Source organism: Quercus suber, unplaced genomic scaffold (genome assembly GCF_002906115.3).
Source record: "Quercus suber isolate HL8 unplaced genomic scaffold, Cork oak 2.0 scaffold_129, whole genome shotgun sequence".
Taxonomy (NCBI): domain Eukaryota; kingdom Viridiplantae; phylum Streptophyta; class Magnoliopsida; order Fagales; family Fagaceae; genus Quercus; species Quercus suber.
The window spans coordinates 126004-198092 of NW_027069592.1; the positions used below are offsets into that span (position 1 = coordinate 126004).

At 34.3% G+C, this 72089-nt stretch overlaps 3 protein-coding genes across 3 annotated transcripts; all 3 read left to right on the top strand.

Annotated features, from left to right (window-relative positions):
* Positions 1 to 28917: 28917 nt before the first annotated feature.
* Positions 28918 to 34816, top strand: LOC112009271 (phenylalanine ammonia-lyase). Its single transcript, XM_024041607.2, has 2 exons — positions 28918 to 29494; positions 32830 to 34816. The coding sequence occupies exons 1-2, from the start codon at positions 29115 to 29117 to the stop codon at positions 34577 to 34579; spliced, it is 2130 nt and encodes a 709-aa protein (XP_023897375.1). The 5' UTR covers positions 28918 to 29114; the 3' UTR covers positions 34580 to 34816.
* A 6489-nt stretch (positions 34817 to 41305) lies between these two features.
* On the top strand, positions 41306 to 42035 carry LOC136068679 (uncharacterized). The gene is made up of 2 exons (XM_065776131.1): positions 41306 to 41438; positions 41683 to 42035. Exons 1-2 carry the CDS (start codon positions 41306 to 41308, stop codon positions 42033 to 42035), a joined length of 486 nt encoding a protein of 161 aa, XP_065632203.1.
* A 21394-nt stretch (positions 42036 to 63429) lies between these two features.
* LOC112025123 (adenosine kinase 2) lies at positions 63430 to 68612 on the top strand. Its single transcript, XM_024057788.2, has 12 exons — positions 63430 to 63705; positions 65311 to 65364; positions 65672 to 65718; positions 65855 to 65886; positions 66000 to 66101; positions 66191 to 66258; positions 66613 to 66689; positions 66782 to 66879; positions 67149 to 67219; positions 67293 to 67359; positions 67454 to 67637; positions 68210 to 68612. Exons 1-12 carry the CDS (start codon positions 63623 to 63625, stop codon positions 68350 to 68352), a joined length of 1026 nt encoding a protein of 341 aa, XP_023913556.1. The 5' UTR covers positions 63430 to 63622; the 3' UTR covers positions 68353 to 68612.
* Positions 68613 to 72089: the final 3477 nt, after the last annotated feature.

The following is a 72089-nucleotide window of genomic DNA, read 5'->3' on the forward strand; positions in this document are numbered from 1 at the left end:
TTTGTATTGTGGGTTTTAGGTTTTCTACTATGGGTGGTCCTATGCCCGGTGACCCAAATGCACTCCTGTTTTCTTAAACCCTTTTCTTTACCTCACAGAGTTGCTCCATTTCTCTCTTGATTTAGTCACTATTTTCTTGTTCGTTTCCTTTCCCCATTTTCCTAACCCTATGCCTCACTCTCTTCCCCTATTTATCGGCTAAGATAAGTGGAGGTGTTATGATTACTCCCCCTTACTAGTGCGAATGGGGGTCCAATTCCATCATCTCTAAGTGGATGTTTTGTTGGGAAATGTGGTAATGACATTGGAATTGATTCCCACATTCAAAAGCTTGCTCAACAGCGATATTCCCTAGGGCACTACCAGGCAGTCAAGTACAAGATGTGTCTGAGCAATATTACCCCTGATCGAGTTAAAGACGATTGAGAGGGGCTTGCTATCAGTATCCAAGACAGTGTAGTTCCATTCCAGCTTCCGGGCCTAGATTGGCCCTTAAGGTGTTCAGATCGAGGTTGCAGGTCCAATGAGGGCAGAGTAACGTGTTAGGCCGCTTGGCTAGGTCCCAAGGCCTAATGGGCCAGGGCCTTGGCCCATATAAAAATATTTCATTCTAATGAATAAACTAGAATAGTTACCGAAACAAAATTGACAACTTTGCTTTTCTCAAAAAAGAAAAAGAAAATGACAACTTTGCTCAAAAGTATATTGTAAAGACCAGATTTGAACTCGTAGCCCACTACTTGGGTGGATTCAAGCCCAAAAAGCCCAAAACAATAAATTTATAGAGAGTGGGTTGGAAAAAATTGGGTTTTAGTTGATCAAACAAACATTGACATTGGAATAGATTCAGATGATAAGAGAATGAAAAGAAATAGGGTTCTATTGAAGAAAAATAATCCTCAGCAAGGTCCGAGGTGCACTATTTTTGTATATTATTCTCAAGTTGGGTTACAAGTTTGGTTCTTGAATGCTAAAGTGTTTCTTTTGGTGATTTCTAATCCCCCCTCTTGTTGCTCTCCTTTCCTTTTATATCATCCTCCTCTTTTCTTCCCACTTCATACGTACATACTAGATAGTTCTTGTGGATACTTGTCCCATCATCCATTTCCATTAGTCTTCATGTAGTAGCTGTAAGATTGTAATCTACTGTTCAAGTATCACCTCCATATTAATACGGTTAGGGTGTTAGTTGCAGTGCATTTAATACGGAAGTAGCAGCTTTCCTCATTAGATATTTCACGGCATTGCCTTGTTCATCACTTTTTCGATGCTTATCAACACTGACGAGACTTTTTGGAACTTCATTATGAGTGACTGACAAACTTTTTGGACATCGGCATTGGTTACCCGAGGACGAATTTATCATTGGCCTATCCTTTGAGCCATTATGGTCAAAGTTAATCTCTATTTACCAATACAGTCTTCACTAAATAAGATTCCTTTTTTTTTGGACAACCCCTTGTCCTCGGATTGGGCCACAGATTCGTAATATGAGCAAACGATAGGCTCCTAGACCCAATATCCCTACATACATACATATATATATATATTGTTTTTTTTTTTTTTTTTTTTGTGGAGAAAAATATTTATATGGGCCGGGTTTAATACTTAATAAGATAATGGAGAAGACAAAACTCATAAGATGTGCATAATTTGCAAAATTTTAATTTAATTTTAAAAAGATTACATTTATTAACAATATTTTTTTTAGAATACTAAGTATTTAACACACACACACAAAAATGGAAAAATTCTTAAAGAAACTAACTATGGTGTGTTTATTAACAAGATTGATAGCACATAACTAGAGACAAATTCCATCTTGAAATAGATAGTATCGTAGACTCGTAGGCTACGAGTCGTAGCACAGCCGCTCCCCTCACACGGATCAACTTCTAGTCCTTATGTGATATGATGGACAAAAACAGCATTAACTTATATAGTTAGACTTGGAATTTTGTTTTTGGCTTTTGAAAACTTATTTATTAATTGATGAGTGGTCGTTTAAAACAAAATCTTGTTGAATAGTCGTCGCAAATTTCATGACCCTTATTTGAAACATGTACGTTCTTAGAAATTCAAACTTCCCTATTATTGCATGCCCCTAAGAACTTCAACAAAATTCCTTTTTTTTTTTTTTTTGGCTGAATAAAAAAATAGTCTCCGATGTGTATACCACCGAGGTCTTAATGAGGTTATTATAGTGGACGCAACGCATTAGCGTGCGCATAAGAAAACATAGTTTTTCACTGTAGTCGATATTAATTAATTTGTTTCTGATGTCTCCTTCATGGCAAGATTGTGTTATTATCATGAAAAGGACGCGAGCCCAGAATCTTAATTGCACGGGATGAAGCAAATACTGCAATAGTATTCTTTTTAGACGTGTTTGGTACTTCTGCTATCCTGGTCCTGCATTCTTTTTCCTTTTTTCTTTTTTTCTTTGTTACGTATGGGACATCTTTTTCAATTTTTTTCTTCTTCTTCTTCCTTCTTTTTTTTTTTTTTTTTTTTTTTTTTTTTTTTTGTGGGGGTGTGGCTGTGGGGTTTGAAGGGTTTGTCGTGAAATATGAAATGCTTAAATGAGGCATAAAATGCACTCAACAGGGGCAAGACTGAGGTTTAGGTTAGTGCTGCATTTGCTTCATCTTGAATGGTCTATTGAAGCCCTTGTCGAATAGAAGTATTTGAGGCAGAATGTCTTCTTAATGTTCTTTCTAGTTGGTACTGAGATTGAGTTAGTACATTTGGGTTTAACTTTTTACTTTAATTAAATTGGTTAATAAAGCTTTTAAAGTGTTTGGGATAAATCTCTGAATTAAATTAAATATAACTCAAACAATAAAGAAAATAGAAATCTACGGAAGCAATAAAAAAATAAACCAACGTGAAAAATCTTCCGGGTAGAGGGAAAAACTATGGAGCAAATCCAATCAATCTACTATAACAAAATAGAAATTACATCACTCAAATTATACTCAAAACCTGAGTTCACAATAAATTAGGAAAATACAATAATACCTCTAGGAATAAATATAATCTTACTACAAAACTCAGTAGCAAGATCTTGCACTTTGATTCTTTGAATACTTCAACTCTTTGTTGTTGTAGCGCTCAAATAATTGTCTTAGGGAAAACCCTCAATTTATCTTCTTTGTGTGTCTTGAGCAAAAAAAAAAAAAAAAAAAAAATGCCACACAATGTACTAATCTCTTTCCTTCAGTTGGCTGTAAAACGGTGTTTTACTCTTCACTAAGCTTTATATTAATAAAGTTCCTGCCGCCTACACTACTAGTTCAATTAGTAAAAGGAGTTTTATTCGTGTAAGCCACCTATTCCTATTTCTATTAGAATTAGGAGTCTTCAAGCTTGTAGTCACGTTTTTTTTATTTCCACTTGAAATAGAAGTCTCCACAAGGTAAGCTTGTAAACCAAGCTCATTAAAGAGCTTCAATATCATGTGGGCTGGACTCTAGGTGCGGCCGTGCACCCCAACATAAAGAGTGTGTGATTGTGTGTATTGACTCTATTGAGTATACATTTTTATTTGCACCAAAAAAAAAAAAAAAAAAACCGATGTGGTATGATATTAATTATTGGAATGTGTAAATAGGCTTTTACACTCATGTTCTTGTTGACTTTAAACTCTTCATAATATTGAAAAGGAGTACAATCAGTTATAGGAAACTAGTTAGCTTCCATTTCCTAAAATGAAACTAATAATCTGGTTTCATAAAAAAATAAAACCAATAAGCTGCGACAGAATTAGATTTTGGTATTTAGGAGAAGTATGAATTAATTTTTTTTTTTGAATTCAAGAATAAGAAAGATACTAAGATGAACGACCAAATTAATATAAATAAAATAAGTATCTATCAATTCAATTTTAATAAAATAATAATTTCTAAATATGTTTCAAATTAATTATTTAACAAATAGAACTTGCCATTATTTTAAAATTCTAAAAATCATCTATGATTTATTTTATACAAAATTTTGCAGCAATTTCATTTTCACTGTACCCCAAAAAAAAAAAAAAAAAAACTCTAAATAAATGTGTGCTTCAGATTTACCACCATTCCCATCAAGATTTTGAATAAAGAAACTAACATGAAATATAATTGATTTACAAAAAGAAAACACGCATATAGATATTTCTCTCACACACACACACAAGAGCAAGAAACAAGTTCAAAGTAAAAGTGTAATCTTGCTTAGAGCATCTCCAATAAAGTAGGTAAAGCCAAAATATAGAGAATGAAACTAGAAAAAAGAAGAAAAATAGGTTCCAACAGCTTCTTTAAAACTCAAAAAGTTTTTTGCTAATGAACAATCATTCTCCAAACTTGATGTGCTACTATTCATTAGCAAAAGAATAAAACATAATAAAAAATTAGCAAAGAAAGGAGTGGGGATGGGGATGTGGATACGTGTGTTAAAAAATGAATAAGTAAATAATGAATGAAGAAATAATATTTAAATGACATAGAAAAAGAATAGAGAATCTATTGGAAGATGTATTTGAAAAAGTAGGTAGGTAAAAAGTAAATGTTACTGTTCACTGTCCAAACAGTACAAAAATATAGAGAAGCTGGTTGGTAGGGGTGTGCAGCCAACCTACCAAAACCGACTTGGCGGTTGGGTCTGTTTTTAGGCCTTAGTGGGTTGGGTTAGGTTACAAAAAAAAAATTTAATAGCGGGTCAGGTTGGGTTTGGGTCATAAAATTTCAAACCCGCCAAACCCAACCTAACCTACCCATATATTTAATATATATATATATATAATATAATATTATATAATTAATAAATTTTTTAAAATAACCAGCTTTTCCTATCCTATATAAAAGCTAATTAGTTCACACAAACCCTAGTAAATTACTATTGTTATTTAGTATTAGTGTTGTTTGCCTTTAAGGAGTTACATTGATACTAATTTTTTTTTTTTTTAATATATTAATATTTATATTTTTTTCTACTCAATTTAATAATAAAAATAAAAATAAAAATTTGTTTAACCCATGGGTTCAACCCGACCCATGTGCGTTGGTTGGACTTATGTGATGGGTTCGGTTGGGTTGGGTTAAATTCTTTTTGACCTACCATGGTGGGTTGGATCAAAAAATCTCCTCAACCCGACCCATGCACACTCCTAGCTGCTGGAGATGCTCTTAAAGCCCTTTGCCTCTTATTTCTTAGTTTACCCTTAATTTTTTATTTCTTAAGAATTTTTTAATAAAGAAATTTAGTTTTTTCTTTAAAAAAAAAAAAAAAAAAAAACCTCAAACGTAGAAATTGATTTTTTTTAAATATTTCATGTTAGGATTTTTTTTTTTGGAGGAGAGCCACACATCATATGTTAGCTGACTTTTTTTTTAATAGCCTCTTTGAACCGTATAAATTGTTGGGTAGGGGGGAACTTTATACAAATTTAATTATTAAAAAAAAAAAACTGGGGAGATTTGGGGGGAGGGGAAGTTTGGCTAGGGCTAGAGCTAACAGGACCATGGCCCCTTATTTAACATAGAACGTAGATCCATCTTTAACCATAAAAAATGTTGATGAGACTGATAATGAATGCTCCAATTGACAATTAAATGCAAATTGTAAATTGCATCACATCTTCTTCTTACATAAATACTAGGATCCATATGTGACTATCACACTTGAGCCCTACATGTATGTAAGGGGGATGTCTAATATACCGTTGTGTTGAGTAATTTATCAAATATACCATTAAAAAGAAGAAGAAGAAGAATACCCTCTCACCATTATATGCATGGAATGATGGGAATATTGTGAACATACTTTTATAATCGTGATTGCGGCCTTAAATAAAGATAATTAAGTGCATGGTTTGGCTCTTAGAAGTGGGTAGGTTTCAATAATCAGTACCAAACACAAAAGAACAATATAAAACAATAAAGGGTAATTGTATTTAAGAGAGAACAACTCCTTGAATTTCTATAGCATTAATAGTTTAATACCCCTTTTCTTTTGTTCATCAAAAAAAAAAAAAAAAAAACCCTTTTCTTTTGTCGGTGAATAATGGATAAAAAAAAAAAAAGAGGAAACGCAGACGCATAGGAAATAAGCCCAATCCAAACATATACTAAGTGAACGTTTGGATACAGCTGAAATGATTTTTCAGCTGTGTCCAGCATCTGTCAGTGGATCCTGTGCACTGTTTACGGGATCTACAAACCTCTTTTTTCAGCAAAATTTTCGTTAAGAATTGGTCTCATGGCACTATTCACACTTTAAGAATTATTTTACTACAATTTTTTCAGTTTTCAGCAATAAGCGGTATCTAAACACATCCTAAGTGTGCGTTTGGATGTGGATTAAAATTATAAATTATTTTACTCTTCAGCTTATTTTTGCTACAATTCATGGGCCCCACTGCACTTTTTGGAACTATTCATGGGTCTCACTATACTATTTCAACTAACTTTTACCTTTATCTACAGTACTTTCAGCAATAAATTTTTAGTTTCAGAAAAATAAACGGTATCTAAACAGATCCTAAATTTTAAAATTTTAAGATTGTGTCATACATTAAATTTTATAATTTTGATAGTTTCAGATTGAATATTTGGATTTTTAAAATGTAGGATTTAAACTATAGTTTAATTTAAAAAAATAATGATTTTTTTTTTTTTGAAATGTGGGCTTTCATTCCATTAACTGAAAATCATTGAGTCTTTATACAAAGCATCCCTAGCAGGTTGTGGACTATCCTCAATCCAAACCAATTCATTAGATACAATTCTAGCATAACAGGCTAAAGAATGGGCAACAGTATTAGCACATCGCCTCACGCAGCTAACGGAACACCATCGTAGACCATTCATAAGACAATGGATGTCTTCAAGTACGTTGCCAAGCCTGAATCAATCCATACAGTTTGATGCAACAGCTCTCATAACCGACACATTGTCACCCTCAATTATCAAATCTGAAATTCCCACATCTATAGCGAATTCAAGTGCTTTTCGACAAGCTAAAATCTCAGCTTCCTCGCTGTCCTAAACAAAAGGTCCCTTGGCAGACAGAGCTGCCATTACCTCTCCCCTCTCATTTCGAATAATAGCTCCAACCCCAGAACACCCCAAATCGGTTAATGTTGTCGCATCAAAATTCAACTTGTAATGGTCAGAATGAGGAGGCTGCCAACCTTCCGATTGTTGATGGACATTCTGCAGAGGCACCAGCTGGTCTTGCGCTTGATGATACTCTGTTAAGAAGTCTTCAGCTCTTTTAAGAACCTGCCGTGGATCCTTCACTTTCCCTCCATGAATCACTGAATTCCGCTGATTCCAAATAAGCCAAGACACAATTAAGAATACTTCAAACTCCTCAGTTGATAGCCTCTGCAACAACTCAGCAAAAATAATGAATATTTGATTGGAGGTTTAAATTGAGACGAATTTAACTAAGGTTTAATTTAAAAAAAATTTAACAAAAAATCGTAGGATTTAATTGGTAATTGTCTTAAAAAATTTCATTTACTTAAAAAAAATTAAACTGTAAGATTTAATTTGAAATCAATCATAAAATATAGGATTTTTAGAGAGTAATTTATTGTTTTCTTTTCCTTCTCCTTTTTTTTCCTTTTTAAATGGATATATTTATTATTTTTTGACATAAAAGTTTATTATTTAAGTTAATTCTAAACATGTCATAACTCTTTTTTTTCCATATTTTTTTCTTAATTGGGAAAGTATTTTATTCTTTACATATTAATCGTAAACAATTACAGGACTTATACATAATTCGTTGCATTCTAGAAGCTTTAGAGCATCTCCAATAGAGTAGGTAAAGCCAAAATATAGAGAATGAAACCAAAAAAAGAGGAAAAATGAGCTCCAACAGTTTCTTTAAAACTCAAAAAGAAATTTTGCTAATGAACAGTCATTCTCCAAACTTGATGTGCTACTGTTCATTAGCAAAAGAATAAAACATAATAAAAAATTAGCAAAGAAAGGAGTGGGGATGGGGGCATTGGAATATGTGTGTTAAAAAATGAATAAATAACTAATGAAGAAATAATATTTAAATGAGATAGAGAAATAATAGAGAATTTGTTGGAAGATATATTTGAAAAAGTAGGTAGGTAAAAGGTAAATATCACTATTCACTGTTCAAACAGTACAAAAATATAAAGAAGTTGCTGGATGTGCTCTTATAGTACCGATATAAAGGGTTTCAATTTCCATTTTCCTTTTATATCTATGATATGAGAATTTGAAAACTATGGTGTTCATTTTATAATGATTACTCATTGTCATTAAATCAAGAAACCAATGAATTTCTTTTGTATATAAGTGGATTTGAATCCACTCCCATTGTTCAGCCAAAAAAAAAAAAAAATTACAAATTGAACTAATTAAACTCATTATGAATTTCTTTTATANTGGTCTATTGAAGCCTTGTCGAATAGAAGTATTTGAGGCAGAATGTCTTCTTAATGTTCTTTCTAGTTGGTACTGAGATTGAGTTAGTACATTTGGGTTTAACTTTTTACTTTAATTAAATTGGTTAATAAAGCTTTTAAAGTGTTTGGGATAAATCTCTGAATTAAATTAAATATAACTCAAACAATAAAGAAAATAGAAATCTACGGAAGCAATAAAAAAATAAACCAACGTGAAAAATCTTCCGGGTAGAGGGAAAAACTATGGAGCAAATCCAATCAATCTACTATAACAAAATAGAAATTACATCACTCAAATTATACTCAAAACCTGAGTTCACAATAAATTAGGAAAATACAATAATACCTCTAGGAATAAATATAATCTTACTACAAAACTCAGTAGCAAGATCTTGCACTTTGATTCTTTGAATACTTCAACTCTTTGTTGTTGTAGCGCTCAAATAATTGTCTTAGGGAAAACCCTCAATTTATCTTCTTTGTGTGTCTTGAGCAAAAAAAAAAAAAAAAAAAAAATGCCACACAATGTACTAATCTCTTTCCTTCAGTTGGCTGTAAAACGGTGTTTTACTCTTCACTAAGCTTTATATTAATAAAGTTCCTGCCGCCTACACTACTAGTTCAATTAGTAAAAGGAGTTTTATTCGTGTAAGCCACCTATTCCTATTTCTATTAGAATTAGGAGTCTTCAAGCTTGTAGTCACGTTTTTTTTATTTCCACTTGAAATAGAAGTCTCCACAAGGTAAGCTTGTAAACCAAGCTCATTAAAGAGCTTCAATATCATGTGGGCTGGACTCTAGGTGCGGCCGTGCACCCAACATAAAGAGTGTGTGATTGTGTGTATTGACTCTATTGAGTATACATTTTTATTTGCACCAAAAAAAAAAAAAAAAAAACCGATGTGGTATGATATTAATTATTGGAATGTGTAAATAGGCTTTTACACTCATGTTCTTGTTGACTTTAAACTCTTCATAATATTGAAAAGGAGTACAATCAGTTATAGGAAACTAGTTAGCTTCCATTTCCTAAAATGAAACTAATAATCTGGTTTCATAAAAAAATAAAACCAATAAGCTGCGACAGAATTAGATTTTGGTATTTAGGAGAAGTATGAATTAATTTTTTTTTTTGAATTCAAGAATAAGAAAGATACTAAGATGAACGACCAAATTAATATAAATAAAATAAGTATCTATCAATTCAATTTTAATAAAATAATAATTTCTAAATATGTTTCAAATTAATTATTTAACAAATAGAACTTGCCATTATTTTAAAATTCTAAAAATCATCTATGATTTATTTTATACAAAATTTTGCAGCAATTTCATTTTCACTGTACCCCAAAAAAAAAAAAAAAAAAACTCTAAATAAATGTGTGCTTCAGATTTACCACCATTCCCATCAAGATTTTGAATAAAGAAACTAACATGAAATATAATTGATTTACAAAAAGAAAACACGCATATAGATATTTCTCTCACACACACACACAAGAGCAAGAAACAAGTTCAAAGTAAAAGTGTAATCTTGCTTAGAGCATCTCCAATAAAGTAGGTAAAGCCAAAATATAGAGAATGAAACTAGAAAAAAGAAGAAAAATAGGTTCCAACAGCTTCTTTAAAACTCAAAAAGTTTTTTGCTAATGAACAATCATTCTCCAAACTTGATGTGCTACTATTCATTAGCAAAAGAATAAAACATAATAAAAAATTAGCAAAGAAAGGAGTGGGGATGGGGATGTGGATACGTGTGTTAAAAAATGAATAAGTAAATAATGAATGAAGAAATAATATTTAAATGACATAGAAAAAGAATAGAGAATCTATTGGAAGATGTATTTGAAAAAGTAGGTAGGTAAAAAGTAAATGTTACTGTTCACTGTCCAAACAGTACAAAAATATAGAGAAGCTGGTTGGTAGGGGTGTGCAGCCAACCTACCAAAACCGACTTGGCGGTTGGGTCTGTTTTTAGGCCTTAGTGGGTTGGGTTAGGTTACAAAAAAAAAATTTAATAGCGGGTCAGGTTGGGTTTGGGTCATAAAATTTCAAACCCGCCAAACCCAACCTAACCTACCCATATATTTAATATATATATATATATAATATAATATTATATAATTAATAAATTTTTTAAAATAACCAGCTTTTCCTATCCTATATAAAAGCTAATTAGTTCACACAAACCCTAGTAAATTACTATTGTTATTTAGTATTAGTGTTGTTTGCCTTTAAGGAGTTACATTGATACTATTTTTTTTTTTTTTAATATATTAATATTTATATTTTTTTCTACTCAATTTAATAATAAAAATAAAAATAAAAATTTGTTTAACCCATGGGTTCAACCCGACCCATGTGCGTTGGGTTGGACTTATGTGATGGGTTCGGTTGGGTTGGGTTAAATTCTTTTTGACCTACCATGGTGGGTTGGATCAAAAAATCTCCTCAACCCGACCCATGCACACTCCTAGCTGCTGGAGATGCTCTAAAGGCCCTTTGCCTCTTATTTCTTAGTTTACCCTTAATTTTTTATTTCTTAAGAATTTTTTTAATAAAGAAATTTAGTTTTTTCTTTAAAAAAAAAAAAAAAAAAAAACCTCAAACGTAGAAATTGATTTTTTTTAAATATTTCATGTTAGGATTTTTTTTTTGGAGGAGAGCCACACATCATATGTTAGCTGACTTTTTTTTTAATAGCCTCTTTGAACCGTATAAATTGTTGGGTAGGGGGAACTTTATACAAATTTAATTATTAAAAAAAAAAAACTGGGGAGATTTGGGGGGAGGGGAAGTTTGGCTAGGGCTAGAGCTAACAGGACCATGGCCCTTTATTTAACATAGAACGTAGATCCATCTTTAACCATAAAAATGTTGATGAGACTGATAATGAATGCTCCAATTGACAATTAAATGCAAATTGTAAATTGCATCACATCTTCTTCTTACATAAATACTAGGATCCATATGTGACTATCACACTTGAGCCCTACATGTATGTAAGGGGGATGTCTAATATACCGTTGTGTTGAGTAATTTATCAAATATACCATTAAAAAGAAGAAGAAGAAGAATACCCTCTCACCATTATATGCATGGAATGATGGGAATATTGTGAACATACTTTTATAATCGTGATTGCGGCCTTAAATAAAGATAATTAAGTGCATGGTTTGGCTCTTAGAAGTGGGTAGGTTTCAATAATCAGTACCAAACACAAAAGAACAATATAAAACAATAAAGGGTAATTGTATTTAAGAGAGAACAACTCCTTGAATTTCTATAGCATTAATAGTTTAATACCCCTTTTCTTTTGTTCATCAAAAAAAAAAAAAAAAAACCCTTTTCTTTTGTCGGTGAATAATGGATGTGACCCTCACGTTTTCAAACCCCAAAGGAAAGGTAGAAATAAAGTAAGCTTGTATCTTTAGGAGTCTCATCCATTTACCAATTAGTTTACAAAGCAGAACAAAATTAAAAAGAAAAAAAAAAAAAAAGCTTTTCTTATTGGTCTTAAAATTAACCCAATTCTACAAAAACCGAGTCCTCCTATCTTGCATTTTCATAGAGATTTTTAAGAGTAGTGAATTGTGATGGCAAATGACTAAAGATCATTCCAGTGTGTAACAATGATAGAAAAATTAGCTGATAGGACACCAACAGAGGGACACGCAGAGAGAGAGAGAGAGAGAGAGAGAGAGAGAGAGAGTCCTAGGTTAATTTGCTTTATCAAAAATTCAAAAGAAAGTGTTTTTTGTTTTTCTATCTTGATGGAGTTTTTGTTTGATTTGAAATGAAAGAATGCAATGTTGTTATTAGAGTTGCTTTATAGTTGACGATGAGATGTCCCCCGTGACTGAAATAATTAATCTCTTATGTATTTCCTTTTTCATCTTGATTTTTTCACGAGTTATTCTAGGACCATAAACTTTGTTATGCCTCTTTCCATAGCTATTATATGTGACAGACTATCACTTTCACATAATTTACTACTTTTTTTTTAAAACTACTTATAGTCATCCATAAATGAGAGTTGTAATAAAAGTTGTAACTAAATTTATGGTTATAGATTTATTGTTTTTTCAATTCCACTCTCTCTTTTTTTTTTTTTTGGTACTACAATGCATTTATCCTTTCCCCATAATGAACAATGTGTTAGAATTGTGTGGTTAATGATTAAACTTATCATATCTCAATGGTTTAAACTTTTGAGACAATCGATAATTTAACATGATATCTAAGTTCTCTTATAAATTATAGTCATTTACAAGACGAAGTTAAATGGTTTAATCTTTTGAGACAATTGATAATTTAACTTGATATTTAGGTTCTCCTATAAACTATAGTCCTTTACAAGACGAAGTTAGCTAGTATTTTTGCTTGAAAACAGAATTAAGATCCTCTATTTTTGTTAATAGTTGGTCTTTAATATGACTTACAAAAACAGAAAAACATTGCTACATTTTGCAACCAGAGCCAGATAAAAGGATAACAAATAGAAATGGATTGCTAATTAATGGTCATTAATTGCAAGCATGAAGGATGGGTCTTCCTTGGATTTTTTTTCTTAAAGTTTTTGCTTTGTGGCTTCGTTCACCTTATCTCTCAATGAATTGTGCATGTGTTTTCTTTTTTCCCTTTTGGTCCTGGTAGGAGAGTCGGTTGATACTTGATAGCTTTGTTTTTTCAATGTGGAATTCCAACTTTATAAAATGATATTGTTTTTCTCTTTCTTTCATTATTTTCCTTTTTTTTAGGGGTTTGAATCTAATGATTTAATTGTTAGCAAATCCAAACGTGGTTTAGTAGTTTCATCATTTTAGTGTTTTTTTAAACATTAAAAAAGGCTGAAGATAGAATCATTAGTCATTACTCTCACACAATGGTGTAATTGGGGGTCTAAATTTTCTGTCTCATGATTCCTACTCTATTTATATACTCCACTAAATAAAAATTGAACACATGCATGCATCTTTTAATTAAATCCTTATTTTTAGCTTTTTTTTCTTATTTCAATCTCCTAAAATAAATATAAATAAATAAATAATTCAAACCAGCCCCCACCACCAGTCACTACCAAAGTCCTTTGTCGGTGCTGCTAAAAAGATCTCTCCGACCGTCATCAAAGGCCATACGCCCTTGCCGGCAGTAACCAGAAGATTTGTGCAATTGGTGTATAAACCACAGAAGCAAAACACAATCCTAAGTATAATTTAATTAAGTAACTATAATTTTAATTTTTTAATGAATGGGATTCATTAACTTTTTAAATATATGGTAGAGTGGAGACAGATCATAATTCAAGATTGTTAACTCTGATAACACAAAAAATTACCAATTTTTTAAAAATTTGATCATTTAACTATAATTCTAATAGAAATTAAGAAAAATGAGCTCTCTTTTTTCCCCATTTTTCTTTTCATGTTGAAAAAAAAATCAGATTATGTGTAAGTTTGGATAGAGCTGGAAACAAATTTCAGCTACATTGGGTGTTTTTCCGTTGGTCCCATGCACTGTTCACAAGACCTGCAAGTACGAAATTTAGCAAAAAAAAATTAAAATGGAGTCTCACACGATACTATTTATATTTAAAAATTATTTTACTACAGTATTTTCAGTTTTTAATTTTCAACAATAAACAGTATTCAATCAAAACTTATAGATCCAATTTTGATTTAATCCGGTTTATGATAAATAGTAGTAATCGATTCTGTAATTTTGTGCAGCTCTGCGATCTCTCTGTCCAGTTATGCCCCACCGATTTTGATTTAATTCGGTTTAGGATAAATAGTAGTACTTGATTCTGTAATTTTGTGCAGCTCTGCGATCTCTCTGTCCAGTTATGCCACTGACTGACGTGTATTAATTAATATTATATCCAAAAATAAAAAATTATTTGATGTAATTGTCATGAGAAATTGGAACCCACACAGAGTATGAGATCTCGTGAAATTCTCATTATTGGGTTCACCTACCCCAAAGTAAGGTAGTGGACGTAGTGGAATTAACTTTTTAAATATATGGTAGAGTGGAGACAGATCATAATTCAAGATTGTTAACTCTGATAACACAAAAAATTACCAATTTTTTAAAAATTTGATCATTTAACTATAATTCTAATAGAAATTAAGAAAAATGAGCTCTCTTTTTTCCCCATTTTTCTTTTCATGTTGAAAAATAAATCAGATTATGTGTAAGTTTGGATAGAGCTGGAAACAAATTTCAGCTACATTGGGTGTTTTTCCGTTGGTCTCATGCACTGTTCACAAGACCTGCAAGTACGAAATTTAGCAAAAAAAAATTAAAATAGGGTCTCACACGGTACTATTTATATTTAAAAATTATTTTACTACAGTATTTTCAGTTTTTAATTTTCAATAATAAACAGTATTCAAACAAAGCTTATAGATCCAATTTTGATTTAATCCGGTTTATGATAAATAGTAGTAATCGATTCTGTAATTTTGTGCAGCTCTGCGATCTCTCTGTCCAGTTATGCCCCACCGATTTTGATTTAATTCGGTTTAGGATAAATAGTAGTACTTGATTCTGTAATTTTGTGCAGCTCTGCGATCTCTCTGTCCAGTTATGCCACTGACTGACGTGTATTAATTAATATTATATCCAAAAATAAAAAATTATTTGATGTAATTGTCATGAGAAATTGGAACCCACACAGAGTATGAGATCTCGTGAAATTCTCATTATTGGGTTCACCTACCCCAAAGTAAGGTAGTGGACGTAGTGGTGTTTGGTTGGTGGCCGAGCATGACTCGTATAAGCTTTAACAACCCCAGGTTTTTGTTTCTAATGTTTATCTTCTTCTTTTTTGGTGTGTGTTGTCTTCTTGCTTTTTCTTTAAAATTATTAGCTAACACATACGTTTGAAGTCGTAAGAAAACAATTTAATTATTAGATTTCTCTCACTCAACATTTTTCTACAGCTTTTTTTATTAGATTGCAGGCCCATCATGAGGACAATACATGGTAAAAGAGAAATAATACAACAGTAGTTAAAGCTGTTCACGGATCGAGCCGGGTTGGTTTTAGATCCAACCCAGAACCGACCTGCCAATGTCGGGTAGAAGGCGGAGGGACCTGAAACCGACTGCCAGCGTCAATCGGTCAAGTCGGTTTTGGGTTCGGGTGATGCTCGGGTCGGTTCGGTCGGGAGAGAGATTCGCCGAATCCTGCAAACGTCGCCGGATTCTGCAAAAGCTTCGCTGGATTCTGCAAAAGTTTCGTCGGATTCTGCAAAACCTCACTCCATTTGCATCGAAAATTGCCGAAATCAGCTTGGATCTCACCAAATATGGTTGAGATATCACCGAAATCAGCTTGGATCTCCTCGAATCTCGCTCAATCTCACAAAATATGGTTGAGATCTCGCCGAAATCAACTTGAATCTCCTTGAATCTCGCCGGGATCTCCTCGAATCTGAGCTATCATCGGTCGAGTCGGGTGGCTCGGGTTTTGGAGAAGAAAACCGCCACTCAACCCGCCGGTGTTGGGTCTTGGGCACGAAAACCCGTCACCGACTGATGGGAGCGTCGGTTCGATTTGAAATTGGGTTGGGATCGGGCAGGTTCTTCGGGCTAGCGAGTCTGAGTCGGGTCTGGACACCCCTAACAGAAGTAATAATTAGTAATAACTAGTCTCATCACATACGCTTCATGCATGCTATGAGTTTTTTTTTTTTTTTTTTAGTTTAGTATTATAGTTTAGCAAGAAAAAAAAGAAAAAGAAAAAAAGAGTATGTTGGTTTAAATTTAAAAAAATTATAAGAAATGAGGAGAGATATATAATGCGTTTGTTTAAATTTCAAAAATGTTAAGAGATAAGGAGATTGTAACTGCAGTGAACGTGAGTTTAATGGAAGGTTTAAATTGTGAGGTTTTATTTTACGAATTTATCATTTTTAATTGGAAACATGTAAGTGAGTAAGGAGGGTTAAGTTGAGATATCCAAGACTTATAGTTCACTGCTTAAATAGTTTGAAAGAATAATGCTAGATATATAAACTGTTAATATTGTGAGTGATTATTGGTAAATGAAAAAGTGATATTAATGGTGAGCCTAGATGAAATTTAATAAGAGGTCGGTCACATCAACATTTTATAAAAACATTGTAAAATAGTTTGTGCCTGTAGCATTACTCTAGTTTGAAAACTCCTTAAACAATAGTATAAATATAAATAATTAAATATAGATATAGTTAATACAAATAATTATCATTAGAAGTTACAGCAAAAATCTTGGTTATATTTGATTGGATAAGTTCAAAGAAGTTTTACCGTTCACTAGTTGCACTGAATAAAAAAACAATACATAGCATATTTTCACTTCCATTAAAAAAGAAAACAGCAACAACAACAAAACAAAACAAAAAAAACAAAAAAAAAAAAAACCCTATCATTTGTTAACATTTTATTTTTTTATTTTTTGGATAATGTGTTTATTTACACTTTGACGCTAGTATGCATGTACCCTACTGGCTACTGGCCTTAGAGCATCCACAGCAGTGGAGCTAAAAATTTAGCTTTTTAGCTCCACCAAAAGTTACTTTATCTATTATACCTATACACATGCTGCAGCAGTGGATCTATTTTAGCTTTCAATACAATAAAATAATATAAACATCATAATAAAATAATATATCTACAACAATAAAATAATATATATACTACAATAAATAACAATCACAACCACCTGTAACCGTCACCGCCACCGCTACCGCCGCCGCCGCCACCATCGACTCTTCCACCACCGCCACTGCCACTGCCGCCACCATCGACTCTTCCACCACCGCCACCACCGCCGCCGCCGGCATCGACTCTTCCACCACTGCCACCGCCACCGCCGCTGCCGTCACCATCGACTCTTCCACCACCGCCACCGCCGCCGCCGCCGCCGCCGCCACCGCCGCCGCCACATAATAGCAAATAATCGTCTAATGTTAACAAATAATTTTTTTAACCCCAATTTTTTTTTTTTTTTTTTTTTTCTGGGGGGGGTGCTTATTATGGTTAAAAACGCGTCATTTAAGATAAAATTTCAAAAAAACTTTGCACAAAAGTAATAGTAATAATAATGCACATATATAAGAAATTTGGAATTCAATTTTTGCCTACATTAAAAATTGATTGATGTCTTGATCTAATGATAAATAGCTATTATCAAGAGTGAATATTATAAGTTGAAACTCTCTTAAAAAATAATAATGCATATGTTATAGCCCACAATATATATATATATATATATATATTATATTTTTTGGTTTTTCACGGAATGTCTGAACTACCTTACGCACACCCCAACTAATCTCTACTCGTGGTGAGAGCTTGTCGCTGCCACAAGGTATTGTAATGGCTGAGTCTCCACAATCCACCCTCTTTAAAAGGATAGATGTCCCGCGTGGGACCTACCTACCATCCCATCATGTAGGTATCCACTTTGGCCATGCTGAAACCTGGAAGGGATTATAAAGAAAGAATTTAACTCCAAATTTCTCACTTCTCTCTTATGCTCTTGGATAGTCATCATGAATTTGACTAATTATTCTTACTCGCACAACCAGGAGATATCATTATACTTCAATTATTATTTTATTTTTGGTAAAACTTCAAATAATTAGTTGAATTGGAACTCATTATAATGATTGATATAGCCCATATCAGGCAATTACATATTTCTGAATTGGGATTTGACACATGTTTGCACACAACTCCATTTTTAAGACCAATAAAATACAAAAAAAAAAATTAACACAACTGCTTAGGTAAATCTAACTAGCTAGGTGGGGTTGGTACAGGGTAGTAAAAAAAAATCCTTTTTCTGCCATCAAACTTAGGGAAAACTTGAAAGGTAACAATTAAATTCTTCTGAATTTAACAAATAAATTTTAAAGTTTCTGACCTACAAGATAAATTATATACATGAATTTAGGTACATTAACATACAATCCAATGCAAATTACGCGCATCAACTACTCAGTACTCAAGCGAATTAAACTTCTTACTTTAATCTCTAAGCATCATTTGAAATTAAAACTTATAGTCAAAACAAATCTACTCTATATTAAGCTACACTAAGCTTGATACAATCTACTCTTTTATTAACATTTGCATATAACATTGAACAAAACATGTTACAGACACATAATTGGGCTTCCCTCGTCCCTGCAAAAAGAAGAAAAATAAACTTCAAAATAAAATTTAAAGAGTTTAAGGGAGAAATTAGAACATGAAATATATATTAAGAAATAATTAAGAGTGAAAGAGGGCAGAAACAACAGGGACACAACTATTGTAATGATTAAAAAAAAAATATATATATATATATATATATATCCGGATGATAATGATTAAAAAAAATATATATATATATATATATATATATCCGGATGAGACTTGCTAGGTTTTTAATTTTGTTTTTTCAAGTACAATGAAGTGTCCAAAGCCATGTGAATTAGAAGAACGGGGATTTATCCTATTTAATTAATATAAAAAAATCTTAAGGTAAATGGCTAATTTAAAATAAATAAATAACAACCACTATTATAGATGTTGATTGTTGATTCACTTAGTTTTTTCCCCCTCTTTTTTAATTCAAAAAAAACCAAACCTAGAATTTTATTCGAGCCGTATTCCTACTCTTTTCCACTAGAGTTTTTCTATAATCCCAGTTGCATATATAGTAGATAAAAGTTTTCGTTTATTTTACTTTTTCATTTTTATATATCCTTTTGTTAGGTTTTCAACATCAATCAAAGCTTACTATAGCTCAATTCTTTTTTTTATCCCACATGAAATTTAAAATTTCAATCGAAGCAGGTATAATTAATGAAACAATAAATAAAAAAATGACACATTAAGTTGACCAATTTGTCAAATATTTTGGATAATTTCAACATCGTAGAGTTGTAGTAACGATGGAGCCCAATTCTAGTCGAGGCTCAAGCTTAATCTTTGGGGTGTAAGCAAAGAATATTACTTGTATTACAAGTTTATTAATCACGGTTTAATGTATGGCTAGTTTAAGGTTTAACTTCATATAAATTTTTCACATTGAGTTCATCATAGCATACAAATTCCCTCCTTGGACAAAGGCTATTAGATCAAACCACGTAATTCCAGAATTCTATCTTCACGCTACACTCTTTCTCTCTATATATTTTAATTAACATGGTATTAGAGTTATTGCTCTCATCTTCTGGTATCTCAATACAATCTTGTCTTTCTCGGTGTTCATCCACTACCATTGCCTTCTCAAGCCTAGCTTCGCCAATGTCTAACCTATCCAACATCGTTGTGCCATCCGTTTCAAAATTTTCATTTTGACCATTCATTTTAGCCATTCATGAAAATGAAAATTCTGAAATGTAAAGGTCCAAAACAAGAAACTAAATCAGATATAAAGGCCCAAAATAAAAATTTTGAAAGATAAAGGTCTAATATGAAATAAATCAAACATGAAAGATCAAAACGAAAACATCCCCAAAATTTATAGCTGAAAATCAAATAAATGACAAAATAATTATTCTAAATTGCCTGATTGTTTATACGAAAGAAGAAATGGTCAACTAAATGTTGTTGATTTGGAGCTCATCAAGCATGATTTTATCCACAAATATTTTTTTAAGAAAAAAAAAGAAGGCATTTCAACTGAGCAGAAGTGATTTCTTGGAAGTAATGGCTTATTCTTCTTTAAATGCCTGAAACCGGATTAATAATTTAATATAACTCTCTCTTTGTGCACTGAATATATATATATATATATATTGCACCAGTTCAAAAAACTGTTGCAATAATCTGTTTGATTAATGAATTTAAGGTTATTGCAGCGATTTTTCTTCGACCATTGTCCCAAAAAAAATGATCAAATTATACTATTGGTCATTGAACTTTAGTTCATAAGAGATTTTAGTTCTAAATTTTAAAGTTATCGTTTTTAATCCTTAAAAAAAAAAAGTGATTGACTTTATTCAATAAAATCTTAGTTCTTAACAATTACTTAAAGTAATTGTTTTTTCTCTAATTTCTAATAGAGCAATGACATGTCAGTTTTTAACTTTGCTACATCTTCTAAGGGATTAAGACTTAAGAGTGATCACTTAAAATTTTATGAACTATAATCAATCATAAGTTAAACTTTAGGAATTAATAGTGATTAAAAAAAAAAAATGTAATGGTCATGCAAAATGATAATGTTTGCTAAGTATCAGCTTACTTATATTTGTTACTGAATTTAAAAAACTGTATATTAAAAAAAAAATTTAAAAACTAGATGCAAAGCTCGTGACAAACAGAGACAAGCCAACTGCAACTCACTTTTTTGCAACGTTATTTTTTGACTTGATTTTTAAACCACTAGCTGTGAATAGACCTATTGGAAAAAAAACATATTAATTATGACCTTTCATATATATGAAAAGAACCTTTCATAGCATCCAACATGATAAATAAAGCATAAAACGTGGAAAACATGCAGTTCCACCCTTACATGTTTAGTTCATTAATTACAATTATAAAGAATCTAGCTACTCTTATAAATTGTTCACATGAAAATTGAAAACATAATTAATTAAATATCATCGCGCACCCTTGGTGCGGTGGTCAGTCTACAAGTATAAATGCTTGAAAGGTGTGGAGGGCAAGAGTCGAGGTTCAAGTCTCCAGAAGTGAGCTTCATATATATATACACTTAAATTAAACTGTAAGGTTGAATTTAATCAACCATCTAATTGGCTTTATTCCGTGACCAATTTACTTGTAATTTAGCACTTAGTAATCTTGTATTTAGGTGGGAAAATTGTAAGGGTAGTGTGTGAGAAGATGTGAAGAAAAGCTCAAGAGTGTGCAAGAAAAACAGAGTCTCGCGACTAGGACTCGCGGGTGGTTTGCGACTGACAAGCCGCGAAAGGCAGGCACGTGAGAGGCACACTGGGAAGCTGAAGGGTTGCGCCAGCTGTCACGCTACAGGACAAAAGTTCCAGTCTGGCCAGGCCGTTACGTCGCGACTTGATTTCGCGACTTGGCCAAGCCGCGAGATCAAGTCGCCAACTTGCCATGTTTGGCAAAAACTGACGTTTTGCATTCCCTTCTCACCCTACTATATATACACCCTTATACCCATCATATTGAGAGAGCTTCCAGAAAGAATTTTGTGAGAGAAAACCCTAGAGAAATACAAGATTGATTCATCCCCAATCTTCATCTAAAGAGACTCTACAAATTCCTCTACTCTCTTCCTCTCCATTGTCATACCCTTGAGAGGTCATTTACCAAACCCTTGTCTCACCACACCTACGTCTGTGAGAAGGTCCATTTGGTGCTTTGGGAAGCAGTTTGGAAAGGAACCAATATACATAACACATATACACTTAAATTAAACTAGAGTAAAAACTCTATCTCATATATAATTAAAAAAAAAAACTAATTAAATATTAAAATATATATATATATATATAATAAAGAAGACTGATAAGAATAATGACAAAACTTAGGTACTGTTCCTTAGATTTCTCTTTTAAGATTCAACTATGTGACTACTTAATTAAAAAATACAATTCCTATCTCATGAGAAAAAATTCACATGGCAGAATTTTAAAAGGAGAACATAAGGAACAGCACCCGAGTACTGTACCTAAGTCTTGACTTAAGAATAATATCTCCACACACAAAAAAAAGAAGTAGCAAAAAGTGTTATTAAATTCATTACTCCACTTCCCACTCCCCCCACCCCCTCACCTTCTTACGCTACAACCTTTTCTCACATTAAATATTAAAAGGGTAAAATCCAAATTTTAAAACATCAGGGTATAAAATCCAAACATTCAAAAACTTCAGGGGGTAAAATCTGAATTTTAAAACTTTAGGTTATAAAATCTATACACTCCTAAATTTTAGGGGTGTAATTTGCAATTCACCTTTCAATAAATACCTCTACATGTCAAACATATACTTCCTCTTCTTGCTCATTAGTAAATATTATACTAAATAAAATTATATTTTTTTATCAAATAAAAATAAAATATACAAAATATTATACTAAAAATCAATTTGAATGATTATAAATAAATACAATAAACATGATATAATAATATTAAATAATTAATACACTAAAATAATATCTATGTAGTTAAAATTGTCTACTTGACTGGAGGAAATTCTTTTTCTCTCAAAATTTTATTAAAACTGTGCACACCCAAGATATGGCTAATGGGCTGGTCTGATGCTTGGGCTCACAACCTATTTGTAATGTGGGCTTTGGATTTCCTACTATGGGTGATCCATCTCTTGGAGACCCAAACGCACACCCTTCCTCTCATTTTTCTCCTGTTCCTCTCCTTGTTGGAAGTAATTCCTTCTGCTCTTTTTTTTGCCCCTTTTTCTTCCTCGCACACTTCTCATATTTATAGCTCAAGGTGAGTGGCAAAGTCATGATTACTTCTCATGGTCAGTGGAAATGGAGGTCTAATGTCACTATCCCTAAGTGGGTGTTTATTTGGGAGTGGGAGTGGCGAGAGTGGCATTGGAACTGATGCCCACCTCAAAAGAGATGTTCGGCAGCAATATTCCCCAAGGCAATACCGAGCAGCCGAGATGTGGCACCCCCGAGCAGTCATGTTCTTGGCCGTGATGTCGCTAACCGGGTAGAGCCCAGATTACGAACTAAGGCGTGTTTAGGTCAAGATTGCAGGCCAAATGGGCCTTGGGCCAAGCATCATGGCTCACGGCCCAGGCCCCTAGCCCGGACAAGGGGTTAAGGTCATGGACCGTGCCATAGGACTAAGGTTTAAAGCCCAAAGGGTTTAGGAATCCTGTACCGTACATTAGCCCCCTTTTGATTCGTGTCCGACTCCCGAGAACGAATTGAGAATACCAAGGGTTGGAAACTCTTCGTGAAATTCAACAGGCAGCTATTGAAAAAATGGGAAGTGCATTAATGCGCTCTTAAAAGGTGCGTTGTGCCAGACTGTCTGATTCAGTCGTCATCATAACCTGACGGTTTGTGAACCAAGGCAGTGCGCGTGAGAGTTACAAAAAGGATTCGTAGAGTTTTCCCGCTTCCCCTTGTATTAAATGTTCTTAACTCCCCCAAGGTCCTATAAATAGTTCCTTCTGATTTCCCTCATCATTTTTACATCCTTATTTCCACAAACTCCTTCTCTTCTGAGCAAATCCTCTCCCGTGCTCATATTTTTCAGCCCAGATCATCATTTTCTAGAGGCTATAGTAAGTTTTCTTTACTCTTTCTCCTTCTTTCAGTTTTTCTTACTTTTAGAGTCTAAGAATGGCTTAGTCTCACCTCCTTTCTTCTGAAGCATATTTGGCTAGCTTTAAAGTAGCCTATGACGTTCCTGGAGATGTCGATATCGCCTACTACCACGAGGGTGATATTGCTCTCCATAGGCATTCCAACTTAAACATCGTGTTTTTCCCTTTAATGGCTATTCTTGAGAGAGGGGGTTAGGTTTCTTGTGAACTCTTTTATTATAAGTACCCTTAGGTTTTACGGCCTATGCCTCGACCAACTCCCCTCCAATTTTTACTGAGTGGTGAGTTGTGTTAGTAAATTAAACCAAATATTTGGACTGCAATTAAACCACCATGACATTAACTTTATGTATAGTTTGTGCGGCAACATTAAGTTCGATTACTACCTAAAAACTAGGGATATGTGGGTACGGCTTATATCATGCCTTCCCAACTCCAACAGAGACTCGGCAAGAGAATTCATCCAAGTGAGCAGCAATTGGTTTGCCGATGAACTTCCCTGCCCATTTTCACTGCGTGACGTTGGTCAGTATCTGGTACTTTATTCACTTTAACTTTGATTCCTTTGCTAAGTTTATTCACACATGTACTAATCTGTCCCTTTATTGACTTACTGTAGAAGGAAGAAGATTTAAGTTGGATCTCAGAGTTTCGCATGTGAGAGATCTCAATTTTGTACTTAGATCAGAGATCTTTGTGCATATGGACGAACGACTCCAAGCATCCCATTTGATACTTGGCGTCGACCCTGTGTACTCTATCTGGCAGTCATTCAGCTAGGCCTTGGTGGTGGACAGCCCCCTCCTCTCATACATTGACGTTTGGCATGCCAATTTTCCCCCGCCCTCCTTGACTGTTGGTGAAGCTCGGGATCTTGGTCCCAGATACACTACTGTGGAGGACCTTGCCCTAGTGAGGGATGAATCGACTGTGCGTTTATCTCGAAGCCGTAAAGCCCACATACCCATTGAAAGGCTTGATGCTACAGCTTAGGTAACTGAGCCTGTAGTAGCCGAATCAGTTCACCCTTCGGAAGCAGAAGCCAACTTAGGTGAAGAGATGGTAACCAAACACACCCTATCCGTTGACTGGTTCTTGCCCGGCTCCCGCCCGACCGCTTAATCCCAACAGCCTCTCAGTAGAGATTGGACTCCACCTCTTCCCTTCGACTGTGCAAAAAAGAAGCAGCGTGTTGCTGATCATTCCCCTAAGGTCCCTAATGACGCTTCTTCAAAGACCCCTCAGGTATCTGGCGGGATCGTAATCTGGGAACCAGCTGGTGCCTCTCACCTAATTGCCCAGGTCGGGGGTACAATATGATATAAACATGGAGTTTTGCTTTAATGGCGATCTTAAGGTGGCCTTTGATGCCTCCGAGGAGAGGGGGTACAATATGGGCTTCGCAGATGCTGAAAATTTTGTAGAGCCCGTTGTCCACCAAGCTCGGAATCACGGGTTTGGTGAAGGGTGGCTGGCAGCTCTACAGACAATGGGGGTAGCAGAGGATTCACCTTTGAGGAATCCCGAGCAAATTCCCTACCTAGCTCCTGCTCCCCCTGTTTAAAGTCAAGCCGATGAGGAAAAGACCCTCAGCATGAGGGAGCTGGTTCACACCATTGACACTCACGTCGACACAGTTGACCTTGAGGTCACCAGCAACCTTCATGCTGCTGAGGGTGAACAAGGATAGATGCTTGTTGCCGATCAACCGACTGAGGGTGCTCCCGCCCAGCAATCCAATGACGTTATCCAGCTTCCGGCTATCGACCTTTCTGTTTGATCCCCTATGTTTTAATTTACTTTTATTTTTCACTTCTTTCTTTTATTTGTTTGGTTTACCCATGGTCGCCAGGTTGTGGTGACAAAACAATGGTGTTAACTTTTATCTTTCTAAGTATTATTTCCCTATAATCACCGAGTTGTGGTGACAAAAATAGCGGTTTAATTTATTTGCTTTATTTGAATTTTTGCACGGATATGGAGACCGAACGTTTAATAGATGGTCATCTCGTTACCTCCAAGCCATTCTTTCCATCATGTTTTGTTGTGGCTATTTTGTTTGTGTGTTTATTATTATTCTAATTGATTGGTTAGTCTAATCACGATTCTCCTTATGAATGGTGCCCGGAACAGTGATTAATAATAACCCTTCAAAAGGATAGGATATATCTTTAAGAGCGTAGCGACCGGGATCAGTCTAGAAGAAGTTGTCTATATTTGGAAGGTTTTGACTCCACGACAATAACAACTGAATTTGACATATGTTGTTTGACTTAATGAAAATGAATGTTAGGTGACTGAACCTGGCCGTTGTTAAGGGAATTTTGTGTAAATTTTTTTACCTTTCCAATGATGAAGGTTGGGCAAGGGGCAAACTCCTTTCCTTGGAATATTTTAATGCAAGGTTTCCACATGCCTGGTGATGAAAATCAAACCGAGGGCAGGTTTCTGTCCTTAGAATAATTTAATGCGAGATTTCCACCTGCCTAGTGATGAAAATCGAACTGGGGGCAAGTTTTTGTCCTTGGAATAATTTAATGCAAGGTTTCTACCTGCCCAGTGATGAAAATCGAATTGAGGACATGTTTCTGTCATTGGAATAATTTAATGCAAGGTTTCCACCTGTCCGGTGATGAAAATCGAACCTTGGACAGCTTTTCGTCCTTGGAATAATTTAATGCAAAGTTTCCACTTGCTCGGTGATGAAAATCGAACCGAGGATAGGTTTTTGTCCTTCGAATAATTTGTGATTAGACTTTCTTTGCATTTGTCAGCCAAGGTTAGCAAATTAATAGTAATGAAACTACGAGTGTGAGCATATCAGTATGAATAAACATCACCCTTGTATTACTAAACATTACACTTATATGCCTTTACACCAAACTCCTATTCATGTGCACCAACAGCTCAATAATAAAACTTCTTCAAATTATAGACGTTCCATGGCTGGGGAAGCAGTCTCTCATCTAAATCCTCCAGGTAGTATGCTCCCGCACCAGCGATGACGGTGACTCTATAAGGCCCTTCCCAGGTCGGGGCTAACTTCCCAACATTAATGTCTTGCATATTCCCAACTGCTTTCCGCAATACTAAGTCCCCATCGCCGAATTCCCTTGTCTTCACATCCTGGTTGTAATGTTGGGCAAGCTTCTGTTGATACTCGGCTAGCAGTATGGTTGCCGACTCTCGGTATCCCTCTAGCAAATCCAAATGCTTTACCATTAATTCGTCATTCTGGGCTGGGGTGAATCCTGCAACTCGTGCACTACATAGGTTTATCTCGGCCGGTATGACGGCCTCTACCCTATATGTTAGGGGCAAGGGAGTCTCTCCCGTAGACCTCTTGGGGGTTGTCTGGTATGTCCACAGAACGTTGGGCAACTCCTCGGCCGACCTACCCTTTGTTCCGTCTAATCTTTTCCTTAATCCATTCACAATCGCTTTGTTAACGGCTTCAGCTTGGCTGTTACTCTGAGGATATGCTGGGGTGGAATACTTGTTCTTGATGCCGAGATTACTGCAAAACTCGTGAAAGGCTCTACTATCGAATTGCAACCCATTATCAGATATGAGGGAATCCAGCACCCCAAATCTCGTAACTATGTTTCTCCATACAAACTTTTTAACATCTACGTCCCGAATATTAGCCAATGCTTCAGCCTCCGCCCATTTGGTGAAGTAATCCACAGCTACCAGAACAAACCTCCGATTGCCTGTGGCCCGAGGAAAAGGGTCGAGAATGTGGTTGTAACTTAAATCTTCTTTTTTTAAAAAAAAAAAAAAAATTCTAAGACTCTGTTTCTTTTTTTGAATGATCATAAATGGTTGTCAACGACTGACCTCCCCTCTTTTTATCATATTTTTCTAAGCTAATTAAATCAAGAAACCCCCTTGACAATGCAATGCTTGACACAAACTCAATAAATAGGTAGTTGATAATGTGGTGCAGTTGTTAACATCGAAAAATTAATTAAGTCATTTGAGCCACACAAAAAAAAAAAAAAAAAAAAAAAAAGCTTTTCCAAAATTGGTGGCACATATTGATGAACACCCCTAAACACAAACATCCAAAAAAAAAAAAAAATCCATTTCTATATATTTCATTTTTCATTTAAACTTCAATTCTTTTCGATTTATCTGTGAATTGCCAAACAAGTTTCTAAAATTTCCAAGTCAAATAGTGTGATTTTTTTTTTTTTGTATTTTTTGAAAATACGTGTGGGTGAAAAAATGTGTAAAATGCGTTAATGTTGTTTAAAAACTGAAAACATGTGTTTAAACACATGTTCCAAATGGACCCTAACATCAATAATTGTTCCTTTTTTATTTTTCATAATGAATACGGAACAAAAACAAACGGAAACTGATACACAAAAAAAAAAAAATGTAATTATTACAACTCAGTCATACAAACAAAAAAGGGGTACACTCATAACTCACAACTAATTTAAAAATAATAATTTTCAAATAGAACAACAAAAAATTAAAAATAATAAGTGATACAAAAAAAAGGAAAAAAAGAAAAAAAAAGAAGAAAGAAGAAAAAGAAGATAGAGTATGTCCTAATGTCCTACTTAACAAAGAAATTCCACACTTTAATAGCAACTACAACAAATTACTACTTTTGATCCACTTTAAATATTATCAAAACTTAAGTTTCCATTATTTGAAGACCCCATTTAAACAAAAATATTAATTCTTAAAAAAAAAAAATCTAAATACAACGTTATGACTCTTTAAACAATATTAAAAACTAGTCAGCACCTTCTCATTTTTATTTATTTATAGTATATTATAATTGTTTTTTTCTTAGCTATCTTATTTTTAAGAGGGGTTAGGAGGCCTAACTCATAAGAGCTGGATGAGAAATTGAAGAAATGGATGGGGGGGTTTTGATGACGATATGCTTTCGTGAAGGATTTGGCTTTCTCTTTTTCTCTCTCACTGTTCACTCGCTCGATCGATCACTCACTCACCAACCCCCGTCTCACCCTTCAAGCTCTTTTTTCTATCATTGACGAGTAAAACCCCGCGTTTTGTTCATTGTCACTGACCAACATTTTGTCTACGTGTCGCAATCTTACCCGTCCAATGCTCCTGATAATCCAACGGTCACGTGCAATTTTCAACTAACCCGTCGGCCAACTCACCAACCACTCAATGTTACATTGCACCCTCCTATATAAATAAACCAATTCTTGGTGAACTATCTCAGGAATATTTTCGCTCTCACAAAGCTTGAAAATTTCCGCAACACTATTTTTTGTCTCATTGTTTTTCATCCTTAGCCATTTCATGCACTGTTGATCAGTTTTTATCATCTGGGTCATTGAGAAAAATTTGACATTAAATTCTCTAAGAGTTTTTAGTGTGTTGTATTCATTTTCTTTCTAAAAACAATGGAGTATTGCAATGGAAATGGTTCATCAGTTAACTCTTGCAAGAGCAGTGACCCATTGAACTGGGGGTTAGCTGCTGAGGGGCTCAAAGGGAGCCACCTTGATGAGGTGAAGCGCATGGTTGATGAGTTTCGTAAGCCACTGGTTAAGCTAGGGGGTAAGAGCTTGACCATAGCTCAAGTGGCTGCAATTGCTAGCCAAGATGGTGCGATCAAGGTGGAGCTAGCTGAGGAAGCTCGGGCTGGGGTTAAGGCCAGCAGTGATTGGGTCATGGACAGCATGGACAAAGGCAAGGACAGTTATGGTGTCACCACTGGTTTTGGTGCAACCTCGCATAGGAGGACCAAGCAAGGTGGGGCCCTTCAAAGAGAGCTTATTAGGTAATTTTTTTAAACTGTGTGATTGACTATATTTGGTTAACTTTTTTTCTTTTTCTTTTTCTTTTCTTGTTGTTGTTGAGAATTTAAGGCTCTACCACTTTAATGCCCCTGCTACATAGGATACAATACCAAACCAACCACCTATATTTAATTTTCTATACCTTTGGCTATGATTAAGTTTAGAAAATGCAAATTTCCACATATTTTCTTATTTTCTTTTCATTAATGGGGGCATGACTTTAGTGTTTTACATTAAATACATATTGATTTCGACAGAAATATGGGGTAATTATATAATATTCTCGGAGTATCATAAATGTATATTTTCCTTTTTCACATAATTAAAGTCTTACTAATTAAATTCATGGTGCATGAGATTTACAATCCATGTGAAAAGGAAAAAATACGCATTTATAGTACTTTTGGACTATTTAATAATTTTTTGAAATATGGTTAGGAAAATCTTATGAAAAGTGATATATATTAATATATATATATATATATATAAAATTAAAAGATTAGATGAAACTGATTTATTAGATTATTATGAGACGGTTTCATAGTTTTTGGTGCGTGTAGGGGGCATCAACCTCAAGCCACGCACACACGGAATTGTTTCGTTCTTTCTTGTTATAAGTTTTAACGGGCCTTCGAATTGGTGTGGTGTTGGGTGTGCGTCGCATGAAGTCACAATCACACGGAACAGTTGCTTGTTTTTAGTGACTTCTTGCATAAGAAAAAATGGTAGTAACAAAATAAATGATGCAACTTTTATTACAATTTGGTCAATATGTTAGAGTTATGGATCCACATGAATTTATAACTTTTTTTCCATCACTTATATCTCGTTACGTGAGCAACTTGTGACAAAAATTGTGTTATTTATTGTGGTTATAGTATTTTTAATAAAGACTAATAATAAAATGCGGTAACAACTTTAATTGGTTTAGGTAATTTATAAGAGTAATGCTTAAAAAAAAAAATTATAATATTTTATTATTTTTCACAATGAATTAAGTTGGTGAGTTTTTATTGGTTCTTATCACAAGAAAAGTACTTGTCATCGTCTTTGGTTCATGGTTCATGCTCTGCCACTCACTCTTTGTTGTATTAAATTTTATTTTATTTTATTTTATTTTTGCTTCCTTGATAGACAATCTTGCTGCCTTTTTTTTTTTTTTTTTGATAATCCAATCTTGCTGCCACTTACATGATATAGCGTAGACCTGGCATATATAATAATCTTATTATCAAAATTAATAGCGTATCATACTAAAAGCACGACTATAAGTTTTAAATAATTTTTAAAAAAATCGATATGGTAAACTATTTGATTGGCTTAATTTATACAGAATGGTTGAATGTTTCTGTCAGATATATTCAAATCTAAGGAAGTTGCCTGATAACATCAATAATATAACTATAAAAAGTTAATATATAGCCGATTGGAATGATTCGATTTCTTATATAAATAAACGAGTTAGTACAAAATTCGAGGTTTGATATACATTAAAAATGATTACTTATTCCATGGATACAAAAAATTATTTTTAAATATAGTGACTTCATAAGAAATGATTGAATTTCTTTATGGTTATTTAGATTGAGTCTTGACATGTTCAATTCATAAAGAAAGCAAGTGTGTAATTTGGATTTCTTTCTTGTTTTTTTATTTTTTATTTTATTTTTTGCCTCTTTCGTGACCAAACTACCTTGATTTAAAGACAAATAGGTAAAGAGAACTTTCGCAATAAATTGACTTAACAATCACATATTCACACTGGTGCTTGTGACTTTTATAATGTCTAGCAAAAAAAAAGCACGGAAGGTAAGTAGTACTATTGTACGAGTGAACGTGAAGTCTTAGTTAGAAGTTAGAATAAAAGAACTTTTGAATTTGTACATAATAAAGAATGATTACAAACCAACTTTTACACCTTGAATTGGGGTGTTAAAATTTTCTTTTGAAATGTGATTTAAATATATATTTTTTAATTATTTAAAAAAATTATAGGAGAAAAGGTAGGTGGGGAAAAATGTTGAGGCAAATTGAGCCACGTATGTGATAATATATAACTAAATAATGAATATGACTGATTTTTTATTCAGCAAAAATAAAATAAAATATATGGCTGATTTTTTTTTAATGAAAATAAGTCCTTGTTATATTGCTTTCAGCTTTATCATATGCACAGCCATCAATACTATGTATAGCCGATATTCTAGGTGTATGGTTGTATTATTGTACCAATCTGAGATGGACAATAAAGCTATCAATCCCATCTGTACCTGAAGTAATCCAACTGTGCCAACACTGAGGTCCACAAATGATAGAAACATGAAAATAAATTTGAAACTTTTTTCACTTCAACAAAGAAAAAAAAAAGTTATTAGGGATATATTTATTTATTGGTGAAAGGGATATGTTAATTGTTTTGAAAGGTTCCACACCTCGTCTGCCAAAGCCAAATAAATTTATAAATTCCTAGAATTTTTTTTTATTTGGGAAAATGATGTGCCTTTGAAAATTAACTTCTGAATTTCTGATGACAAAGAAACATTAATTAAATATGTCCCTTATCTTGTAATATTCTTCCATACGCGTATTTGAAGTTTAGTTTTCTAACAAGCATAGAATCAGTCTTTCATTTTATGCTCTCATCCTTAGCTGTTATGTGCAGGCTTCTTTTAACATATTAGTATGCAAATCTCCAAATTGGACAATTTTTTTTTTTTTTTTTGATTTTGTGGTCCGCACATGATTAATTAGTATATATTAATAAGAATGAAATTTAATAAATTGAACTTGACATTTCTTACAAATGATAGTTGAACTAGTTTGGCATTAGAAAATTAAGTCTGCATATGTTGTCAATTCTTGCTGTCCTCATGTGCCCAAGTCAATGCTACTCATAATTAATAACATATTCAGCAAAAAAAGAAAAGAAAAGAAGATAATTAATAACACAAGCATACTCTTTTAATAAGAGTTTGGCTGGAGATCCAAGATTCATTCTCATTTACTTTAACAATATTAAGATAAAGTACAGTTGCAACATATATTGACTCTTTTTTAGTATTTCCTTAAGTTTCACAAAGTCTATTGCCTTACTTTTCTTCCAAATATGGACTGGACTAAGAAACAGCGACTACCTTAAAATGATCAGTATAATTGAGCTAAGCAAGTCCAACCAAATTTATTTAAGATAAATAATAGTAATAATAATAATGAAATGATTCTTCACAAGTCATAATGCCACTATGCATAATTTGTATGTTCATGTGCTTATCAATCTTTGCTAATATGTTTTTCATGGAAATTTTGTTGCACACAGATTCTTGAATGCTGGAATCTTTGGCAATGGCACTGAATCATGCCACACATTACCTCACACGGCGACTCGTGCCGCCATGTTGGTGAGGATCAACACCCTCCTCCAAGGTTACTCAGGCATCAGATTTGAAATCATGGAAGCCATCACCAAGTTTCTCAACCACAACATTACTCCATGCTTGCCACTCCGGGGTACCATCACTGCATCGGGCGACCTGGTTCCTCTATCTTACATTGCTGGGCTTTTAACAGGCAGACCCAATTCCAAGGCTGTTGGGCCCAATGGAGAGTCTCTAGACGCCACCAAGGCCTTTGAATTAGCAGGGATTGATGGTGGGTTTTTTGAATTACAACCCAAAGAGGGTCTAGCACTAGTGAATGGCACTGCAGTTGGGTCTGGCCTAGCTTCCATGGTTCTTTTTGAGGCCAACGTACAAGCTGTTTTTGCTGAAGTTTTATCAGCAATTTTTGCCGAAGTGATGCAAGGAAAGCCCGAATTTACAGACCACTTGACACATAAATTGAAGCACCATCCTGGCCAAATTGAGGCAGCAGCTATAATGGAACACATTTTAGATGGAAGTGCTTATATTAAAGCAGCCCAAAAGTTGCATGAGATTGATCCTCTTCAGAAGCCTAAACAAGATCGTTATGCCCTTAGAACCTCTCCACAATGGCTTGGCCCACAAATTGAAGTTATCAGGACAGCAACCAAGATGATTGAGAGGGAGATTAACTCGGTGAATGATAACCCATTGATTGATGTTGCAAGGAACAAGGCTCTACATGGTGGTAACTTCCAAGGGACCCCAATTGGTGTTTCTATGGATAACACACGTCTAGCCATTGCTTCAGTTGGCAAACTAATGTTTGCTCAATTTTCAGAGCTTGTCAATGACTATTACAACAATGGATTGCCTTCAAATCTCACAGCAAGCCGCAATCCAAGTTTGGATTATGGTTTCAAAGGTGCAGAGATTGCAATGGCATCTTACTGCTCAGAACTCCAATTCTTAGCCAATCCTGTCACCAACCATGTCCAAAGTGCGGAGCAACATAACCAAGATGTAAACTCTTTGGGGTTGATTTCCTCAAGAAAGACAGCTGAGGCTGTGGACATCTTGAAGCTCATGTCAACCACTTTCTTAGTTGCATTATGCCAAGCTGTTGATTTAAGGCATATGGAGGAGAACTTGAAGAACACTGTCAAGAACACAGTCAGTCAAGTGGCCAAAAGAGTCCTAACCATGGGCTCAAATGGTGAGCTTCACCCATCCAGGTTCTGTGAAAAAGACTTGCTCAAAGTTGTTGACAGAGAGTACGTTTTTGCATACATTGATGACCCCTGCAGTGCAACCTATCCATTAATGCAAAAGCTGAGGCAAGTCCTGGTTGAGCATGCTTTGAACAATGGCGACAAAGAGACCAACTTGAGCACTTCAATTTTCCAAAAGATTGGAGCTTTTGAGGAGGAGCTTAAGACCCTTTTGCCCAAAGAAGTAGAGGGCGCAAGGATAGAAATTGAGAATGGGAAAGCAGCAATTCCTAACCCAATTAAGGAGTGCAGGTCGTACCCACTATACAGGTTTGTGAGAGAAGAACTGGGAACAAGTTTACTAACTGGCGAGAGAATTCGATCACCTGGTGAAGAATTCGATAAGGTATTCTCAGCAATGTGCGCAGGGAAGTTGATTGATCCTTTGCTGGATTGTCTGAAGGAGTGGAATGGTGCTCCTCTTCCTATAAATTAAGATGCTTTAATTTGTTACATTAAAATTGTTATTGTTTCAATCGTTTTTTTTTTTAATAGCTTATTGTCAATGTACCTGGTATATGTAATATCAAACTGTCTATGCTAGCCGTTTGTTTTTTTGTTCCTATATAATAATATTTGTGTGTACTTTTGAATTCAGTAAAAGTATACAACAATGGAGAGCTTCAAGCCCTCCAAAAAGCTTCTTGAAAAAAAGTATTTTTTATTTTTTTTATTTCTACTATTAATCTTGGCGTGTGTGCGTGAGGTATTAGTTTTCTCATTTCCATGGTGGCACAATGCACATACAATATCTCTTACCATATTTAGAGCGGCGTCAATGCCAGAACATCCTCAGTTAAGCCCACAATATTTCTGATCATGTGTTTGCTTTAACAAAGCTTGGATTTTATTCTCCCACTTATTTTTCTCCAAGGCAAGGACATTGAAGAACTCATAAAGCCTCAGTAATGGAATTCGGGTTTGTAATATATATATATATATATTTTTTTTTTTGAGAAGTATCGAGTGTGTTTGAATTTGAGTGATTTGTGAGCATTGGTGGTGAAAATTTGGTTGAGAGCTGTTATAATCCATATTAACAAATGAATTTTGTTGGTGTTGTTAGACTTGAAGTTTGCCGAACCACATTAAATTTGTATCTCGTGGTGCTTGCCCTTTTATTATTTTGCATGTGCTGCACAAAACTAAACATAACATCCAAAAATTCACACATTTTTTTTTTTTTTTGGTAGTTGTAGAAATTAAACAAACCATTTATGTAACAGGAGAATAAAAGATGCAACACAGTGACCAGGTATTCTCATTTCTAATTTGTCCAAAAATCTTTGTGATTCATGATGATCTTGAAGGCAGTGAGTGATAAATTCTATAGCCAGGTCACATCAAGGCAAACTGGTGAAATACTCAATTATACAACTTCATCTGCCCTGAGGTTTCTTTTTGGGTTTTTCCTATGAGTTTATGGTCTCTACGGAATCCATCATTTGGATTTTGCTGTTACAACCTGACAGACATCGCATGCTATTGCTTCCAGACTCCAAAGAGCTGTGGAACCAATCAGAGGAATCTATGTGCTTAATTATGTGCCTCTTTGGTGCGGAAGTAGGCAGAGGAATATGTTCTTTTCTTTTCCCCACCCTTGAAATGCAATTTGTTACTTACTAAAGTTATTATTGATTTTGACATTTTCAAAAGTTTGTCTTTATTTTGCATCGGTTTACATTGCCTTCAAACTAAAATTCACTATAGAGAGGTTTGGCATTAATTATTTTTTCTAGCTTATTTTCCTATTCAGTTTATTTTTACTACTATTTATGGGTCTCACTGCACTTTTTGGTACTATTTATGGATCTCACTGTACTATTTCAGCTAACTTTTATTTTTATTTACAGTACTTTCAACAAAAATTTTCAATTTTAGCTAAATAAGTTGTTCTTAAACGAACACTTAAGTGTGCATTGACTCCAACTTAAAAAGCCAGCTTATTTTACTATTCACTTATTTTTGCTACTATTCATTGGCCCCACAACACTTTTTAGTACTATTCATGTGTCCCAATGTACTATTTCAGATAATTTTTACCTTTATTTACAGTATTTTTAGCAAAAAATTTTCAATTTTAGCAAAATAAACAGATCTTAAACAAATCCAGCCCTTACACTCTAATTAGTTGGAAAGATGAAAATCTTGCTCATAAAAAAAAAAAAATATATATATATATATATCTTGAGGGAATAAAAAGAAAAAGAAATAAAAGGATAGAAAATAAAATATTATTATATCATTATTATTAAAAGTAAAAGGAGGGAAAATGGGGTTCATTTTGAGGTTTTATTTTTTTATTAGTGCCATTTTCCTCTTTTCTTCCCAATTTCAATTGAAAAAAAAAAAAAAAAAAAAAAAAAAAAAAAAAAAAAAAAACGGTGGGTCAAACGGAAAATTCCATCCATCCCATTTCTCTTTCCTCCCTTTTTCACCCCGACTAAACAATTGATCATTTTTTTTCCTCTTCCTTTTCCTACTCACTTTTCATGCATCTCCTTTATCACCTCAAACAAACATGGCATTAAAGTTTTGGGTTTTTTTCATTTTGGCAATTTATGTTTGAAAATTTTTATTTTGTACCTTCATGTTTGATTCAATTTTTTGTTTAATCCTTCATGCTTGATTAAATTTTCTATTTGGATTTCATGAAAATGAAAATTTTGAAACATAAAGAGCTAATATGAAAACAAATAAAATATAAATGTTAAAATGAAAATTTTGAAACATAAAGCGCTAATATGAAAATAATTTCAAATTTTAAGGCCTAAAAATGTACTTTGGTCTTACCTTAATGAACTTTAAAAAAAAAAAAATTAAACAAAAAAGAACAGAGAAATCAAACAAAGTTAAAAAAATATTGGCAAGATCATTATCAATGGGGAAAAAAAATAAATTCATTTATAGTGAAACCTTGTGATGTGCTTATATTGTTATACACACGGAACTCTTGCAAGTAGTTGTAAAAGTTTACCATCATATTAATGTATATTGCATATATAGCAAACAATCAATAGTTGTAGAAATGGTTCTCATTAACGGCCAAATTTCAAATAATGATGAAGTTAGATATGGCTCATGTGCTCATCCATTGGCCAAATTCCCAATGTGGATGGGCTCATGCTCTGTCCACTATTGATGTGACATTTACAATTACAAACTAAAATTGTATTATATTATGTTACTATTAGATTGCTCACATTCAAAATAGGAAAAGTTAGGCATTTGTTGTCTAAATTTCTTAGTGACAAATACATTTTGTTTTCTTTAAAAAAAATATTTATGTGAAAAATACGGGTCAATTTAAACCCACAGCCTAATTGACCTAACTCATTTTCAACCCACTTAAAATAACTCATTTATAGTGAAACCTTGTGATGTGCTTATATTGTTCACGTTAATGTATATTGCATATATAGCAAACAATCAATAGTTGTAGAAATCGGTGTCTCATTAATGACCAAATTTCAAATAATGACGAAGTTAGATATGGCTCATGCGCACATCCATTGGCCAAATTCCCAATGTGGATGGGCTCATGCTCTGTCCAATATTGATGTGACATTTACAATTACAAACTAAAATTGTATTATATTATGTTACTATTAAACTGCTCACATTCAAAATAGGAAAGGTTATGCATTTGTTGTCTGACTTTCTTAATGACAAATACATTTTGTTATCTTTTAAAAAAAAATTTATGTGAGAAATACGGGTCAATTTAATCCGACTTGTAGCCTAATTGACCTAACTCGTTTCCAACCCGCTTAAAATAACTCATTTATAGTGAAACCTTGTGATGTGCTTATATTGTTATACACAGGGAACTCTTGCAAGTAGTTGTAAAAGTTTACCATCATGTTAATGTATATTGCATATATAGCAAACAATCAATAGTTGTAGAAATGGGTGTCTCATTAACGGCCAAATTTCAAATAATGACGAAGTTAGATATGGCTCACGTGCTCATCCACTGGCCAAATTCCCAGTGTGGATGGGCTCATGCTCTGTCCAATATTGATGTGACATTTACAATTACAAACTAAAATCGTATTATATTATGTTACTATTAGACTGCTTACATTCAAAATAGGAAATGTTAGGCATTTGTTGTCTGACTTTCTTAATGTCAAATACATTTTGTTTTTTTTAAAAAAAAAAAAAAATTTATGTGAAATATACGGGTCAATCTAATTCGACCCGTAGTCTAATTGACCTAACTCATTTTCAATCTGCTTAAAATAACTCATTTTTTACCTAAACCTGTTTTGACTTGCAACCCGTTTTGATCTGACCTGACCTGCCTATTTGCCACGTTTACTAACACCTTCCCACTTTAAAACCTAATCCCCGAACCAAGATCTCGGGTTTTATATATGGTGCTTTATCCAATGCTTGTAATTTTTTTAGATTGTAACTAGGACCAAAACCTTATACTTTCTTTATATGATAACCAAGACACAAAGCGACGTAATTGCTATCAAATGTCACTTTTGTGCAATATTTAATGAAAATTTCCATTGCTTAGTTTGCATTTTAGTTTTTCTCATTTTTTTTTTTAAATTAAAAATAAGTGGCAACATCACAGATATTTCCTCCAAAGAGATTCCACGAGTCTCTTTGGAAAGCAACCAGTTTTTTTCTCAATCTCTCACATGTTTTTATTTTTTATTTGATGAATTCTCTCAAATGTTTAAAACAAAACATGACATCATTCTTGATATTATCTAACATCACACACAAGATGTCAAGAAAGAGCTGTGATTGATTTCCGCTCCATGTTGGATATGCTCTGAGGCTACTGGTTCATTTCATTTCATAATCATCTTTAACATCCACTTAGATTTGGACTGTTTTAGATAATCCTCACAGTTTATCAAAGGTAATTGGGCCGAACATAAACAAGGAAAATAGATTTGGCCCACTGAAATGCAAGTGTACAAGGCCTTCACTCTAAATCCGAACATTGAAACAAAGGCTATTGTCTCTCCACGCTGTGAAGTATGGGAAATTTATTTATTTATTTTTAAATCATTTTATATGCGAGCCCAAATTTCTTTTTGTCTCTTGTTTCTTTTCTTAATACATGTGTACAGTCAAACAGTAATATATTATAAAATTATGTGCAATTACTATTTCTTTAAGAAAAAAAAAACACACACACACACACACAATACTGGAAAATAATTTGAGGCATAAAAAAAAAAAACAATAATAAACATAAAAATATAGCCACAAAGTCAATTTATTCAAGGGGAAAAGAAAAGAAATACAACCACAAAGATTCAAGAAGAAAAAATATATACAACCATATAGCTCATTCTATCACCACGGATTAGGAGTAATCCAAAAAGGTGATGGATCAAACTTCTCCAAATCATAATTGTAAAATGGCCTAATCTCTTCATCATCTAAATTGAACAATCCAAAATCATGGCCACCATACAAGTAGTCCACGTCCACGTCCATCTCAGACCATCGATCATCCATGAAATAAATTGAATTTGATATAGGGGTGGCCCAACATAATTTGGGGCCTAAGGCAAAGAATTTATGCAGGGCCTTTAATATATAAATATTAATTTAACAAAATTATTTAATACTAATCAAATTAAGGTTAATTTGATACATTAAATACATAAATAATACCAACTAGACTAATGTTAATTTCACATATAGAATTGAATATCATAGTTGAACTATAAATATTAATAAAAAGAAATAAAAATATATTGTGATTGAAAAAGATACTTTATTTTGGATATAAGACGATGCATAGTTAAATAAAGTTGTAATCTAATTTTTAATTTTTAATTTTGATTTTAAGAGAGAGAGATAGATATTATTTGGTGTGTGGCTTTGTAGGATATTAGTTTACAAAAATCAAAGTCTCAAACTATTAGGGGAGATTAATCTATAATTGATTATTTAACACATTTGTAACATCTTTTTGAAATATTTTAGGGTTTCAATTGAGTTAAGGTTCTATTGGTCTCCTACTTTGAGAGTCTTAATAGAAATGAAAAAGAAAAATGTGCTAATTAAAAGCACTATAAAATATTCAAAATATAATGTGATATTGTCTTTCATTAATGAACTTCATCAATTTAACTAATGATTGTTTATATCACTTTTTTGTGATTAATAATATAGCAATTTGTAAGCCAATAGTAAAATTTGTAGTATCCTTAACATCACTAATAATAATAAAAATGTTCAACCTTTAGAATATATATATATATAAATAATTTTATAAAAATTTGAGCATTTAATTATGAAAAGTGAAGCCTTTTTTCTTAAGGAAAAATTTTGTTTTTTGATGGGCCTTAGGCCTAGGCCTTGGGCCGGCCCTGATTTGATATGCACTCTGAAAAATCATGAACTGGACAATGACGTCGACTGAGTCCCGCCCAAATACCCAATTTGATCCTTCAAAGACTCCACATTTTCCAACGTTATCTTACTCAAATCTAACTCGTAGACACAAAACAACTATGTATGGTATGGACAAACCAAATGTTGTGTGTCACTGGAACTGAGTAAGTAAGATTCATCAACAACATCTCCTTCTGCATTTACAAAATTTCCAATGGTGCATTGGATGATCAAGAAGTCACTTGATGTCTTCACCAAATACAACTGAGTTGAAACTTTGTCTCTGGGAAGTTTACTATCAACATGTTTCAGTGGTGTTGTTGAAGGTTCAATGCTCAAGATTTTCGTTGGAAGATGCTATGTCTGCATTACACGTGGAAGCTAAGGGAACAAGTGATGCAATTGAAGTTGGACTCTAGAAGTGGCTGAAGATAAAGCAGAGCAGCTGAAGATAAATGCCTCTAGTGTCGTATTTGAATTAATTGATAGTTTCCTATTTAAATTAGGATGTTGTCATTAATAAACTTCCTGGTGATAGGACTCATCCTATTATCTTGGATAGACTTAGCTATTAGGTTGGTTGTTATCTTTTTAATTATGGTTATCCTTTTATTTGAGTAGTTGTGGTTGATGTATTTAAACTAAGAGTTATGGAATAAGAGGCAAGCTGATAATATTTACAGAATTCCTTTCTTTTCTATTGTTCTTGGAGGGTTGTCGCCTCGAATACGACTAGTTATTTCTATTCATTCAACTGGGTCACAGCATTTGGTATCAGAGCCAAATGACTTCCAACCCACCACCATCCACACGATCAACTACCAATGATGATCGACTGTCTGCTCTAGAAGTCAGTAACCATTCACTTCGAAGGCAAGTCGATGGCCATAAGGAAGAGTTGACAGCAATACGTGAGGGTATAGATGCCCTCTCCAATGCTGTAGCAAAGATGGGACGACAACTCGAAGCAAGGGGGATCGGACCAATGAAACAGCCAGAATGACAATCGTGGGATGGCTCCATCAATCGAAATCGTGGAGAAGGCAGTGGAGACCTACGGGAGGCATACAAACTCGAATCTCTCGGTTAGACTTTCCTCACTTCAACGGGGAAGACCCAACCGGGTGGATTTACAAGGCTGAACAATTTTTTCATTATCAGAGGACAGCAAGGAGGAAAGAGTGGTGCTAGCTTCATTCCACTTACAAGATGATGCCCTGCAATGGTATCAATGGTATGAGAAGACGCAGCCTAACGTGCAGTGGGAGGAATTTACGCAAGCTTTATGTGTCCGTTTTGGGCCTTCCGACTACGAAGATTTTGATGAAGCACTAGCCAAAGTGCGACAAACAGGAACTGTACGTGAATATCAATCATTGTTTGAACGATTAGCTGCAAGGGTACAAGATTGGCCTCAACGGGCTTTGGTTGGAAGTTACATTGGCGGCCTTAAGGAGGAAATTCGTTCGGAAGTCAAACTTTTCCGACCGACCACCCTTTCTTCACGCCACTAGTTTAGCCCGTTTGCAGGAAGACAAGTTGCAAAGGCTTAAACGTGTGTCATTTCCATTCCAAATCTGCACCACTACCAAACAACCCAGCCAGCTCTTTTATCGAGTCCCCCATCTAGATGGAGCAAGGCAGGGACATCACCATCCTCTAGTTCACGAACTCAAAGCAGCCCCTCATTCAAAAAGCTTTCTTGGACAGAGATGCAAGCACGAAGGGATAAGGGATTATGTTACAACTGTGATGAAAAGTTTGGACCGGGACATAGGTGTAAGACACAACAAGTGTTTATTTTGGAGACGGTAGCAGACGCAGAAGAATCTGCTGAAATGGAGGAAGCAAGAAACGAGGAAGAAGAATCAACTACTACTCCGGAGATCTCGCTTCATGCTCTGTCTGGTATAGCCATCCCCAAACTATGCGAGTGACAAGTTTAAAAAAGGGAGGCGCTTGCACATTCTCATTGATAGCGGAAGCACTCACAACTTTGTTGGACGGAAGTTTGCCAAACGAATGGAATGTTGCAAGGCACCGGGCGGCAGCTTTTCAAGTGAGGTAGCCAATGGAAGAAAGGCTACANTCGGCCCGAGTGCAAACAAGGGAACTAAAGGAATTGCTGCAAAAGTACCAGCCCATATTTCATATTCCCAACACGTTGCCTCCCTCACGGGCTCATGACCATAGAATTATTTTGGAGCATAATAGTGGGCCTGTCAATGTTCGGCCATACCGCTATCCTCACATTCAAAAGAATGAGATTGAAAGGGCAGTCAAGGAGATGCTTTCCACTGGAATAATACAACCTAGTTCTAGCCCATTTTCTTCTCCAGTTCTACTAGTAAAGAAGAAGGATGGTTCCTGGCGCTTTTGTGTCGACTATAGAGCTTTGAATCGTGTGACTGTGAAAGATCGATACCCAATTCCTGCCATAGATGAGTTGCTAGATGAATTGCATGGCGCATCATATTTCACCAAATTGGATCTCAAATCCGGATATCATCAGATTCGGGTACAACCAGAGGATGTTCATAAGACTGCTTTTCGCACTCATGATGGTCACTATGAATTTTTGGTCATGCCGTTTGGGCTCACCAATGCCCCTGCCACATTCCAATCACTGATGAACGACATATTTCGAACCTTACTGCGGAGGTATGTGTTAGTATTCTTTGATGACATCTTAGTTTATAGTAGAACTTGGACAGAACATTTATCTCATCTTGAGGAAGTTTTTTCAATCTTGTTGAGCAACCAATTGTATGTTAATCAATCTAAGTGCCTAATCGGAAAGAGAGAAGTGGAGTATCTAGGCCATATCATTAGTGAAGCAGGGGTCTCAGCAGATCCTAAGAAAATTTGTAGTATGGAAGCTTGGCCTGTCCCAACCAACACCACTGCTCTCCGCGGATTCCTTGGTTTAACCGGTTATTACCGGAAATTTATTCAAGGATACGGTGCCATTGCAGCCCCTCTTACCAAGCTCTTGAAGAAAAATGGTTTCCAATGGTCAAAACAAGCAGAAGAATCTTTTCATTAATCTCAAGCGAGCCATGACACAAGCACCGGTACTCTCATTGCCAGATTTCTCTAAACAATTTGTTGTGGAAACAGATGTGTCAGGGAATGGTTTAGGCGCTGTCCTCATGCAAGAAGGAAAACCTCTGGCTTACTACAGCAAGGCCATCACGGGTAGAGCCTTGGGCCGATCTACATATGAAAAGGAACTCATGGCAATTGTTCATTCAGTTCATCAATGGCGTAACTATTTGTTGGGGCGCCGCTTTCTTATTCGGACTGACCATAGCAGCCTGAAATATCTCTTGGAGCAACGAATTACGACCATGGACTAGCAGAGATGGATTGTGAAACTTATGGGGTATGATTATGAGATTGAATATCGACCGGGGCGAGAAAATAAGGCAGCAGATGCTCTCTCCAGGTTACACGGGGAGCTAAGTGCAGTCACCTATCAACAACCAGCGTGGTTAGAGGAGATCCGCAATGAAGCACGCCACGACCCCAAATTATCAAGCATTAAGGAAGCTTTAAAAAATGGAGCTCACAATACCCACGGGCTGGTGGAAAGAGATGGGTTATTATGGAACAAAGACCGTTTGGTTTTGCCACCTAACTCTCCTCACAAAGAAGCAGTAATACATGAGTTCCATAACACACCTGTGGGAGGACACTCTGGTATGCTTAGAACTTACAAGAGAATTGCCTCTAATTTTTATTGGGTCGGCATGAAAAAAGATATTCAGGATTATATTCGGCGTTGTGACACTTGTCAACGGAATAAGGGTGACACACTGACCCCTGCTGGGTTGTTGCAGCCATTGCCGATACCTGACCGTGTTTGGGAAGATGTTTCGATGGACTTCATTGATGGACTTCCGATGTCCAATGGGTTCTCTGTTATTCTTGTGGTGGTGGACCGGTTGTCTAAATATGGGCACTTCATCGCCTTGAAGCATCCTTACTCGGCAAAATCAGTAGCTGAAGTCTTTGTGAAGGAGGTAGTGCGCTTTCATGGCATGCCACGATCAATCGTGTCAGACAGAGACCCAGTCTTTACAAGTCAATTCTGGTCGGAGTATTTTCGGTTACAGGGATCTAAATTGAGCATGAGTTCCGCATACCATCCCCAAACCGATGGCAAACAGAGGTACTTAACCGCTGCCTTGAAACTTATCTGCGTTGTTTTGCAGGTTTTAAGCAAAAACAGTGGCTAAAATGGCTTCCATGGGCTGAATATTGGTACAATACCTCCTATCACACTGCCACTCGCATGACTCCATTTGAAGTAGTTTATGGTCGGGCACCTGCTACAGTACACAATTATGAACACGGGGCCACTGCAGTAGTGCAGGTTGACCAATCCTTGAAGGAGCGAGACGAGATGTTGAAGCTTCTGAAGGAAAACTTGGTGACAGCGCAAAATCGGATGAAGCTTAGTGAGGATCGACACCGACGTGAGTTGGAATTTGAACCGGGTGACTTTGTCTATCTCAAATTGCAACCATTTCGGCAACTCACTATTCGTACCAGAGGCAACATGAAGCTTTCACCTCGTCTCTATGGGCCCTATCAGGTGTTGGAGCGACTTGGGAAGGTAGCTTATCGATTGGAATTGCCACAGCAGTCAAAGATACATCCTGTTTTTCATGTATCACAGATGAAGAAGAAATTGGGCGATCTTGATCACGTCGCCCCAGAGTTACTCCAGTTAAGGAAGATGGTATGGTGCTGCTTGAACCTAAAAGAATTGTGGATTTTCGCTGGACTAAGTCAGGCAAGAAGGTTTTGCAAGAAGCACTGGTACAGTGGACTGGTCTTGTTGAAGAGGATGCCACCTGGGAACCTTTCGAGGATTTGCAACGTCAATTCTCTTATCTGAATCTTGAGGACAAGATTCATCTTCTAGGGGAAGGGAATGCTATGTCTGCATTACACGTGGAAGCTAAGGGAACAAGTGATGCAACTGAAGTTGGACTCTAGAAGTGGCTGAAGATAAAGCAGAGCAGCTGAAGATAAATGCCTCTAGTGTCGTATTTGAATTAATTGATAGTTTCCTATTTAAATTAGGATGTTGTCATTAATAAACTTCCTGGTGATAGGACTCATCCTATTATCTTGGATAGACTTAGCTATTAGGTTGGTTGTTATCTTTTTAATTATGGTTATCCTTTTATTTGAGTAGTTGTGGTTGATGTATTTAAACTAAGAGTTATGGAATAAGAGGCAAGCTGATAATATTTACAGAATTCCTTTCTTTTCTATTGTTCTTGGAGGGTTGTCGCCTCGAATACGACTAGTTATTTCTATTCATTCAACTGGGTCACAGCAGAAGAGCACTCTGAAACTCCCACACTTCCACTGAACAATTGTATCTTAATGCATAAAGCCGATTACCATGGCATATAATGTCATAGTAGCCTCGATTTTCACCCACAAAGTTGGTCCATGTTGTGTCTCCTTGGTTACAGAATGCGAGGCTTGAGAGGGTGCCATAAATCATCACCACCGCCCCAAAGTTGTTGGAATGTGATGGGTCTGCAAACAAGATAGCTTTGCTGATAGAATCCTTCTTAAATTGGGCAAATTTGGACCTATCAATTGGGTTGAAGAATTCAACAGGAATCAATGGGAGTTGAATGTGAACTCTGGAGAAGGGATTAAAGAGAACTGGGTTGGCTTCATCATCCAACATTACCAGCCAGCCGTGAAAGAACCCACACACCAAACATCATCACCAAATGCCTTAGACAGATCGTTCATCTTGTAAACCTTCTTTTCTGCGAGATTAAAGAAGCGGCATGTTGTAAAGTCGCCTTATTGTTCACTTGGAAGCATGAGCCATGGAGTACTTTGAATGGAATGAGGTTGTGCTTGTGATTGTGTAAATGCGGATCTCCAGGAAGAACAAACAGCTTTGCAGCGAGTAGTGTCAACAAAGGGAACCTTTCTTAGGATGAGTCCTAAGAGTTCAGGAGGGAGGTCTGACCATGAACATGTTGATGGGCACTTTGCTTCAGTTTCAGCCTTCGTGCTTTGCTTGAAATTTTCCTTCTTTTTCTAAAGCTCTCACCAAAAATTTTTCTTCTTTTTCTAAAGCTCTCACCCATGATTGATTTTGTGTTCTATCGACTAAGGATTTTCTATCTGGAGTTTTGCTTTTAATTTGTACTCAAGACTGACTTATTTATAACTGAAAACACTCTGAGCACCAACTTTATTTTTGGTGTTTTGATACGCTTACTTTGATTCAAAAATTCTAAGTGGGAAGTATTTTTTTTTTTTTAACCAGTCTTTCCTAATTCTTTTAGGACTAGGATTGGGACTAATTTACTACTCCTTCTAGGACTAGGAGTAGTAATATTACTCCTTTTAGCAATAGGAGAAGATGGAGATAGCTTTTTCCGAACCAAAACCTCTGCTTTTCAATTCAATTCAGCTTTATCTCTCCCTCAATTTTTGTTTTACTTCTAGAAATCTCTTTGTCAATAAACTGAAATTGCAAGTGGGTCTCGAATATTTTTTGCAAGTTATGTTAGAAATATTTATGATTAAGTAGGAGAAATGGGTTCTTTTTGGATAGAATATAATTAAATTGTTATTATTTTGATGGGTTGGAATTATTTATTTATCTATTGAGTTTAATATGAAATTTAAGGGTCTTAAACAAATTGTGTTAGGTTTTGTTTAGATGATACATGTGTTCTAGTCCTCCTATATATGTAGCATCTTTGGCTTATTGATAGCGACTATAATGTCTTGGGATGAAGCTATTTGGGAAGGATGGCTGATGTTTGTATGTGTATATATCTATATAATAACTAATAGTCGAAACATTTGACTTTTTGTTAACTACGCCTCATTGCACCACGTGGCTACACAAATTAATGCCACGTTTACATTTTAAAACACCAAAACATTATGCCTTTTCATTTAGTGGTTTACATGAAACGTTTTGCTCTTAAACAGTAGTTACAAAAATTTAAAAAAAGAAAAGAAAAAAACTTCTTTAAATTTGTGACAAATTAGCAAATAAGCCTTTTTTTATATATTGAAAGCCAACCAACAAATAACCCAAATCAAATATTTTATATTTTTAGCCTCACCCTCATCCACACGTTGACCAAAATTTTCTCCCTGTTAAAAAAAAAAAAAAAAAAAAAAACACCATTTCGGTGGGTAAGTTCTTTAAATGTCTTTTTATACATTCTCAATTTCACTTCAATTTTGTCTTTGTCCATTTTTCCTCTGCGAGAAGAAACTCTGTGAAGAGAGATAGTCTGCCACCATCACACAGAGGAACCGTTGCGGGTGAAATTGTCTTCTTTTGGCTTTCCCTTTCAGTCCAACGTTAAGCGTAGAACCTCTACCCTATACCCCTCTCTTAAACACAGACCCAAGTTATTTCGCAGAAAGCTTGCAAGGGCATGACTATGGGTATCAAACCGTTCTCTCTCAGTTTTTCTCGGGTTTTCCTTTATTGGTGTTTTTTATAGGCTTACTTTTGTATGAAATTTTGTTAATCAAATGGTTAGATTAATCATAGAACAATGTATATTTTCGGTGGTTTGTTTAGTTAGTTTCAGTGGGTAACTAATTTCGTTTTTTCCTTTTTTTTTTTTTTCTCCTGCTGCAAAAACAATTTTGTCTTTTCGGTGGTGCTTATTTAGTTTCAGTGGGTAACTACTTATATACGGTGTTTACTTTTTGTTTTCTTCTTTTTGTTTTTTCATTTTCTTTTTTTTTTTCCTCGCTGCGAGAACAATCCCAGCGAAGGTTGTGGACATAAAATAAAGTCCCCCTGACGCTACTGCTATTGGTAATTCTTTTTCACAGACATTAGTTGGTCTTGCTTACTCTTGCATTAGTTGGTTGTAGGGGCCTTTTTTTTTTTTTTTTTTTTTTTTTTTTTTTTTTTTTTTTTTTTTAGTGTTGAAACATCAAATAATTTTATCTAAGAAAAAAATTGAAAAACTTGTTACATAAATTTTATAACTATTTGCCAAGCATTATCTTGAAGTGGTGGATTGTTGGTCATGTGGTGGACTTCTTGGCATCCACTCAGGCCTTTCTAACTTCAATCGCTCAAATGCCTCTGCTAATTCTGCTTCTTGTTCTGCTTCTTGTTGTCTTGTGTCTGCTAAGTTCCAATCCTTTAAGCACACAAGTGCCTCAACAGTCTCGGGACTAAGACCACATCTCTTGTCAGATACAACTCTACCACCCGCTAGCCCAATACATTCTCAATTTCACTTCAATTTTGTCTTTGTCCATTTTTCCTCTGCGAGAAGAAACTCTGTGAAGAGAGATAGTCTGCCACCATCACACAGAGGAACCGTTGCCGGTGAAATTGTCTTCTTTCGTTTTTCCCTTTCAGTCCAACGTTAAGCGTAGAACCTCTACCCTATACCCCTCTCTTAAACACAGACCCAAGTTATTTCGCAGAAAGCTTGCAAGGGCATGACTATGGGAATCAAACCGTTCTCTCTTAATTTTTCTCGGGTTTTCCTTTATTGGTGTTTTTTATAGGCTTACTTTTGTATGAAATTTTGTTAATCAAATGGTTAGATTAATCATAGAACAATGTATCTTTTTGGTGGTTTGTTTAGTTAGTTTCAGTGGGTAACTAATTTCGTTTTTTCGTTTTCTATTTTTTTTTTCTCGTGCTGCGAAAACAATTGTGTCTTTTCAGTGGTGCTTATTTAGTTTCAGTGGGTAACTACTTATATATAGTGTTTACTTTTTGTTTTCTTCTTTCCGTTTTTTCGTTTTCTGTTTTTTTTCCTTGCTGCGAGAACAATCCCAGCGAAGGTTGTGGACATAAAACAAAGTCCCCCTGACGCTACTGCTATTGGTAATTCTTTTTCACAGACATTAGTTGGTTTTGCTTACTCTTGCATTAGTTGGTTGTAGGGGCCTTTTTTTTTTTTGCGTTGTACGTTGGGCTGGGCTACCTCCTATGGTAATGGGCCCGAAGGTTTTTTGAGTAAGGGAGTCGAGACCTGTCCAACTGTAACTCAACTTGGGCTAGCTTGTGCACAAACTATGCCTCGTCTGCCAAGAGTGTGCTTACAGCAGACAGAACTGTTTCAGATGAGTTATGATAGACAGATATAATAATAACAGCAAAACAGAGTACGACTATTTAATAGAAAACGCCCTAGTAATCCCTACTTATAAGACATAATTACAACCATAACATTGTCTTTTGCAAAGAAAGTAAGGAAAAAAAAAAAGGTAATATGAATTAATCAAGAATGAGCATAAAATCAAGTTAAGTTTGGTCTATCGAAGCAAAACCAAAGAGGGGAGAACGCCTCCTCTCAATGCAAATAATATCCTAGGAAAGATCTTGCCGTGGGGATTAATGGCTTTGAGGGAACTGGACCTGAATGGTTAATGCCCAAAAAGAATCCTTCTTATGCTTTGGAAGAGAGCAGGATTTAAAGGGGGAGAGAGGGAAATCGACCTACTAGTGCATGCCTACCGTATTAACTCTTTTTTTTTTTTTTTTTCTGTTTTCTCTCTTATATTTTCCTTTTCCTTTTGCTTTTTACTGTCTTTCTTTTTCTTTGTCATCTTGACCCTGTTTTTCGGTGATTTTTCGATCCCTTTCTTAGGCCACGACAAGGGTTTGCCGTGATCAGATTTTACCACTTTGCCCCTTAACTGCCTTTATCTAGTTTGAGTGTACTTGCCGACCACCAAAGAGTTCGTCTGTGTGCCACTTACCCTTGCTAGATAAAGGCAGGTTTGTTTTTTGTTTGTTAGTCTGCCGTGGCACCATTTCCTGCCACGGTGTAAATGCTTTCTCTCTCTTTCCCTTATGGCATGCACCTAATGGTTCCCCCCAACCTTACCACTTTTGGGTGGCCTGTCATCCCAGCAGGACGTACCTCCTAAAAGGGCTTGGGCAGGAGCCGCAGAATAGGTCTTTTCTCCTCTCTCCACCACCACACCATACCCCCCTTACCTCTTACCTCTGACCTATGACCCCACCATGTCTCATATTGGCTGGGTACAGGCTGCGGTGCCTGGGCTTTGCGCGTGCTTCCCTTTCATGTATGTCCAAAATTTGCCTGCTGCTCATGCGTTTGTCACTGTTCGGAGCTTTGTTTGCACAGTTTGCCGCACCTCTTCGTTCTTTCATGTGGGCCGTTTTATAATTCACTATTCCCTTTAGGGGCTGGGCTTCATTTGATACTGGGTTTTACATTTCTCTTAGCTCATTTCTTGATTGCTATCATGTCTTGCCATACTATTCTGTCATTCTTGCTGTAATGACTTGGTCCTGCTGGTTCTCTTTTAGACCTGTCGTTTACTCTTTTCCCAATGGCTTTGTATGGCCATGGGCTTTCTTACTCATGGGCTCCTGTGTCCCTTTTGCTTTCCCCTGGGCATCCTCAGCCTATTTACTTGTCTTGGGCTTCATCGGCCATTTTCCTAACTTTGTGTTTTCATGGGCTTTTACTAACTTCATTGGGTTTCTCCGGCCTAATTACCTCATACTCATCCTTGGGGTTTGTGGGCTTGCCAACAATCCCCTACTCTCTTTGCTTTCATTTCTTTGAGCCTGCTGTGGTCTATTCTTACTTTTTCACATCATACATTGCCCATAGGTTTGCTATTCTCTCTTTCCGGGCCTTTCGAGCCCATTTGCTTTCTTAATGCCCACTTATTTATATGGACCTATGACCCATTATTCCTGCCGCTTGGGTTTAATGGTTTTATCCTATGCTTGTTACTTCTATTTGCTGCTTACGTCACTAGGTTGGGCCTCCTTTCTTCTATTTGTGTTTTACAGAAATGACCCTTAACATTGGTCTAACTCTTTCAAACCCTCACCGTTTTAGTGGGTAACTACTTACAATGAAGGCTGTGGACAAAAAACAGAGTGCCCTTGATGCTACTGCTATTGGTAATTCTTTTTCTACACAAACATTGGTTGGTCTTGCTTACTCTTGCATTAGTTGGTCTAACTCTTTCAAACCCACACTTCTGATTTTTTGTTTTCTTCTTTTCGTTTTGGGTTTTTTGTTTTCTTTTTTCTCTCTACGAGAAGAAACCAGCAAAGGTTGTGGAGGAAAAACAGAGTAACCCAGCAAAATCACTACGGTAACCTTTTAGTAATTTGATAGAAATATTGTTTTTCCATTGTCTGTTTTGATTTATACAACTTTAGTCAATTTGTTTTTTCTACCTGTTTGTTGTGTTATTTGTTGCATTACAGGAACTGTTCAGTTTGTCAATAGATTGTGTGTTTCTGTTTTTATATTTTTATATTTTTTTATAATAACGGATGTTAATAACTAAGACATTCAAATTTTGTGCATACCATGTGTTTGACAAAATGCCTTACTTACTCTTGCATTAGTTTGTAGCCACTTTATAGTTTGTGCATCTTGGTTTAAGTTGCTACTAGTCATTGACTACTTTTTGTGCATCTTGCATTAATAGCCAATGTACTTAATCAGTAAATTTGATTTCAATTGCCAGATTTTCAATTGATATGGAAATAATGGAAGGATGCATTGTTGTTCTTTTCAAATTTTTTTATAATAAGTTTATCAACATTAGTTTCAATTTTCAAGCATTCAAATTTAGGTAGGTGCTTGGTGGAACTTTGTTTCTAAGGTATTTAATTCAATGCTTCATAAATGAGTTTCTTTTGGAACATGTGACTCTTGCCAACGGTTTGAAGCCATGTCATATTTGTAATGCATTAAAGATAGAAAGCAAATGGTCGTTCCTAAGCAAATCAAATGAACATGAATGGATTTGGGTGAACATGGCTTATAATTTGGGTGAACTTAACTTATGAACCTAATTGATAGTTTAAATTTTAAAATTAAAAAGTTTTAAAAAAGCTTATTTTACAGGTCGCCTCATTTTTGGATAAAGAGCTGCATACTTTTTGAGGGAAAGAGCTACATACTTAATAGTGTCAACTCCAGGTTTGTTAACAATTGCTCTATCTTTTTTTTTTTTTTAAAGTTTATGTTGCATTTCTTTTCTACATATTCAGAATAATTATTAATGTCATCTTCAACAAAAATTTATTGCATAAAAAAGTATTACTGAAAGCAATTAAATTCCACATAACTATATTTTTAAATTTCCAAAAAAATGCTAATTAACAATAAATACATGCTTGAAAGAATATTCCATTTTTTACGTCTATTTGCTATCTTTGATTTATACAATAATAGTTATGATTTGATCTTCTAGAAATACTATGTTTTTTTATTATATTTCTGAAGTATAGAGTCCACTTTACGTTCAAGAGCGAGAAGAAAACTGATTCTATCGCAGAAAAGAAATAGAAATGTACCTACGAAATTTACAAATTCTTCATTAAAGGGAAGTCTTTCAGATGTTTCAGTAACTAGAAGAATGCTATTAAATAAAAAGAGATATGTTTCTGATGGTGTATCTAGTCCCTTATCTTATGGTAATGCTTTACAAGGAGAAGTTTCAATAGAAAGAGACTCAATTTCTTGGAGCGTATTGTCGCACACCACTATTCATGAAACACAATCATTGCATTTTGGAAGCAATGATGAAACATTTGTAAGAAGAACTCGATGGAGGCAATATAATCCTGAAGCTGAAAATAGAAACTCATTAGTGAATATATTAGGAAGAACTATTGTGAATGAAGATGGGAGTGTTACCACTAATATAACTGAGCAACAATTGCCTTTGCTAGAAGGTAGCATTCAATCTGCTGCAGCTGAAGGTATATTTAGAGTTCAATTATATTAAATAGTACTTTTGCTTTGAAGAATTTGTTTTTGATTTTGTTTACATCTTAGACTTGGAATGGATAAATGAGAGTGAAAGCTCAACAATGAATATTACAGTTGCTGAACATGATTTTTTGTGATGACTCTGATAGAGAATCAAATAATCTTTCAACCTCTGACCCTAGACGAAAACATCGTAAGTATTACAATTTTTAGTCCTCAATACCAACCTTAAATATTAGATTCCCAAAAAATAATCCTTTAATTTTATTGTAGGAAAATTTATGGAGGCAATGAATTTAGGACCTCCAACATAAGTATGTGAACACTGTGGAGCTCAACTTTGGTATGAGGAGAGAACAATTAAATCTAGAAAGCCTAAGAAGCCTAAATTTAGTTTATGTTGTTCAGAAGGCAAAGTTGAACTTCTGTTTTTGAAGGATTCTCTACCTTTTCTTAAAAGATTGCTCAGCATGATCAATGACCAGAGATCAAACAAATTTCGAGTGGGGATAAGAATCTATAATTCTCTCTTCGCTTTGACTTCTTTGGGAGGTAATATAGATCGTTCAGTGAATAATTGTACTGCTCCATATGTTTTCCATCTAAATGGCCAAAATCATCACAAAATTGGATCTCTTATTCCTGTTGATGGCCAAAAGACACAATTTGCACAACTTTATATTTATGATAGTAAAAATGAGATAGCAAACAGAATTGATGTTGTTACATTTGGTGATCATAGAAAAGATGTAGATATAGATATTGTCATTGGATTATTAAATATGTTAGACAATTGCAATCAGTTGGTTAAGTACTTCCGAATGGCTAGGGATAGATTCAATGAGTTTGATCTGCATGATGTTAGGATATGGCTTATTGGAAGTCGCAATTATGATTTTAGACAATATAACTTGCCTGGTACTTTTGAAGTTACTGCTATTATTGTTGGAGATTTAAATACCGAAAATTGTGAAAGGGATATTATTGTTGAAAACCAAAGTTTGGGATTGCAACGTATATATGGAAGTCATCCGAACTATATGGCTTTACAATATCCATTGTTTTTCCCTTACGGTGAGGATGGGTATATATCTGATATAACTTATAAGAATTTTGATGGAACAAGATCTAAAAAAAGAGATTCAATAACAATGAGAGAATATTATGCTTTTAGACTTCAACAACGATCTCATGAGGGTAACACATTGTTGCTTGGTGGAAGGCTTTTTCAACAATTCATAGTTGATGCCTATACTTCCAATGAAGAGGAAAGATTACAATGGGTAAGGCAAAACCAATTGAAATTAAGATCTGAACTATATGGTGGGCTTAAAGATGCTGTGCTTCGTGGTGATACAAATCCAAAAACAGTAGGAAAACGGATCATCTTACCTTCCTCTTTTACTGGAAGCCTAAGATAAATGGCTCATAACTATCAAGATGCAATGGCTATATGTAGGAAGGTGGGATATCCAGCTCTGTTTGTGACATTTACTTGCAATCCAAAATGGTCTGAAATCACTCAGTGCTTGGAATTTATAGAAGGCCAGAATGTTAAGGACCGACCAGATATTGTAACAAGGGTTTTTAAAATAAAGTTGGATGAATTATTACGTGATTTGAGACATGAATCCCATTTTGGAAGAGTCATTGCAGTAATATACATAATTGAATTTCAGAAAAGAGGACTTCTGCATGCACATATTCTTCTTTTCTTGGATCCAAAAGATAAGTGCCCAAGCCCAGTAAACATTGACAGTATTATTACAGCAGAAATATTAGATCCACATGAAGATCCAATTGCTTATGAAAATGTAAAACAATTTATGATGCATGGGCCATGTGGATATGCAAACCCAAGATCACCTTGTATGGTTAATGATAAATGTACAAAACATTTTCCAAAATTTTTTTATGAAGAAACAACTATCAATGAAGAAGGTTTCCCCATTTATAGAAGAAGAAATGATGGAAAGACAATAGTAAAAAATAGAATTACTTTGGATAATCGGTATGTTGTGCCATATAATGTAGATTTATTGGTAAAGTACCAGTCACAATTGAATGTAGAATGGTGCAATAGATCTCGATCAATCAAATATTTGTTTACATACATAAATAAGGGACCAGATAGAGTCACAATTGTTTTACAAGAAAATCTGCCAGGTACTAATAATGACGAACAACAACCAAGCATTGTTGTTGATGAGACCAAAGCATATTTGGACTGTAGGTATATTTCAACTTCTGAAGCATGTTGGAGAATATTTGAATTTCTGATTCAGTTTCGAAATCCATAAGTTAAAAGATTAAACTTTCATTTGGAAAATGAAAATCCCATTATATATCCAGAAAATGCAAATTTGGACAACATTCTACAAAGGCCAGGAATCAAAGACACAAAATTTACTGAATAGATGAAAACTAATGAAGCTTTTGAAGATGCTCGTGAGTTAACTTATGCTAAATTTCCTACAAAATGGGTATGGCATCAAAATGTTAAGCAATGGAAATAAAGAAAAGGTAGAAAATGTATTGGAAGAGTATATAATGCTCTTTTACTTGAGAATGTTGCTTAACATTGTTAAAGGCCTAAGAAACTTTAAAAAGATAATGACTGTAAAAAATATTACTTATCCTACTTATAAAGATGCATGTTATGCACTTGTGCTTCTAGATGATGATAAAGAATGGCATGAATGCATAATTGAAGCTTCACATTGGGCCAGTGGCAAGCAATTACGCCAACTATTTGTAACCGTACTCATGTTTTGTGAAGTATCTGATCCTTTAACTTTTTGAGATTCTAATTGGAAAATTCTTATTGAAGATATACTTAATAGACAAAGACATATCTCCCATTTTCATGATCTGATATTATCTGATAGTCAATTGAAAAATTATGACTTATATGAAATTGACCAAATCCTCCAACAATATGGAAAATCTTTGAAAGACTATCCTTAAATTCCTCAATCAGATGTAAATATTTTTATTCATAAAGGAAATAGACTTATTAAAGAAGAAATGTCATATGATATAGGAAGTTTGCAAAGAGAACATGAGATCTTGATATATGGCCTCAACAATGAACAAAGAACTATCTATAATTCTATAATGGAAGCTGTTTTTTCTAAAAGTGGGGGCATGTTTTTCGTCTATGGTCATGGTGGAACAGGAAAAACATATCTTTATAGAACAATTTTGGCTGCTGTAAGATCAAAAGGAAAAATTGCTCTTGCAGTTGCTTCTTCAGGTATTGCTGCTCTATTACTTCCTGGTGGCCGGATAGCACACTCACGATTCCACATCCCGATTAATGTCAATGATGAGTCAACTTGTGAAATAAAGCAAAAGACACAAACAACAGAACTTCTTTTGAAAACAAGTAATAATACTTTGGGATGAGGCACCAATGGCAAACAGAAATTGTTTTGAAGTTGTTAATCGCAGCCTTCAAGATATACTGCAAATTGAAGATCCAAAGAATTTGGAAAAACCTTTTGGTGGTAAAGTTGTGGTGTTAGGTGGTGATTTTCGGCAAATACTTCCAATTGTGAAAAAGGGAAGACGTGAAGATATTATCCAATCTGCAATTTATTAGTCACACTTACGGAATTATTGTCATGTCTTTAAACTACAACAAAATACGAGACTTATGCAGAACAATATGAGTGAAATACAAGAATCATCTATACAAGACTTTAGTGAATGGATTTTAAAAATAGGTAATGGTGATTTAGGAGAAGGTGATGGTGACAATAACATTACAATTAATTTCCTCATGATCTAATCATCCAACTTACACAAAATCCACTGGAAGATATTATTAATAGCACATACCCTGATTTGGATGCTCAATACATGGATGCAAGTTATATTCAAGAAAGGGAAATTCTTGGACCTACAAATGAAGTTGTAGAGGAATTAAATGACTACATTATCTCATCAATAAATGGAGTAGAACATGAATATTTGAGTTCAGATTCTATTTGCAAGGCTTCTTTGAATGTTGTTGATCAAGATATTTTATACCCTATTGAGTTTTTAAATAGCTTAAGATTTCCAGGCTTGCCAAATCATAAGTTGACATTAAAAGTAGGCTTACCTATTATGTTGCAAATGAAGCAAGTGATGTACAGCTCACACCTATTGCAGATCGACAAAAGAGGAAGAGGAAACAAAGAGTCTTTTAATCTGTTGAAACTTATGTTACAAATTATTTAAACTTTTCTTACAATAATGTAATCACCATTAGAAGGTGTTTTGTTTCCTATTGAAAATAGATAGCTAACCTTACAAAATAGGCGACAAAGGAGGTGTTAAATATTCTGAGAATTTCGAATTTTTTTTCAACATTTATTGGTTTTATCTAATGGATGCATGATTGTACACTTGTTGTTTTCTCATGTTTTTGGTAGTGGTACTGGTTTTATCTACGTGTGTATTGCTTTTATTTGAAGGATGCATGCCTGTCCACTTGATGTATTGGTTTTATTTGATGAATGCATGATTGTATACTTGTTGTGTTCTCATATTTTTGGCAGTTTACTGGTTACCTGCTTTCTCCCAACAGCCCCACGTGAGTCTATTTGTCAAAGTCTATTCCCCACTTAACTCACCTTTAGGCAACACGTTAGCCTACTTAACTACACATGTTTTTGTCATTTTATTTATTATTTTTTCACAGCAACATTTCACATTTCATTAGTTGGTCATTGATTCTTTTTTTCTTTTTCCCTAGTAGTTCTACTAAGTTAACCTTTTCACTGTGGGCTAACCAAAATGACTTGATGTATTCATTTTACATGGTCTGCTTTACTGAAACATTCAACCTTTCTCACAACCAAAAAAAAAAAAAAAAACTTCTACTGTGGGCTTGTATTGCTTTAGCCCATGGTCTATTAACCCTACCCAAAATTTCTCTTTGGGATTTTCAATATGAACCCTGCAACTTACATGTCTTCTGGTTTAATCTAATTTATATTTTCTAAATTTTCTTTGGATTTGTTTATTTGAATTGGTGATCCTATACTTTGTGCACTGAATCTTTGTCCTTGCACTCAAAGCCTTCTTGACTTCCATTATAGATTGCAGCTATAGCCTATAGGTCACATTATTTATAATAAAGGATGAGGTATTCATCGTGTTTATATGTGTTGAGACAATGTTGTCACTTTTAGATGGTGTTGATATAATAATAATAATAATAATAATATAGTTTAATAAATGTTTGAAATGTATAGCTGTTAGCATATGTTTTAGATACATGATTTTATTTTAGAAATTCAATTTTGGTGTTATAGTAAAATAAACCAAAATTAAATCTTATATTGTACTCAATACCTTTCCCGTGCATCGCACGGGTTAGCGACTAGTATATATATATAAATTAAATATATATATATATATATATATATAGGTAAAGCTTAGAGAAAATTCAATTAGAATTTGAAATTAGAATCTAATTTTGCGTCATGTATCTAAATTTATGTAGGGAGCATACCATAATTACTCACTTAAGTCTTTTAATTTTTGTGCCAAATGAGTTAATGAGTGCAAAATACTAAGAATCTAATATATATATATATATATAAAGGTAATGCTCAGAGAAAATTCAATTAGAATCCAAATTAAATTTATGTAAGGATCACATCATAATTATCCATTTAAGTTTTTTAATATTTGTGCTAAGTAAGTTACTAAGTGCAAAATAATAAGAATCTAATATTAATGAACTATAAAATAAAAACTAATCACATACACTCAATACAAATCATCAAACAACAAAGATCACCACACATTCTATCTTATTAAAAATTAGAAAAAAAAATGATCATAAATAGTATTAAACTTTGGTAAGAATTGTAATATATGACTAATTAAGTTTACTTAAAAAAAGAATTGACTAATTATTTATATTTTCATGATAGAAATTGTGTTTAAGTTTAAATGTATCCATACATATGCATGTGTTACATGCTATTTTTTTTTTTTATAAATAATTTGACTAATTATATATATTTTTATAATAAAAATTGTGTTTAATTTTAAATGCATTTATGCATTTGCATGAGTTACATGCTAGTAAGAATAGAGGATGTCAACAATATAATTTTCAACCACTATCAGCACTTTAATTTTCAATTAGGATAGAAAGAGTTCTTTCAACTATATAATGTTATAGTGGATTCAGACTAGAATTTAGGAGCATGTAAATTTATAGTAGAATTTAGGAATATACTAAATATTATGTATGTCTGTGTTACTTTGTAACTGTTGTTTGAGATCCAAAAATTTATTAATCAATTTCTGCCAATCAAATTTATAGGAACACTAACACGGGTTGTAAAGTATTGTTGAATGCATCAGATTTATATTGTTTGCTTTCCCTTTTTTCGTTTGTGCTTTCGTTTTTTGATTGATAAATTTATGCATGCACCTAGTGGGTTTTGAACCCATGACCTTACCTTTCTTTTTTGTGTGTTTTTCTAATATTAATGTGTGACATAATACACGATACAAGTGAAAATTTATGTGGAAGTATTCAAATAAAATAATTAGTCCCATAGCAGTCATGTATGACGCTGCTAGTTTAATTTGACAGTGTGTGTCCAGTCCTTATATGGGTTTCCTAATCTTGTTTATCACACACAGTATCATGTGATTGAAAAAGGCTTCACAGTGGTATCTTGTTGCTCTTTAGGGGGTTAGCTATTTGTGTTGGTCTAGTTGTTTGTTCTAACTTCTTGTTGTTCAGAAAACTACTTGTACATTTGTATTTTGGGTAAATCAAGGATTTGTTACTTTTCACCAGTTTTACTTTTACCTGATTGTGATAGATGAAATGCAATGGCTTTACTTTTCTGAAAATAAAGTTTTGACTACTTTTTAGCATATTGACTATTATTTATGACATTTTCATACTTAAGATCACTTAATTGAAACTAGCTTCATCACATGCAGTGCAATGAAATTTTATTTATTTTTTTATTTTTTTAGTTTAGTATCATAATTTTTCTTTAATTTTTTTTTTGAAAACATAGAGTAGTAGGAGAGTGTTCTATTTTGTAGGCATTTTAAGTAGAGTTTGAGATATATTTTTACTAGGTTGTCTTCCAGTTTTTTTCTTGTTAAACGTAAAGTTTAAAGGTATTTTTGAACCACATAAAAGTCCAATTCAAAGAGAAGAATCCTTTTATAAATATCACTTAATTCAAATGAAAGAGAAGAACACTTGCATCATATTACAATATTAGAATAATAAAGTAGCATTATCACTTTTTGTTGTAACCTATGGTTTCTACTTTATGTAATTGCCTAATTGGTACAAGAGGAAACCGTTTGGAAAATTGAGTTTGTATATTATTGAATTAATGATCATATTTGTATTCCACTACTTGGAATAAATTTTTAATACCCTTCCATGTCTAATGTCTTCAAGCTTTTCAAGTCTCCTAGGTCCATTTACACATATCCAAAATTCTTGTAGTTGTTGGGTTTTGTGGAGCCTAGTTGTGTTTTGATCCAATAGATGACCTGACCCGACCCGGATAATGTTGTGTGGTTTTTAATAGGAGATTTTCTGAGACTTAGTCCATGGAGTGGAGGCTTGGGTTGACAAGCTCAAGTCGTAGCGCTCATGGACAAGCCTCTTGGGGTTCGAGGGCGTTGCCTTCGGGAAAATTTTTTTGGCCTATTTTGTAGTCCATTGTGAATCGGAATCCTGTGCGTAGGATATAGAAAATGCAATTTTTGTGATTAGGGTTTTTTGTTGTTGCCGTTTTGAGAGTGAAAAAAAATTGTATTGCAACACTTTGTATTTTTCCTTGATAATAATGAAATCCCTGTAACTCCGTGGACGTAGGCAAATTGCCGAACCACATAAATATTGTTTTATGCATGTGATTGTTTTTTCTATGGCGTGTGTTTTCTCTATTTTTTGTTTCTCATAGGTTTGGAAATTTCAGGTTAATTGCCTACAGTAGTAGCCCACAATATTATTGGTTCTGCAAACCTTATTAAATATAATAACAATAGTATGCTAATATTAGATGTAGTGACCAGGAGAAACTCCTACAAGACAATTTCCTGTAAATCAGACTGGTGGTTAGAAACCCACTTCTTAGCAAGGTAACTTTTTGACCCATTTAAGATCAACTTCACCATTTCAATGTTTTGTCACTCACATCATTGTCTATCTTCAATTGGGATGAAATTTGCAACTACTCAGAATCTGAAATTGAATCTCACTTAAAAAATTTCACTAATGATTAAGGAAATCTGACAATGAGTAGGTCTCAATAGATCAATTTACTGGCCAATTTCGTGTATCCTAAGATTGACTTTCAAGCATCTCACTTTTAAATAGTTCTATATATTGTATATCAAAGAGTTATAAACTAAGTGTACTAAAAAAGAGTACTAAGGGCCTGTTTGGGTACAGCTGAAAACTGAAAACTGAAAACTGAAAACTGAAAAATACTGTAACAAAATAATTTTTAAATGTGTAAATAGTACCGTGGGACCCATTTTTAATAAAAAAATTGATGAAAAGTGAGATTTGTGGGACCCATTTCTGAAAAGTTGCTACAAAGTTACTGAAAATGTCACTGTAGGTGCACTGTAGATGTACTGTATTGCACTGTTCATACCCGTAAGTCAACATTCACGGCTTGGAAAAAAAAAAAAATTGTCTATCTTCAATTGGGATGAAATTTGCAACTACTCAGAATCTGAAATTGAATCTCACTTAAAAAATTTCACTAATGATTAAGGAAATCTGATAATGAGTAGGTCTCAATAGATCAATTTACTGGCCAATTTCGTGTATCCTAAGATTGACTTTCAAGCATCTCACTTTTAAATAGTTCTATATATTGTATATCAAAGAGTTATAAACTAAGTGTACTAAAAAAGAGTACTAAGTTGTATACCAAAGAGCTATAAACTACTGTACATTGTATATCAAAGAGCGTTAACATCCGGTTTGCACAAAATATCCCATTTTATCATCTTAAAAGCTCCTCTATCTATTATACTATACCATTTTACAACACACCTAACATTCCAACTTTTATATTATTATATAACAAATTTAAATAATATATCTATATAATAAAATATATAACCCAAAACAATAAAAAAAATAGCATTTTAGTTTTGTGGTAAGTTAGGGAGAAAGAGAAAGAGGAAGATGCTTTTGCGGTGAATGAATAAAAAAACATTATTTTAATTTTGCAAGTGAGTTACAGTAGCATCCTAAATTTTAGGATGGTATTGTAGCACAATTGTAAGACTAGGCAATGGGTTTTTTTTTGTACTTTGATGCTAAGACCGAGTTTTATGAACTATTTTTAGAAACATTTTATTAAGAGGATAATAAAATAATAAATATTATTAATAACTTTTTATATTTTTCATAAAAATAATGTCAAAACTTTTTTTATTATAGTTTATTAATAATTGTTTTAAAAGCATCTATTAACACATTACATATTCTAATTATAAACTAGTGTACTTAGTTATAAAATAGTGTACTAAATAAGATGGAACTTCGAAGAGGAGCAACAAGTCAACAACTTCGAGCTAAGGCATACAAAAGATGGCGTCATCGCAGTTGGTGGGGTTGGTGACTTTGTATTTTTTTGACATCTCACTCACCTTGAAGTTTATTTTTTATTTATCTTTTTTTTTTGCCGAAATATTTTTTATTTATCTTTTTAAGTTAAAATTTGTTAAGTGTATACTACCTTATCCCTGTTAAATCTTCTACCTCTATTGGAAAATGAAAAAAAAAACACTGTAGTGTTATCAATTTTTTTTTTAATGGGAATCAAACTTTTTTTTTTAATTAGTAAAATATTAATGATTATAAAAAGAATGCAGACATACGACATTCTTTCATAGAATGCCCCCTTTTCTTTACTAATGTTTTTAAAAATATATATATAAATATAAAATATTTAAATCTATAATATCCATTTATGATAATTTTTTTATCTTTTAATATAAAATTTTGAGTTTTCTATCTTTCAATAAATAAATAAAAAACAACAATTGAGCTTTTTTTTTTTTTTCGAGAGAATCAAATTACAAACTCCAAAGTACACATGTAATGTAAGAAAAGACTGTGAAAGAGTCCGGTGGCGGTGGGGGTTGGTGACTTGGGTGACATCTCACCTCCAAACTTCTTTACAGTATAGAAGTTTACTATATATACCCAACTCAAAACCTAACCTTAATAGCTCCTTTCATTTTTCAATCTCATACTATCTATCATTCACATCTCTCTCTGTCTTTTCTTATTAAATCTCAAATCTTGTTCAATGGAGTACGAGGGAATCCTGTTGGGTATGGGGAACCCCCTTCTTGACATCTCAGCTGTGGTGGACGAGCAGTTCTTGAAAAAGTGAGTCTCTTTTATCTTGTTTTTCTCTACACTCTCTGTTTGGTTGCCCAGAAAAAAAAAAGAGCTGGAATGTTTGATAAAAATGAAACCTTTATGACATATATTGATGTTTGGAATGTTAACAGTGTTTTGGTGTACTATCTTTGCTTGTTAATGGGTAATTGTTTGTTTGCTTGTAGTATTCTGGTGAATCTCATGTATTGCTTGCACATCTATTTTTATTGGTATATGTAGGTTTATGGGGTGGGGTGGCATAGATCTGAATACCCTTTTTCTGGATTTGGTTGCAGTGATAGATCTATACATTTTCTTTGATGCTAAATGTGATTTGGTTTGTTGGGTTGCCCAATAATGTGGATGATACTGATTGTCATTATATTAGTTCCCCAAATATGAAATTAATTGAAAATCAACCTAATAAGAATCACGCTAAGATTTTATTTCCTGGAATTGACAGTGTACATTGTACCACTTCATTTAAAATTTTAAAAATTTTATACTTTTTTTTTTTTTAAATGATGTGACATGGGATATACCTTTAGATTTGTAATGTTTAATCAAAACCATTATATGAATTCATTCAAATGGAGAAGATCCTTTTCCCATTTTGAAAGCTGACTGGTAATAGAATATGTTTCACTATAATGAGTTCCCAAGCAAGGATCTGTTTGTTGATATCTTCCTTTAGTGAATAGTGCATATAACTTGCTTTGAAGTAAATTTCATATGAGATGCTAGATGGTGATGTTGCATTTTATCAGGCATTAATTATTAGTATTATTTTTAAAAAATTTACATAATTGATGATTGAGGAGAAGAGTTATTCAAAATGATTTGTTAAAAGTGTGCCTTGAAGTAGTATATCAATGCGCTTTCATGGAGATCTTTTGGAATTGTGTCCTTCCACTATAGCTGAGATGCTTTTCTAACCCTTTTTGTCATTTTGTCATTCCCTCTTGATTGGAGGACCAATGATCAAATGGTTGTGTTGTACCAATTTAAATATGAGCCAATTTTCCATATATAGACATATGAATGGTTTTTCTTAACCTTCATATTTTTATCCTATTTTGTTTGCAGGTTGTTTTCTTTTTGTGTGTCCCATTTGTATATGACCTGTGTTCAAGAATTACATCTCTTCTTTGTGATCTTAAATATAATTAATTTTCAAAAGGAAATGAAAAAGAAAAGATTTTTAGTCTGTTGCAATCTTATAAAAAGGTAATGTGTCTAGATGACCAGGCATGATATAAGATATATTGGGCGGTCATTTTAGTTGTACTGTGTGAGAATCTCTTCAGAAGGAGGCAAGATCTGCATTGAGCACTAAAATATCACTCCTGATCTACAAGTCATTTTTTTTGAAGATTGTATGCTTGAATGGCTTGTTTGGAGGTTAAATGTATTTAAAAAATAATTTATGTATGCGTTTTTAAGCTTATATTCTTCAAAGCTAACTAACCAAGTTCAGCAAATGAAATTGTAGATTTTGGCATTTTTGTTGAGCACTTTTGTTTTAATCAATGTTTTGCTTGTATATGAAAATGATATCTATTGTGGTTCTATTTTGTCATTGGAACATTCGATTGATTTATTTGTTAACAGATACGACATCAAGTTGAACAATGCTATTCTTGCGGAGGACAAGCATTTGCCCATGTAAGTTTCTCTCTTTTTCTTTTTCTGTTACTAGATTTGTCTTTGATTTACTTATCTTGGTCACATTTTATAAAAATTAGAATCTGCTCTGCCCTGTTTTGTCCCTGATGTTTGAGTACTAATTCGTAAATATTTTTTTTCTTGATAAATTTTTTCTTAAAAAAGGAGTGCTATTTTACATGGAGTTATTTTCATTGTTTTCAATGCATATTATTTAAATTTCTTTGATACGTTAATTTTTTTCTGGATTTGCTACTAGATTAAACACTGCATTATGCTGAGTTTTTTTTTTTTTTCCTCACTAAAGGTATGATGAATTGGCATCTAAGCAGAATGTGGAGTACATTGCTGGAGGTAATGTGTTTATTTCTTTGACATGAATGCCTAATGATACTGTTGCTAATATGTCTTTATGAAAGATACCTATTTTTAATTTTATTATTATCTGTCTTGTAATGAGTAACAAGTTCCACATATTGTGTCACTTTAGGTGCTACACAGAATTCAATCAAAGTTGCCCAGGTCTGCTTTCATATTTCTAAGATAAAATTATTCATTTTTTTTTTTATCTAAATTTTTATGAAATAGAATTGATAGGTTCTCCCTAACCTCCTTTCTTTTTTTGTCTCTCCCAGTGGATGCTCCAAATTCCTGGTGCAACTGGTTACATTGGCTCCATTGGAAAGGACAAGTTTGGAGAGGAGATGAAAAAAAATTCAAAATCAGCGGGTGTTAATGTGAGTTTATCTTCATCTTAGACTTACCCCTCCCTGCTACATCTTCACTTTCTTCCTCATGTTAAGACGATTATCAAAATTGTAATCAGGTTCATTATTACGAGGATGAATCTACACCAACTGGAACATGTGCTGTTTGTGTGGTTGGTGGTGAGAGGTCAGTTCTATGTCATGTCTGCGCGTAATCTCTTTTTCAAGCTCAGTTCTATAGGGATTGTTTTGATTGCTCAGTTTCATAATCATTTACATGTTGGATTGGATGAGTTTGGTAGGTTGTGTTTCTTGGAGAGATTATTTTTGGTGCTTTCACTTGCATAAATGAAGAAAATAGTTTGTAATTATATTTAGATAATGCATATGCCAGGATATAGTCTACATGATTGGCCCATGTCCTACCCCCAAAGTTTCCAACTCATGGCTCCCATTATTATGCTCAAATCTGCCATAGAATGTTAAAATCAAAAGGCATCCAATTGTCATCTATTTGTTATTAATGAATATACATGTGCAGGTCACTTATTGCTAACTTGTCAGCTGCAAATTGTTACAAATCTGACCACTTGAAGCAACCAGAAAATTGGTCACTAGGTACTATGCTTCCTTGTCTTTTAAGTTTTCAAATCTTTTGCTAGTATTAAGCCATGTCAATGTCAAGTTAATAAAATCCTCTGTTTGTACAGTGGAAAAGGCAAAATACATCTATATTGCTGGGTTTTTCCTCACTGTGTCCCCTGAATCAATTCAACTTGTTGCTGCACATGCAGCTGCCAACAACAAGGTATCACTAATGTAGTTAGATATTTGTTTCTTGTAATTAGATTTTGCACGAGCAAGACTTAAGTACAATACTTAGGTGCTATTTCTTACATTCCTCTCTTAAGATTCTGCCATGTGGCTTTTTTCTCATAGATGGAAGTGTATTTTTTAAGTTGAGTAGCCACATAGCAGAATCTTAAGAGGGGAACCTAATAAACAACACCTAAGGTATTGTGTATAAGTTTTGTCCATTTTGCACATTTGCTCTAGTGACCACCTCTACATTTGCAGGTCTTTGCGATGAACCTTTCTGCTCCATTCATCTGTGAGTTTTTTAAGGATGTGCAGGAGCAAGCTTTGCCGTAAGTCTTGCACTTCCCCCTGCCCCATTCATGATGTCACTTATGTAGACACTGACATGCTTTTTGGTTGCAGTTATGTGGACTATGTTTTTGGAAATGAGACAGAGGCAAGAACCTTCTCCAAGGTTCATGGCTGGCAGGTAATTATCGCTCTCTGTTTGGGTTGCAAAGCTGAGAACTTCACTTATATTCTCCCCCTGCAAGTTACCTTATTCTTGTACTTTTTCTAATCAGACCGAGAACGTTGAGGAGATTGCTGTAAGGATTTCCCAGTTGCCCAAGGCATCAGGAACGCACAAGAGGATTACTGTTATTACTCAAGGTGCAGATCCTGTTGTAGTTGCTGAGGATGGTAAGGTAAAACTATTTCCTGTAGTCCTGTTACCCAAGGAGAAGCTGGTTGATACCAATGGAGCAGGTATTTGATTTCTTACCACTTTCTTTGACCCTAATTGTTTATACGACAAACATTTTTTTTTTTTAAATTCAAAATAGTTGATGTTAGTTGGCATTATGATTTTCTGCCTCTTTATTTCCTTTTGTGGGAAGCTGTAAAGGTGGTGCTTGGAAAAGAGCATAGGCAAAAATAATGATTGCGGGTTTAAGTTGTTTGAAGATCAATTCGTTGATGATATATTTAAAATTTCTTAAGGTAGTAATTGGTTAAGTGATGGGTAGTCTGAGTCCTCTTCTGGGTTCAGGTTTCATTTGGTGTTTGAAAATCTGATTTGGGTGAGCAGTGTCCTACAATACAGAATCTGCCCATTTAATGTCAGCTTCTATAAATTAATATAAAATTTTATCAGTGTTGTACCAAAAAAAGAAAGTTTAAAACGTGATGTACTCTTGCTGTCAATGCAGTAAACTCTGTTACATTGATAATCAAATATTGCTTTGGGACAAATGAAGGATTAACACTATAGAAGAGAACCTGTTGAGTTTTAGTCTTCTTTATGGTCTTGTCTACATAAAATTCTCTTTTTGTGGCAGGGGATGCATTTGTTGGAGGATTTTTGTCACAGCTGGTTCAGGAGAAGCCCATTGAAGATTGTGTGAGAGCTGGTTGCTATGCAGCAAATGTTATAATCCAAAGGTCAGGCTGCACTTATCCAGAAAAGCCTGATTTCAGTTAAGCTCATTTGAAAGGTTGGGCTGCACTTATCCAGAAAAGCCTGATTTCAGTTAAGCTCATTTGTTACACGACGCTGCACCGTTTCCTTGGCATTTGTGGTAGAGTTAATTTTCTTTTGCAGTTGTTTTTGTGACAGACTGCATTTATAAACTCCTTAACCCATATATCTGGTAAAGGAGTTTATTTTATTTTAAACATGAAATTTGTATGCGATATCATCTACAACTTGGTTGAGGTTATCTATGGAAGTTTACTAGAACATATATCATTCTCATTATTATTATTATTATTTTGCTGAATAAAAATAATTTATTGAAGAACAAAGATTACAAAAATGCCTGGGCAGCTTCCTCCAAGATTAAATCAACAAAACTTGGACTAAAACCCAGATTAAAACTACCATGTACCGAAATGCTAAGAGACCACTTGGCGAATACATGAGCAGAATTGTTAGCTTCCCTGTGAACCCAGTTAAAGGATATCCCAACACTAGATTCAGTTACATGCCTGACAGACTCTACAAAATTAATAAGCCTCCAAGGTGACTTCTTTGCTCCATACTTGACGGCCTCAATGCAGGTCTTAGAATCACTCTCTTAATAAACCGAGAGGCTGACAGGTTGGAAGATAAATTGCGTAGTCCATAGTGAATCAAGCCTAGTTGAGTCGATTTTGATTCATTTTTCATATTCAGGTCATTTTGCACTGTTTGGAAACCAAGTTGATGCCATGGAACTTTATGTTGTGCCCTCGACCTACCGTACGTGGCTAAAGAGTATTTATGTCATGCCTAAAATACTATAATTTTATTGGTGAATCATATTTTGGTCAGAATTCTAGTTGAAAACAGTCTTGCCTATGGTAGGTTTATGATGGATTGATGGAAGACTTGTAAGTCCTATATATCATCATAGAATCACTGCAATGGGGAAAGAAATATGGTAGGATTGAATTGTTCAATGTGGAAAACACGCTGTCGAAAAGAAGGGAAATTGGGTTTTCTGTTGATCAACTTCAGTATATGATAGTATCAAACATTCAAAACTATTTTCAGAAAATGTTTTAAATATAAATACACGTGACACTAATGGTATTAGTTATATCACATCACTGTAGTTCCATTGACTTTAACAATTTAAATCTCAATATCAAAAAGAAAAAGAAAAAGAAAAAAAAAAAGCATTTTACATCTCTCTAGATTGTTATCATTGGTGATAAAAGAGGTCTTTTAGGTCCCTTGGGTATTACATTCTAGTGTGTGCAGTGTGAGAATGATATTAGCAACCAATTCTTAGAATCTTCTGGTAAACTCTATGAATGGAACATAGATGGTTTGTCAAAATAGGAAATTCTAAACAAGATCCATCACATGACCATGGTAGCCAATAACTACCTAAATGAAGGATGTCCCCACACAGAGGTCATAGAGCTCATAGCTTTGGGATTCACAAGAAAACTTCTGCAATGGTGGAACAACTGCCTAATAGAAGAGTCTAGAGAAGACATCAAGTATGCAATCCAAAAAGATGAGGAAGGAACCCCCATCTTTGACGAAAGCATAGGTAGAGGTATTCCTGACGGAGTCAACACCTTGATCTATATGATCATGAAACATTTCGTAGGAAAACCTAGCAACATTACATCTAGGATTTACGACCAGTTGAGTAATCTTAGATGTAAAACCCTTAGAGACTTCAAGTGGTATGAAGATGTGTTCACCACCAGAGTCATGCATAGAAGTGATTGTAACTCTCCATTTTGGAAAGAGAAGTTCATCAATGGCTTACCCACACTTTTTGGCGAAAAGGTCAAAGAAACCCTTTGTAGCCCTTTAGGTGTCATAAATTATGATAACCTAACCTATGGAGATATCTCTAGCACCATTCGAAGTGAAGGAATGAAGATGTGCAAAGATTTGAAGATCCAGAGCAAAGCCAACAAGGGCAAAGCCAGGTACGAAGTAGGAAACTTCTGTACATAGTGTGACTTACCCTCAATAGCCCTTAAGAGAAAATCCAAATATAAAGGCAAAGAATCCTCTGAGAAATTCCACAAGAAGAAAACATCATTCAAGTACTATAGAAAACAGAAGTACAGTCACGATGATTTCTATAAGAAAGAAAATCCAAGTCCACAGGAAAACCTATCCCGAAAGCATCAGGAAAATGCTTCAACTGTGGAAAGAGAGGTCATTTCAGAAAAGAGTGTAAGGCTAAAGCCAAATCCCTTATCAACACCCTTGTCAGTGACCAAACCAGTAAAGATAAGATCTTTAAGCTCTTAGAACTTAATCGCTTAGAAAGTGAGTCTTCTAATAGTTCTAGCGACCGAGAGATCCACCAAATATATTGGTCATCCTCAGAATCCTTTAGAGCCTCCTCTAGCTCCTTTAGTGGCCCGGATGAACCCATGCTATGCAAAGATAGTTGTTGTAGGAACAAGACTATCAATGTTCTTTCTAAGCAAGAAGAACTCATTTTAGATCTCATAGAACATATCAAAGACCCAGTCATTAAAGCTCAAAGGCTTAGTGATTTCAGGAAAACCTTAGTTAGGGAAACCAGTAAACCTGAACCAAGGATTCAGGAACCCTAAGTTGATTTGGAGAAAATCTACAATAGGTTTACCAAATCCAAGAAGGAAGTTACAGTCAACAACCTTCAAAGAGAAATCAAGGAAACCAAGTCTGAGGTTAGAACCCTTAAGCAAGAACTAACCATTCTTAGGGTTGATCACAATTTCTTTGATCAAAAAGTTAAACATTTGGAAAACACTTCTCATCAAGGTAATGAGGAAGGTCCCTCATTTCAGAACCCTTCTAATGATGAAGATGATGAAACAGTTAACCCTACTGCAGATATGGCCCAAGAACAATCCAGTGAGAAGTTCTTAGATACTATCAGTAGGATTAACTTCCAGAAATGACATTCCAAGGTTAGGATTGTCATCAACAAAGATTTTGAATTTGAGGTCATAGCCTTAATAGATTCAGGCCCTGATCTTAACTGCATTCAAGAATGAATCATTCCCTCTAAATACTTCAGAAAGACCAAAGAAATGTTAACTTCTACAAGTGGAGGAAAAATGCAGATTGAATTCAAAATCCCAAAAGCTCATGTGTGTTAGGACAACACATGCTTCAAAACCACATTTGTCCTTGTTAAGAATATGACAAATAGGGTGATTTTAGGAAACCCATTCATGTGTCTGTTGTATCCTTTCATCACGGATAGTGAAGGAATCACTACCCATCCTTTTGGCTAGCCAGTTCAGTTTAAGTTTCTTAGGAGCTTTAAACCTAGAGAGATTAGCAGTCTCCAAGACCCTTAACCTGATTCATGCCAAAACCCATCATCTTAACTATCTTCAAGATGATTTAAGATACAAGAGAGTTGAGGAATAGCTAACTTGTAAAAACATCCAAACAGAGATCAAGAAGTTTAAAGAAAAACTTAAGCAGGAAGTTTGCTTTGATCTTCCCACAGCCTTTTGGCATAGGAAAAGACACAAAGTTGCTCCCCCATATGTCAAAGATTTCCAAGAAAAGGACATTCCAACCAAAGCTCGACCCATCCAAATGAATCAGGAACTTATGGATACCTGTAGAGCTGAAATTGAGGATATCCTTAAAAAGAGAATCATCAGGAAATCTAGGTCCCCATGGTCTTGCCCAGCCTTTTATGTCCAAAAAAACGCTAAGATTGAAAGAGGTGTCCCTAGATTAGTCATCAATTACAA

Coding starts and splice junctions, on each gene's coding strand:
- LOC112009271 (XM_024041607.2), top strand. CDS start 29,115: ATGGAGTATTGCAATGGAAATGGTTCATCAGTTAACTCTTGCAAGAGC. Junction 29,495..32,829: donor CTTCAAAGAGAGCTTATTAG/GTAATTTTTTTA, acceptor TGTTGCACACAG/ATTCTTGAATGCTGGAATCT.
- LOC136068679 (XM_065776131.1), top strand. CDS start 41,306: ATGACTTCCAACCCACCACCATCCACACGATCAACTACCAATGATGAT. Junction 41,439..41,682: donor GTTGACAGCAATACGTGAGG/GTATAGATGCCC, acceptor TTTCATTATCAG/AGGACAGCAAGGAGGAAAGA.
- LOC112025123 (XM_024057788.2), top strand. CDS start 63,623: ATGGAGTACGAGGGAATCCTGTTGGGTATGGGGAACCCCCTTCTTGAC. Junction 65,365..65,671: donor GAGGACAAGCATTTGCCCAT/GTAAGTTTCTCT, acceptor TCCTCACTAAAG/GTATGATGAATTGGCATCTA. Junction 66,880..67,148: donor ATGCAGCTGCCAACAACAAG/GTATCACTAATG, acceptor CTACATTTGCAG/GTCTTTGCGATGAACCTTTC.